At 40.3% G+C, this 71,227-nt stretch overlaps 5 protein-coding genes across 8 annotated transcripts in view; 1 reads left to right on the top strand and 4 right to left on the bottom strand.

The window, feature by feature from the left end:
- cenph (centromere protein H) overlaps positions 1–1,169 on the bottom strand; it is a 21,146-nt gene extending 19,977 nt beyond the window's left edge. For both annotated transcript variants that reach the window (XM_052020471.1, XM_052020473.1), the window contains exon 1: positions 1,087–1,169. In XM_052020471.1, the coding sequence (XP_051876431.1) occupies positions 1,087–1,145 (59 nt within the window). In that variant the 5' untranslated portion in view covers positions 1,146–1,169. The remainder of the gene's footprint in view (positions 1–1,086) is intronic.
- A 188-nt stretch (positions 1,170–1,357) lies between these two features.
- LOC127572668 (uncharacterized) lies at positions 1,358–24,749 on the top strand. Its single transcript, XM_052020164.1, has 9 exons — positions 1,358–1,492; positions 6,226–6,447; positions 8,652–8,728; positions 11,759–11,841; positions 14,879–14,996; positions 15,472–15,608; positions 18,168–18,319; positions 20,809–20,926; positions 23,681–24,749. Exons 2-9 carry the CDS (start codon positions 6,230–6,232, stop codon positions 23,921–23,923), a joined length of 1,146 nt encoding a protein of 381 aa, XP_051876124.1. The 5' UTR covers positions 1,358–1,492; positions 6,226–6,229; the 3' UTR covers positions 23,924–24,749.
- Positions 24,750–30,322: 5,573 nt separating this feature from the next.
- Positions 30,323–40,870, bottom strand: LOC127572748 (uncharacterized). Of its 2 annotated transcripts, XM_052020335.1 has the most exons (6): positions 40,775–40,870; positions 40,423–40,574; positions 38,271–38,439; positions 35,913–35,987; positions 34,383–34,518; positions 30,323–30,711 (listed from the first exon to the last, which is right to left on the bottom strand). In XM_052020335.1, the coding sequence occupies exons 1-6, from the start codon at positions 40,833–40,835 to the stop codon at positions 30,441–30,443; spliced, it is 864 nt and encodes a 287-aa protein (XP_051876295.1). In that variant the 5' UTR covers positions 40,836–40,870; the 3' UTR covers positions 30,323–30,440. The 2 variants fall into 2 exon arrangements, with proteins under 2 accessions (XP_051876295.1, XP_051876296.1); XM_052020336.1 differs by lacking the exon at positions 35,913–35,987.
- A 3,361-nt stretch (positions 40,871–44,231) lies between these two features.
- LOC127572466 (G2/mitotic-specific cyclin-B1-like) lies at positions 44,232–53,157 on the bottom strand. 2 transcript variants are annotated; one of them, XM_052019777.1, is made up of 9 exons: positions 53,118–53,157; positions 49,169–49,294; positions 48,334–48,459; positions 47,403–47,570; positions 46,083–46,241; positions 45,481–45,717; positions 45,018–45,158; positions 44,834–44,944; positions 44,232–44,435 (listed from the first exon to the last, which is right to left on the bottom strand). In XM_052019777.1, the coding sequence occupies exons 1-9, from the start codon at positions 53,136–53,138 to the stop codon at positions 44,310–44,312; spliced, it is 1,215 nt and encodes a 404-aa protein (XP_051875737.1). In that variant the 5' UTR covers positions 53,139–53,157; the 3' UTR covers positions 44,232–44,309. The 2 variants fall into 2 exon arrangements, with proteins under 2 accessions (XP_051875737.1, XP_051875738.1); XM_052019778.1 differs by lacking the exon at positions 47,403–47,570.
- Positions 53,158–60,201: 7,044 nt separating this feature from the next.
- ccnb1 (cyclin B1) lies at positions 60,202–69,533 on the bottom strand. Its single transcript, XM_052019622.1, has 9 exons — positions 69,454–69,533; positions 67,592–67,726; positions 67,324–67,416; positions 66,332–66,502; positions 65,217–65,375; positions 64,701–64,937; positions 63,890–64,030; positions 63,699–63,809; positions 60,202–60,423 (listed from the first exon to the last, which is right to left on the bottom strand). Exons 1-9 carry the CDS (start codon positions 69,472–69,474, stop codon positions 60,313–60,315), a joined length of 1,179 nt encoding a protein of 392 aa, XP_051875582.1. The 5' UTR covers positions 69,475–69,533; the 3' UTR covers positions 60,202–60,312.
- Positions 69,534–71,227: the final 1,694 nt, after the last annotated feature.

The raw sequence follows: 71,227 nt of genomic DNA, 5'->3' as shown, positions 1-71,227 counted from the left end.
TAACTGAAGCATGGCCTCCATATGTTTATATTCAATTCCTTCACAATAAACGTTAATATTGTTAGCTTTCCTAATTCCTTGCTCTATCTACATACAAAAGCTTTGTGCAAATCATGCACAAGGACACAATTACGTTTTGCATACGATCTGCAATATATCATTTAACCAACATGTTTCCTATTTATTTTTCCTGCCAAAAGGACAATTTTACATTTTCCTACATTATACACGATTTGCCACATCTTTGCAGATTCGCTTAACCTTTCTATATTATTTCATAACCTCCTTATTTACACCACACCTTGGCACAAAGTAAAAGGTCGTCGGTAAATTCGGCAACCAAACAGTTGGTGGGTCTCGTGGACAGAAGGGAGATCGGACAAAACAAAGGGGAGAAAATTACGAGATTGGGAATAGAACTGCAACTGGGAATAACACAAAAAGGTCTGGCCTGATGGACAAATGGAAGAGAGAAAAACAGCAGAAACAGCAAAACGGATGATCTCAATCTCAAAATGGCACCAAGGGATCCCTTGCATCCACCCAAGAACACACACTGTTTAACAGCTCATCAGAAAGACTGCACCTGCAGCTCTCTGATCATACCGCGGTGGACGGGCAGCCCATATCTCGTACCCAGTCTCTGACTTGGGATATGCAACATTTTGATTTAAAGGTGAAAGGGTTAACAGCAGAGCCACAACTAAACAGGCTGGTCACCAGCTGATTCTGTCCAGCTTGTCAAACGACCAACAGGCATCACAGATGAAAAACACTGTGATGAAGAAGGGTCCTGACCCGAAGCGTTGACCGCCTGCTTTCCTCCACGGATTCTTCTAGCATCATAGCGTTTTTCACCTAGATTCCAGCATCTGCAGTCCTTTATTTCTCTAACAGGCATCACCGTCTCATCTCTGCGGCGTCTACCGTTCAAATAATCCCTCCCTCCGCCAGAGCTCAAACACTACCCATTCTGAGCGCAGGCCGGCAATCCAATGGCCCCAAAGAGACCATGACTTTACTGGCACCCACTGCCGAATGAACACGGACACAACCTCTAATTACAGCTGCCGCTCACTCCCTTACTCCATACTCCGCGCCGCTCCTTCTCCAGAATCCATCCCCACCGCCGGCACCGTCTCCATCGCGCCGATTCTTCTGGGCGCCAGTTCCACACGCTTATTGGTCGAGCTGGAGCGCTAAGGGCGGGGATTCTGACAACTCTGGCCCTTGTTTCGTTCACGGAGACATCAATCAGGAATCTCGGCCCTACCAATGGATTGAGTTACAGCGATGCGGGCGGGTTATATTAAGCCGGCGGTCGATTAGTCACGTCTGCTGAGGCGGGACGGTTGAATTTGAAGCGGGGGAAGAGGCGCGGCGGCGGGAACGGTCGGTATCGGTCTGTGTGGGGCCGAGGGAGCCGTCCTTTCCTCGGTACCAAACACGATACGAGTCTGTAGCAATCCGTCTGAGGACAACACTAAGTAAGGTGTGGAGCAAGTAGACCATATGATCCGGAGTAGCCACGCCATTACAACCCAGAGGGAAGCTTTGTAAACTGCAACTCGGGAATAAATCCTTACCGCACAGTTACCAGCACCGTGAGCGTGTAATTGCATATCTTTTTAAAATGACAAATAAGTGCCCCGGCCCACCTTTGACAGGGTGTCGCACCGTCGGCTAGTCTGGAAGGTTAGATCACATAGGATCCAGGATGAGCTAGCCAACCGGATCCAAAATTGGCTTGGTGGTAGGAGTCAGAGGGTGGAAGGTTGTTATTCAGATTGGAGGCCTGTGACCGGTGGTATGCTGCAGGGATTGGTGCTGGGTCCACTCTTGTTTGTCATCTATATTAATGATTTGGATGACCATGTTGTTAACGTGGTTAGTATGTCTGTGGCTGACACTGAAATTAGTGGTATAATAGATAGTGAGGAGGGTTGTCTCAGATTACAACAGTATTTAGATGAAGTGGGCTGAGGAATGACAGATGGAATTTAACTTGGACAAGCGTGAGGTTTTGCATTTGGTCAGTTAAACCAGGGCAGGACTTGCACAGTAAATGACATGGCCTGGAATGTGGTGTAGAACAGAGAGATCTAGGGGTACTGGTTGAGACACAAGGGATGGCAGATGCTGGAATCTGGAGCAACAAACAATCTCAGCAGGTTGAGTAGCATCTGTGGGAGATGCTGTGGGGTCTGTGTTAATGTTTCAGATCGGAACCCAGTATCAGGACTGATGTTGGGTTCAAAGCTGAGTTTATTGTCATATGTATGTGTCTGTACAGATGCAGTAGAAAAACTTACTTGCTGCAGCATCATGGGCTCAGCATCAGATAAGCAGCATTCTTAAGAAAATCATATTCATATGCACAATTTTTACAAGGAAGAACACAATTGGAACAAAAAAAACAAAGTCCATATTAGTTCAAAGTGGTCATAGTGTTGCTAAACCTTAGTGATTGGGGTTGTGCAGGTTGGTTCAAAAACCAAATGGCTGAAGGGAAGTAGCTATTCCTGAACCTGGTGGTGTGGGACTTAAGACTTCTGTACCTCCTACCTAACAGTAGCTGCAAGAAGATGTTATGGCCTGGATAATGGGGATCTTTGATGATAGATATTGCTTTCTTGAGGCAGTGCCTCATGTAGATACTTTCGATGGTGGGGAGGGATGTGCCCATGATATATTGGGCTGAGTCCGCTACTCTGCAACTTCTTGCATTCCTGCACATTCGAATTGTCATACCAGACAATGATGCAACCATTTAGGATACTTTCAACAGTAGAAGTTTGTTAGAGTGTTTGGTGACAAGCCAGACCTCCTAAGAAAGTAAAGATGCTGGTGTGTCTTCCTTACAATTGCATCTATGTGCTGGGCCCAGGACAGGTCATCTGATATGTTAACACCCAGGAATTTAAAGCTGCTGACTCTCCACTGCCAATTTTCCCCCAGTGTACACTGGGGCATGTTCATCCCCCTTCCCCTTCCTGAGGTCAACAATCTGCTCTTTAGCTTACTGACGTTGAGTGAGATGTTGCGGTGGCACCACTCATCCAGGTGGCCTATTATTGTTCCTGTACACTGACTCATCACCACCTGTGATTTGTCCAACAACAGTAGCGTTGCCGGCAAATTTGTATGTGGCATTGGAGCTGTGCTTAGCCACACAGTCGTGTATATAGACAGTACAGCAGGGGGATAAGCACGCAGTCTTGAGGTGCAACAGTGTTGATGGTCAGTGAGGAGAAGGTGTAGTTATCAATCCTTGCTGATTGAGGTCTGATCATGAGGAAGTTGAGTATCAAGTTGCAGAGGGAGGTACAGAGGCTCAGGTCTTGAAGTTTGATGGTGAGTTTGGATGGGATGATTGTGTTAAATACCAACCTGTAGTCGATAAACAGCAGCCTGATATAGGAATTCCTGTTGTCCTGATGGTCCAGAGCAGAGTGAAGAGCCAGAGAAATCGTGTCTGCTGTTGACCTGATAGACAGATTGAAGTGAATCCAGGTCCTCTCTGAGACAGGAGTTGATTCGTGCGATAACCAACCTCTCGAAGCACTTCATTACAGTTTATGTAAGTGCTACTGGATGGTAGTCATTGAGGCAGGTCACCATGCTTTTCTTGGGCACTGGTACAATAGATGCCTTATTGAAATAGGTGGAAACCTCAGACGACAGAAGCAAGAAGTTGAACATGTCTGTAAATACTCCAACCAGTTGGTCCACACAGATCTTTAGTACTTGGCCAGGTACGCTGTTTGGACCAGGTGGCTTTTGTGGATTCACCCTCTTAAAGGATGCCTGGATGTTGGGCTCAGAGACTGAGATTACAGGGTCATCCAGTGATGTGGGGGCTCATGTGTGTCATAGTTCTTCCTATCAAAGCATGCATGAAAGCCATTGAACTCATCCGGGAGTGATGGGTCATTGCCACTTCTGCTAACCAATCTTGTCTTGTAGGAAGTAGTATTATGCAAGCCCTGTCACAGCTGTCGAGTGTCCATCTGTGATTCCAATTTATCGCCTCCTTGTGCTCGCAATGGCCTTCTGGAGATCATACCTGGACTTCTGGTATGTCTCTGGGTCACCAACCCTAAATGCCACCGATCTAGCCCTTACGAATCTCCTGGTTCATCCAGGGCTTCTGATTGGGGAAGACTCATTCACACGTGTCCTTATGAAGTTGTTGATGACTGTGGCATATTCATTTAGGTCTGCTGACGAATCCTTGAACGTGGTCCAGTCCACCAACTCAAAACAAGCTCAAATTCACTCTTTTGCCTCTGCTGTCCAGCTCTTTGTGGTCCTCTTCATCGGTGCTGCGCTCTTCAGTCTCTGTGTGCAGGAAGAAGAAGCACAGCCAGGTGGTCGGATTTATCAAAGTGCGGGTGAGGAAAGGAACGATAGGTGTTCTTGATGGTGGTATAGCAGTGGTTAAGTGTCATAAGTCCTCTAGTGTTGCAGGTGATGTGTTGATAGTAGTTAAGCAGAGACTTCTTCAAGGTAGCTTGATTAAAGTCTCCCACCACAATGTGACAGGTGCTTCATTCTTGTCAATTATAGCACTTAATTCCTCGAGTGCTAGTTTGATGTCCGCCTGGGTGAGATGTAGACTGCAGTCAGGATGACGGCAGAGAACTGCAGTAGGTAGAACAGTCGGCACTTCACTGCCAAATATTCCAGATCAGGGAGCAGGAATGGAGAAGACTGCCACGTCCATGCACCATGATGAGTTTATCATAAAGCAGATGCTGCTGCCTTTTCCCTTACCCAACTTTGCCATCTGGTCCATGAGGTGGATCGAAAACCCTCGGGCTGGAGCACTGTGTCAGGAGAGTTAGGGGTGAGCCATGTCTCTGTGAAACAGTACACAGCAGTCCCTTTTGTCCCTCTGATAAAGCAATCTTGTTCTGAGGTCCTCAGTCTTGTTCTCTAATGACTGCACATTAGCCAGGAGATTGCTAGGGAGGGGTTCCTTAGGACCCTACGCTTCAATCTTCCCTGGAGTCCTCCCTGGCGACCACATTTTCTGATACAGTGGAGGCCTCCCCGATGTTCTCAGCCGCGGTGCCGAGTCTGCCAGTTCTATCTAGGGTTCATGGTATTGCTAATTCATTAAAATTCATATTATTTACTGCAGTAGTTTCCACTGCAGTTTTCAGGTTTAAAAGGTCAGATCTCAGGTATGAAACTATGTTGCTGTTAGCTGCCAGCAAAGTGTTGCCTCTCTCCGGCGCCATCTTTGGTATTTTTTCAACCCGATGAGTTCAACAATTCCTTTCCTCCTACATATGCTGCTTGACCCGCTGATTTCCTCCAGCAGATTGTTTATTGCTGTAGGGTACAGGTATATTGTTCCCTGAAAGTGGCGACACAGGTAAACAGGGTGGTGATGAAGGTGTTTTGGCACACTCGCGTTTATCTGTCAGTGCATTGTGTACAAGAGTTGGGATGTCATGTTGCAACTGTACAAGTTGTTGGTGAGACCACACTTGGAGTATTGTGTGCAGTTCTGGTTGCCCAGCTATAGGTAGGAGGTCATTAAGCTGGAAAGGGTGCAGAAAAGATTTACAAGGATGTTACTGGGACTGGAAGGCTTGAGTTATAAGGAGAAGCTGGATAGGCTGGGAGTTATTTCAGTGGAGCATAGGAGGCTGCAGGGTGATCCTGCAGGGTAAACCTACAGAGGTTTATAAAATCATGAGGGGTGTAAAAAGGTGGATGATCAGTCTATTTCCCAAAGTAGGGAAGTCTAAAACTAGAGGACATAGATTTAAGGTGAGGGGAGAAAGTTTTTGGAAGAGACATGAAGGGTAATTTTTTTCACACAGTGGGTGGTGGGTATATGGAACGAGCTGCTGGCGGAAGCTGAATAGGTGGGTGCAATTACAATGTTTAAAAGACATTCAGATAGGTACATGAATAGAAAAGGTTTAGAGGGATATGGGCCAAATGCAAACAAATGGGACTAGTGCAGTTCTACTTAACCCCTAATCCTCAAAGAACAATGCAGTATGCAATCAGAAATTAAATCCACATGAATAGTGGCAAACATCATTTAGTGGAAGCCTTGTCCTATCTTGTAATATTTTGCAGAAGACTATTTATATATGTATAAATATTAATGTTTACTGTTGCTTTTTATTACTGCCACTGAACAGTGACCACGTGGTACATAATTACATAATCTGTGTCTAAATATAAATTTTGTTTTTCTAGGTTTATGGCTCCAACTCCTGGATCAAACAGATTTCGGGAAGTAGGTGGCACTCCATGCCATGGATACAAGAATCTCCGTACAGGAATAAAAATAGAATCTCAACAGCTCTTTGCAAACAGAAGGAAAAACATGGGATCTCCTGATGAAAAAGGGAAAATCTCTTTTACTCCACGACATCGATTGGTAACACCCTTAATTTCAAACACACTTGATCATCTTATGTAAGTACTAGGGTTAAAGATACTTCAAAATCACTCTTCCAATGAATATTCATTTTCTTCTATGCTTAAACCAATTAATATTTCCTTAGGCTATTTCTGAAACACCTTAGCTTTCAACTTGTCTAATATTCTTTCACATGAAGTTTTGTGAAATATCATTTTGGAAGTCCAGACTCACCAAGGTTTTGGGAATTCCATTGAGCTGTCAGATCCTATTTAAGTTGGTGGTTGGTCAGGTAGGATCTTCTTCCAGATTCATGCTAACTATTGTTAAGGGCAAGTCGTGTTTAGGTAATTAGACAATTAGATAAAATTGTTTGATTATAACAGGTTGAGTCGAGGGAGGGCAATCCAATTGATGTGTATGTGGACTTCCAGAAGGCTTTTGATAAGATGTCACATTACAAGCTTGCCAGCAAGGTTAAGCACATGACATAAAAGGGACATCGATAGAATGGATGTGATGTTGGCTAGGTAACAGGAAAAAAGAGGGTCATGTTGAATGGTCGTTTTTTTTTCCTGGACTGGAAGAAGATGCATAGAGGCATTCCCCAGAGATTGGTGTTAGAACCGTTGAGTTCTTTTGGTCTGTATTAATGCAAGTCACAATTTCTAAATTAGCAGATGACACACAACTTTTGATTATTGCAAACTGTGAACAGAATAGTGATGTTGTATAGAAGGTGTAAATATGGTGGTGGAATGGCCAGATGTATGGCAGTTGAAGTTTAATGTGGAGAAGTGTGAGGTGATGCATTTTGATAGAAAGAAATTGGGAGAGGCAGTATAGAATAAAAGGTTCTATCCTAAAAGAGCTCCAGGAGCAGAAGAACCTGAGGGTATGTGTGCAAGTGAGTATAAAAGCAGGGAAGTTATAATGAACCTTTTATAAAACACTTGGTCCAGTCTCAGCTGAACTGTTGCATTCAATTATGGTCACCACATTTTAGGATGGAAGAATGTGAGGGTGATGGGAAGGGAGCAGAAAAGATCTTTGAGAATAGTTCCTGGGACATTTACATGGAACAGAGACTGGGACTGTTTACTTTAGGGAGGAGAAGGCTGAAAGGAGATCTGATCATTATATATAAAATGATGAAGAGTCTGGATAGAGTGGATAGTGGCAGGTCATTTCCTTTAGTGGAGGGATCAAGGACTAGAGGTCATGAGTACAGAATAAAGGGGAAGAGAATTAAAAGTGACAGGAGGGAAAAAAAGTTACTGAATGGTGGTATAAAACCTGGAAAGCACTCTGCAGGTGCAGTGAAAGCAGATTCCAAGGGAACTGGATAAATATATGGTGGAAAAAATTGCAATGCCACAGAAAAAGGGCCAGGAAGTGGAACTAGAAAGTTGCTCTGGTAGAGAGCCAGTGTAGACACAATGGGCTGAAGAGCCACCTGTGTTGTAACCATTCCATGATTCTATTGTTAATTAGGTTACCAATGTACAGATAACTCCTGCATTTACTGATTGTCAGTTTAATTATTTTATTAAAGAATTGTAATGGGTTGCCTAGATTATAGTTGAGAGTGGATTGAGTGGCATGATTGTTCCACTGGATTTATTGTTCTGATGAAAATAAAAGTCATTAATTTAATGCTTTATTGTGGGTAAAATACAATATTTTGCTTCCATTAGCAACTCTGAGGAGACAAACATATTTTGTTTCTTGAATTCCACTTCTTGAGTGAGTTGCTGACATTGTGATTCCTGCCAAGAAGTGATTTAATTTAATGGAAAAACTAATCTTTGGAACTTGCACTCTGCACATGTTAAATATTCAAAGTAATTCCTAAAGGTGGTTAGTGTGATTGAAAAAACTTGTCCAGTGTTACATTACTATAAGAGAGAAATTTTAAAAAACCCTTCAAATTGGGTCTGGTTATGACATCACTGATCACCGAACTCACAGTGGGGGAAAAAAAGCTAGTTAGGGTCTGTTGTTTCTTGAAGTCACCACAAAAGAATCAGGAGGGGTAATTTTAACTTCTGGTGGTGGCAGAAATGGATCAGGTTCTCATTATATCTCCTTTTAAGAGGAAAGTGTATAAAGTGTTCATGTACTCATTATAAATAGTTTTTGAAACTTTTCCGAAAACAATGAAGGTTGAACTCCAAATGGACATATTTCAGAGCAGAAAGTGTAAATAATTTTCTGAGCATTGGATTTTTTTTTAACTGAAAATATTTTTCTTGTACAGCTCCAGTATTGAAAACAGCCACAAAAAGTCAGAAAGACCAGTCAGCCCAAATCTTGCAATGCTTAGAATGACTCCAGGTGAGTTGGTAGTTTGACAAAATGCTCCTTTTAAACAAAATGCTGTGAAAGTGGGATGCTTGAACCCTCTGGTCTCAACCTCAAACCCTGCATATAGGCAATCTGACCTTCCAAAGATCCAGCATTTAGTGTCTGTTTACTTACTGGTTTGGCCTGCTTGAAATTTATAGCTTTGGAGGTTTGGAAAATGATATTTTTAGTATTGTTGTAGTAAATGAATCATTGTTCCTCTATGTTGAACACCAGTTGAAAGAAGCACTTAAAGTAGCAAAGACACAATGTGTACTCTGGGTGCAGGACTTCAATGTCCATCACCAAGAGTGACTTCAGAGCATGTGGCTGCTAGACTTTGCCTGCAACAGGTAATGAGTACGAGGAATAAACCTACTTGACCTCGACAGTGCTTGTCCCCTCCCACCCAACACCAACTCTCACAGATGGCCTCTCCACACTGAGCAGTGAAGCAATTCATTGCCGGTTTTGTACCAGTCAGTTGCATCTCAGCACTGTCAATAAGATATCTCTATGTATAACATTATAATGACTTCTTTTAGCACTGGTTCTATTAGTGCTGTAATTGCCGGGAACACATTCCAAATGTTAAGTGAGGTATCAGTGTAACAGCAGGAGTAGTCTTCAAAACATTCTGATCAATGACAAAGGTAGGGCTCGTCACACATCATAGACTGAAGGACCAAACAACATCCCAGTTGTATTTTTGAAGACCTGTGCTATAGAGCTAGATGCATCTCTCATCAAACTGTTCCAGGACTATTACAGTACTAGCATTGACCTGACAATATAGAAAATTGACCAGATATGTCCTGTTCACATTCAAGACAAATCCAGTCCTGCTAATTACCACCCAATCAGCTTTCACTCAAACATCAGTAAAGTGATTGAAGCTGTCGTTGACAGTGCTATCAAGCAGCATTTACTTGCCAATAAATTGCTCACTGATGCCCCAGTGTGGATTTGTCAGGAATACTCAGCTCCAGACCTCATGACAGCCTTGCTTCATACTTGGAATCTGATTTGAATTTCAGCGGTGTGGTGAAAGTGACTGCCCTTGAATTAGGAAAGAATTTAATTGTGTGGCATCAAGGAGCCCTGCTAAAATTGAAATCAAGGGGAAAGAAATCCAATATTTGGAGTTGTAACTTGCACAAAGCAAAATAGCTTCAATACATTGCTGTAGGAATTTTTCAGGGCAGTGTCCTAGGCCCAACCATCTTCATCCACTTCACAGATGACCTTCCTTCCAAAATACGGTCAGAAGTCAGGATGCTTACTGATGATTGCTCAATGTTCAACTCCATTGGCAACTCTTCAGCAAATGAAGCAATCCATGCCTGAATGCAGCAAAGTCTGGACAACATGCAGGCATGAGCTGATAAGTGGCAAATTACTTCCTGCCGCTTCCCTGGATGAGCACAGCTTCAATTTGACACCAGTCAGGATAAAGCAGTTTGCTTGATTGACACCCTATTAACCACCATAAATATTAATTTGCTCCATCAGTGATGTACGTAGGCTGTGATGTGTACTGTCTTCAAAATAGACTGCAGTTACACACACAGACTATGACAGCACCTCTCAAATCCACGATCCCTACCATCAAAGACAGCAGAGAATAACACCACCTGTAGGTTCACCACCAAGTCACGCACCATTCTGATTTGGAAGTGTATTGAAGGTTCTTCATTGTTGCTTGGTCTAAGTCATAGAACTTCCTACCCAAAAGCACTGTGGAAGTATTTTCATCAGAAGAACTGCAGCATTGAGAGACCGGTGCAATTATGAGAGTAGAATCAACGCAATTATTAATGGATTGAAGAGTCTCTTGTATTTCAAGGCTGTTTTTCTTTAAGCCAGTAAGCAATACAAGATTTCTTCTTCCTTCCATTTGGTGCCATACTGCTTCATGGTGAATCCAATATCAGGCTTAAGCCTCATTATATGAATAAAGAGCAGTAGGATTTAGCCATTTGGCACCTTGTGCCAAATCTGCCTTTCAATATGATTAAGCCTAATCTTTTGACACCACTTTCCTGCATTAGCCACATATCCCCTGATTCCTTAATATCTAAAATTCCATTGATCACCATCTCAAATATACTCTGAGCTTCCACAGCCCTTTTTGGAAAGAGAATTCCAAAGATTCCTTAACCTCGGGTGAAGAAATTTCTTCACATCTGTGTCCTAAATAGTTGACCCCTTTATTTTGAGACCATGACCCATGGTTCTAGATATCCCATCCTATAAGAATTTTGTGTATTTCAACAAGATCATGTCTAGTTCTTCTAAAGTTAATAGATCCAGCCTGCTTAATCTCTCCTTGTACATCAAATGCATCCAGGAATCAGTCTGATGAACCTTCACTGCACTTCTTCCATCACAATTATATCCTTTCTTAGGTAGAGACCAAACATTCCAGGTTCCAAATCATTACAACCTTGTATAATCAGAGCAAGATGCTCTATACTTGTACTGCAGCCTAATAAATGATCAAAGATGAATTTCCATTGCTACAACACAACAGAGAAATTTAAATTACTAACTGCAAGAGAAAACCAGAGAAATGCTTATCATGACTGATAGTTCAAAAATATAATGGCATACAACACCAAACACGTTCTATAAATTTCTCAAAAGTGATCTCTACTCATCTTTCTTATTTGTCTGCACCTTAAATTGAAAAGCATCTGTTACTGTAAATTGGTAATTGGGACATCTGCCACTGTGGTGTGAACCAATCACAGGCAGAACATGTAACTGCTCGTCTCCTGCAGGAAAGATAGCTGAAGTTCCAATTACTAATTTGCAGTTTTTGATGCTTATTAATTTAACAAGTGGTAAACATTTGAAGTTTAATTGTTTATCTAACCTGGTTTTTATTTTGCATTAGTTTTACTGCAATGCATTGTATTTTTTAAACTGTCAAATTGTTATCAAAAACACGAGTAAGTGTTTCCACAACTGTAACGTGAAGTAAAATTGAAGGCCTCTTAATTTTATTTTATGAATCAGGTCTTCAGCAGAAACAAAAGCTTTTACAGGAAAAACATCTAAAGGCAAAATCCTCAGTAGACAAGATTCCTATAGGTGGTGGCGTAAGTATTTATTTTGTCATAAATACTGAATGCTATTTGCAAATACTATGTGAGTGTAATGGGAACGTCGAAATGGAGATCTCTGAATGTCATACAGTCATATTAGTTAGGAGCAAGAGTAGGCCCTTCAAGACTGCACTGTCATTTAATATCATGACCGATCTGACTTTAACCTTGGCTCTGCATTTCCATCTACCTGCAGGTTTGTAGTGTTCTACTACTGAATAAAATATGTATTTTTACTATCAGTAAAAGAGATCAAAACTTTTAAAAATAAAATTCAAATGTTTGAATAGAAGAAGGGATTGTTTATTTGCCTTTGGGTACTTAAAATGTGTTAGTATTAGTTCATTAGCTAATTCATGGCCTTGAATTCACCCTAGGATATCCATTATTCACTGACGCCACATATCATTAAATAGTGTAGTGCAGGGGAATTGGATTTTGGAATCATGAGCTTGTAAAATTACCCATAATAACTAACGTTGTCCTTTTTAAAATACTTTTATAAATCTGTACATAAAAATGGGAAACCTTTTAACTACCATGTGACTACTAGCCTGTTGTTCTGCTAGTTGATATCTTTCCCATTATTCACATGATTTGACCATTAGGCTGTTTGTAGAGTAGAAGCTTTCAGATTTGGAGTTGTTGCAAATGACTTTTTTAAAATGTCACTGTGTACAACTTGTAATGATAGCATTTTCTTAATGAATATTTGTTTCCAAAACTATCTGAGATTGTTCAAAGTGTATGTTTATTTTGAATCTCTTCATCAAGCTTGCTTATTAAAATGTTAGTGTGCATTCAATTAACAGACATGGCTTAAGGCAGTGTGGAAAGAGAAACAGATTTAACTTTTCAGGTCCAAGACCCTTCATCAATCATGGTGGAGGGGGACTGGTTGGCCTCAAAGAAGTGAAGGGCCCTCAGATCAACTGGTGTTATGTGAAGGGTTTGGATGTCCATGGTGAATGAGCCAGTTGGGACCAAGGAAGTGTTCCTTCCTGTGAGCATTGACTGCCTCTCTGTTCCTGATATCTTCACCCCCGTTCTTAGTGGAGTGGGCCTTGGGTGTTTGAACCCTAGGTGTTTTTATGCAGTGTTGAAGGACCTATGAATGTCATGACTGTCAGCAAATTGCCGAATCTCCTGCATCTCTCCATCCTCTTTAGGCTATGGGGTTTTCGCTGGACCCCTGCCTTTAGATGCCTGTAAAGCCATTTTTTTTCCCCTGGCATAAAGTGGAGGTTCCAATCCAAGAACACGTATAGTGTGCAGTTAATTGGATCCTTGATCTCTTGGTCATTCTCATCAAACCTGTCCTGGTTCTTGGGAGAAGCAGGGGGTCTCTTGACAGGTGCCAATTATGGTGGACTTCAGGGCAGTCCATAAGCTGTGGATGCTTTGCAACTCCTGGGAATTGACAGATTGTCTGTGAGGCATTGTCTGGGAAGAGCTGCCTTTATGGCATCCTTGAGAGCTTCAGCATTCACCATGTAGCAATGTTTGTATTGACACCGATGTTTTAGGTCCATGTTGATGGGGGTAACGAAAAAGATTATGTGGTGGTAGTTCAGTAGTCATCGAAACCTGTTGAGGCGCAGATGATGCGGACACCTGTGCAGCCCCTTGCTCAGATGATGATGTGATCTAACAAATGCCAGTGCTTAGACTAGGGTTGTTGCCATGATTTTTTTTTGTCCCTTTAAATAAATGGGTTGTTCACTATGATTGGGCTGCAGATACAAGCATTTGTCAAGGGAAGGACTCTGTTGGAGTTGGCCTTCCCTACTCCTTCCTTGCTGATTGTGCCTTGCCAGAGGGTTGCATCCCTTCATACCCTATCGTTGAAGTCACCCAGGTGGACCAATTTTGGGATGCAGACCAGAATTTTTCTGATGTTTGAAGTCCTCCTTGGCCTAATCTGATGCTTCCAGGGTTGGGTATACGCACTGGTGACCACAGCGTGTTGGTTCCATGTTACAGTAAGCCAAAGACTCATATGTGTTTGGTAATTACTCAGGGAGTCCTCCGAGCCAGACTATTTCATTCTTGATGGTAAAGCTACTCTTTGAAGATGGTATTCCTCTTCCAGTTTGCACCTCCAGAAGACGTTGTACCCACTGTCTTGTTCTTTAAATTGGTCGTCTCCTGCGTGACATGACTCACTCAGTGTGACCATTTGAATGTCATAGCATCTTTAGTCCTTGAGCTATGATAACAGAGTGACATTTGGGTCTGTCACTGTTTGGATTGTCCATGAGGGCCCCTGACATTCCACGTCCCAAATGTCATTTCATGTTTTGGAGTGGAACATGGGATAATCAGCCTAAGGCCTTGGACTGTGCCGAGGGAGGGACTATTGTTTGATTCAGCCACAGTAAAGGCTCTGTGGGGAAAAGCCCTTCAGTCATTTCACATTGAGGCGCTAGAACATGTGGGATAAGGAGGGGTGAAACCTTGGAATGCTTGCTCATATAAAAGAAAAATTGATGTCATGCTGACACAACATTAATCATTCCAATTAAGTTTAGTTGTACTGTTGATTGCAAACATAAGAATTTACTGTATTATATATTTGAAAATTTTATGAGTGAAATATAATTTTGGAAAATAAAGTCTGAATTCAGCCTATATTAGTGTTAAATCTGTTTCTGCCCTCTATAAAAATATAGACAAAAGCTTTGTGCATGCAAGCCTTTTATAAGTGACATGTGTGCTCTTACAAAAAAATGCTCAAAGATGGCACAAACAAGTACTGAATTTAATTAGTGAAGCAAATATAACATTCTGTTGTTGATGCTAGGATATATTATTAGAGAGTAGAATGAATTTTAGTCGTTGATTACCCCTGCTGTACTTAATCTAGAATGAAGAAATGGGGAAAAAGTAGATTCACCCCCAAGCAGAGATTTTCATGTTGAATAGCAGAAAAATAATCGAAAAACAATGAGAAATTAAACTAAATGATAAACTTCAAGAAAAATCTTATTCCTATCCATGGCATTTAATAAGTCATTCTTTGTATTTCCAGATTAGTTTATGGCCAGAAATGGACAATATGAGACTTACTAGAGGAGAAGTAATTGGTCTTGCAATAACATCTTTTCTGTTAAGTGCTGCTGTTTTCGTCATGTTTGAATACCTGCATGGTATGTTTTCAGCTTGTTATTGAAATAATATATATAAATTATCCCTAACTTCCTCTTCACCTTGACTCAGATTTTGCCTGTATAAACTGTAGGAGGTTTTGATAAAGACTTGCCCTCCAAAATATTGTCCCATCTCTTTGAAGGATGATGGAACTGCACATTAGATTCAATGTTTTGCATTCACTTCAAAATCATTCATTTTTTTCACTTTGTCAGATTAAGTTGTTTTATAAATACCTATTTAATTTTCCAAACCCTCATTGATGTGATTTCTGAAAAGAATTGAAGGATTCATAATCATTTATATCATGTTGTCTATTTGCATTTACTTTGATCATATTTGAATCTCTGATCCTGGGAGGATCCAATTTCCTCATGGTTCTTCCTACTTTGAGCAATCTTGTGCATTAGCTTTAATGGAACAAATGATATCATTGTGACAACAGTGCTAATGAGTGAATGTATGTGTTTTCAGGCCCGTCACTTTTGCATTTAAATCTCTATAGTGGGAGAGTGAGAGCATTCCACAGGGACCATCCTCTTTCAAGCAGCTCTGAACTAGCCCTCAACCAATCACTCATAAGGTGGCACAAAGATTTCTGGAAGTTATTGGTGAGTAATGAAAAATTGGATCTTATTAACAGAATCAGTTTGAGGGTTTTTTTCAAAGTGCTTCCCTTACCAACAACTCTAGCTGCATTTACAAATAAGCAATTCACCATATATTGTTATGGATTATGTGTGGCTCTGGATTATTCAGTAGATAGTATATCCCACTTGTCTCTGAGTCAGAAAGTTTATTTTTATAAAGCTTGATGCCAAGTATATGCTGAAACATTAAACAAAGGGCCTGTGTGCTCTCTCAAATCAATATAAAAGTTCTAATAGAATCTTTGTTCTTTTATTATAGAAAATAGGAGTAGGGGTAGGCCTTTCAACCCTTCAAGCCTGTTTCACCATTCAATATGATAATAGTAGATAATCCAAATTCAGTAACTTTTTCTACCCATGTCCCTTGATCCCTCAGGTCCTAAGAATAATATTTAACTCCAATATGTTTAATGATTTGGCTTCAACTGGTTTCTATGGTGGAGAATTCCAACTATTCAGCACTCTTTGGGAGAAGAAATTTCTCATCTCAGTTCTAGATGGCTTACCTCTTATCATTGGACTACAGGATGTGCCTATCACTGGCAAGACCAGCATTTATTGACTATTCCTAACTGCCCCTGTAAAGTCAGTACCTTAAATGTAGATGTGTAACTTGTTGCACTAGGTGGCTGGCAGAATTATATATTACAAAATGTTGGGGATCAAACATGGGCAGTGTACTATTTAAAATTCTGAATATGATTCAAGTAGCTTTGTTCTCCTGCCCTCTGTTGTCTGTAAATAATTATTACAACCAATTGTCAAAGGGTCCAATTATCTGTGTTCTCCTTTGTGAAGACAGAACCAAAGTACTTGTTTAATTGATCTGTCATTTCTTTGTTCCCCATTATAACCTCCTGCGTCCCTTACTGTAAGAGATCTACATTTGACATGATTAGTCTTCTTCTCTTTTCATAGAAGCTTTTACAATCCAATTTTATGTTCCCTGCAAGCTTACTCTCGTACTCTATCTTCATCATAATTAATCACTTTGTTCTCCCTTGCTGAGTTCAAAGTTGTTCCTTGTCCTTGGATTTGCTGCATTTTTGGGCCAATTTATATATATTTCCTCCTTGGATCTAATAATATCCCTATTTTCCCCTGTTAACCACAGTTGAGCCACATTTCCTGCTTTTTTTTCCCCCAGGCAGGAATGAACAATGGTTGTAGTTTATCCTTGCTCTTCTTAAATGTTTGTCATTGGCACCTGACTGTTAACCCCTCCCATAAGTAATGTTCCCTACTCTATTTTAAACAACTCTCGCCTCATACCATCACAGTTTCCTTTATTTGGCTTCAGGATGTGCGTTTCAGAATCAATGTCATCACTCCATGTCTTAATGAAAAATTCTACTTTATTATGGTCGCTCCTCCCTAAGGGGCCACACATGATATGATTGCTAATTAATCTTTTCATTGCACAATACACAATCTTGGATAGCCTAATCTCTCGTTGATTCGTCAATTGTATTGGTCTGGAAAACTATCCTGCATGCACTTCAGGAATTGCTCCTGCAAGCATTGTTACTACTTTGGTTAGCCCGATCTATACGTAGATTAAAGTCTATTTGTAAACTACAGTTGTATCCTTATTGCATGCACCTCTAATTTCCTGTTTAATGCCAAGCCCCCAACATCACCACTACTGTCTGTAAGTTTATATACAACTCCCACTGCTGTTTTTGCCTCTCCCAGAACCAGTAACAAGGTCCCAGGAAGTTGAATCCCGCCACTTACACCATTCCTTCAGCCATGCATTAATCTGATTCATCCTTCTACTTCTACTCTGACTGGCACATGAAATATCTTGAGATAGGCAAAAGAACGCTCACCTTCCCCCTCCAGAATGCCATAATATGGTTAACCATATCCAGCTGCAGCTGGATCAGGATAGTAGACATGTCCCTGAATTCTAATATAATGCAGGAGAAACATGCCATGGGTCTGAGTTCTCCAGCCATAACGTGCCTTTTAGTTACTTTAAATTATAGCCTACTAAGGTCCTATTTTACTCTTAACACTTCTCCACGCAATCAAAGGACCTTCTTTACATTTCTAGACCTCTGTTTCAGATGTGAATAAACTCTCAGTGCCTCTGTTCCTGCACATTTAAACCTTGGGACCTCTGAACCCATTCCCTGAGATAAGTGGCCAGAAGGGAGGTCAGGAATTCCGAAGTCAGGAGAAAGGGTCCAGCATCTCCACGTGGTTCCTGTACAAGGATACGTAAGCTTCTTTAGATTAGGAATATCTTCCTATCTCTCATCTTTTTTTAAAATTCTGCTTCTTTGTTTCTTACTACCCAAATGGATAACTTCACATTTCTATTCTATCTGCCACTTTCTTGTCCATTAATTTATTTTTTTCAAAATCCCTTTGTCTTCCTTGTGGTTTATTTTTCTTATGCAGGCATGTCTACATTAAAATTTAGACCTCAACCAAATCATTTTTAGAGATTGTAAATAGCTGAGGCCCAGGCATTTGATAGCCTGTCTTGCTTTGTCATTTGTTAAACTACAGGAAAAGATTCAATGGCAATTTGAAGCGCCCTTTCATGTGACCTTCATTCTGTATGTATTGCTATACATTGCTGGGATAATGATACTGCTTTACTACCTCGTAGATAACATGATTCAGAAAAGCAGACTCACTCCAAAGAGAACAAAAAACTGGTAAGCTTCCCATTGCTTACAACCTTCTGTCTTCAAGACTGAGAGTTTAAGCCATAGAACCAAACAAACTCACAGGTCAGATGGAGGTGATTCGGCTGATTATGCTTGTAATATGTGTGCTTCAGCAATCTATTGCACTCTCTGTGGCCACTTTTCATTCTTAAACTTTTAATCTGACAACCAGGCATGAAGCAGTGAGTAGGGATTAGAAAAGGTCATTTTCAGGTTGGCAATCTGTCAGAGGTTGCAATATGTATAAGTGACCTGGAGGAAGGAAACACATGTAGACAATTTGCAGATGACACAAAAATAGGTGTGAAAGCCAGTTGTGAAGAGGATACAGTTTACAGAAAGATATTGATCAGTTGGATGAGGGGGCAAAATGTTGACATATGGAGTATAATGTGGGAATGTGTGAAGTTGTTCACTTTGGAAGGAAAAACAAAAAGACAAGGTATTACTTAAATGGAGCAAAACTAGAAAATTGCAGCACAAAGAGATTTGGGGCTTCTTGAGCATGAAGCACAACGCTTGCACACAAGTGTAGCAGAAAACTGGGAAGGCTAATAGAATATTGGATCTTACTTCAAGGGGATTAGAATATAAAAGTCTTGCTGCAACTGCAAGGTATTACATTACATACCTGGTACCAAATCTAAGTTATACAACCAAATAAGAAACATTTAAAAAAAACAACAAAAACCCAGGATAAGAAAAGTTGAGACTGAAAAGTGCCATGTTGTGCACTGAAACTGATTTATCAATTGACTAAAGCTAGTGTCTCCCACAGCCCCTGCACTCGGCATTCCCAGATTTTAATCTACAAGTAGATCGGGCTGACCAAATTAGTAATGATGGTTGCAGGAGGAATTCCTGGAGTGTATGCAGGATAGCTTTCCGGACCAATACATTGAGGAATTGACTGGACAGCGGGCTATCCTAGATTGAGTATTGTGCATTAAGAAGGGATTAATAAGCAACATTAATGACCATATCTAGAATACCATCAAGAATATTGGTCCCCCTATTTAAGGAGTGTTATTATTTAATTGGAGGTGGTTCAGAAAAGCTTCACTAGGCTTGTTCCTACTTCTGGTTTTATGTGACTCTAGGCTATATTAATGAGGTTAGCCTAGGGGCAATTAGGAATAGACAATAAAAGCTGGCATTGCCTGCAATGTCCACGTCCTAAGAATGAATTAGAAAATGTATAGTTTAATCGTATTCATTGCTGAAAGTATTAGAGTTTAATCACAAATCTTCCAGTATTTTTGTCTATGATCCATTGAAGCCAATTAGTTAATATTTTCCTGTAACATCAGTTCTTGTAACTCTCCATGGTGTGGAAAAGGTTTATTCAACATATGATGCAATTTAATTGAAGAATGCTTTAAAGATCCATGTTAATTATTTTAGTCCAATTTTAATTCAAGTTCTCCAAGGAATTCCTTATATCAGTACAAGATGTTTAATGATTTCACTTTGGGATTTTTGGATTGCTCAATTACCTTGATTAAATAAAACATGATAGATCTGTGTGAATTTTTTTTTCATGCAACATCATCTTAAAACTTTCACCATCATGAGACAATTGCACAATTTTCTTGTGGATCCTTTATACTGTCACTAGATCTCACCAAACACAACACAGGAAATATCTGACAAAGAAAAGCTTGCATTTATCTAGTGTCTTCACAATATCATAATATTCCGTGGCACTTTATAGCCTTTGATTCTACTTCAAAATACGTGTTGTGATAAAGCATGGATATACGGTTCAAAAGAACACCTGGTGCTAGGAGCTTCTTGATTGGCCAGGTATAATATCCACTAGTAGTAAATCTGGGAATGCCATGTGCAGGGGATGTGATAGATTTTAGTCTTAAACAATGGATAAATCAGTTTCAGTGTACAACGTGGCAATTTTCAGTGTCAACTCTATTTTTTATTATTATCCTGGGTGTGCATATCCTGATTTTTGTTTTCTTAATGTTCTGATATGATTGCATAGCACAAATTTGGTACCAAGTAGGCAGCATAGCAACAGCAAACTACTGTAGCCCATACCGGCTAAAGAATGCACAAATTGAACACTCTGTTGATTCAAGCAAGATCAAGGATCATGCACAATGCTTGCTATGTGACGGTCTGGTTTGAGGGTTGAATTCATCAACAATGTCTTAAGAATGCTTTTGTCTGAAAATTAAACTGTGACTGTTATTACTATTCCATGATCTTCTGTTTTCTTTATTCTGTTAACGGCATGTCAGGCAGTATCTATGGAGAGAAGAAACATTTAGCACTTCAGATGTGAGGTCATTGACCTGAAATGCAACCTATTTTTCTCCACAGATGCTGCCTGCCCTGTTGATAATTTACAGTATCTTCTGCTGTTTCAAATTTTCTAATATGCGGTGTTTTGCTATTGTGTTACTATTTTTAAAAGCTGTGTTGATGAAATCATTATTGTTTATTTTATTCTGAAATAGGTTGGTTCTGCTGGTGGTTGCTGCATCATGGACCTTGCTAATGATGAAGCTGCTGATTGCTGCTCACAATCTTGAACATGCAATTGAAGAAACAGTGTACAGATTAAAAGAAGAACTGGTAGGGAACATAATTTGTCACTTCATAGACTTTAACATAAGAGGCTAGGATTTATAACTTGAATAATAAATGTAAGAGTATAATAAAAATCAGAGCAAGAAAATTACTGTAAAGCTACTTTGTTCTGTTTAATTATTAGATCACAGATTCAATCTGACTTGTTGATCCCTAAGTAAACAAAATTTCCCTAGAACTGAGCTGAATTCTACATCTCAGTGGACAATGATGTAATTCCTTTGTACAAATGCTAATTGATCTTCAATTACTCACCTTTCTAGGAATCTGTACATTAGATGAATAAAAGATACATTTTCTGGAATGCATACAACATAATGAGTAATCAGTGTACCCAGCAATTATTCTGATGCTTTTAGATTCAGTATACTGTTGGAAAGCCATATCACTTTAGAAAATGCAGTAAGTTAAGTTTAATAAATGAGCTGCCAGGGCAAGAAAGCGAATGTTGATGCTGTAAGACTGACAGCTGATGATGAGAATGACTAATACTGATTTTTCTTCAAGTAAATAACATAACATTCAGAGAAAGATATAGGTACATAAAGGCCCACGCAGTGTGTAAAAATAGTACAGGTTCAAATCTATGCAAAATAACTATGTTAAGAATAGCACCATTATCTTAAAATTATTTAGAAATTCAGCTTTGCGTGATAACACCCACCATCTTGGTCTAAAGGCACAGGGGAACATCCTGGAAAGGGTAACAATATTAAATCAATTAAACTGTGCATTCTCACTCCTCTGCTTTAGTTCTAATTTTGTTCTATTGCATTGTAATTTCAATAGAGTGAGACGAATCTATTAAACATCAATATTGTAGCAGAGGTTTATAATCATTGTAAATTCTGTAACATGTCTAAAATATTCTTGTTGTAACCACTATTTTCATTCATTTTAAGTTTGTGCTGTGATACCAGTTTGAGTAGCACAGCGAGGTTTACACAACTATTCCTAATTTTCATTTTCCTGGATCATGCCATGTCACCACAATTCATGACATGGCTTCTGTGCATCGACCGAGTTTGAGACTTCTTGTCTGATTCGACACTAACCTATCTTTCTTTCACCTTGCCTCCAAACTTGCCAAAATATTTTTCCGTTTCACTGAGGGTCTAGGTGAATTTATTGTGCAAATGGACTCTGCATTGTCTTCCTCTCCTCTGTGCTTCAGCTATTCTTTGGCCTATGTTCCCAGGCAAACATACCCACATTTTTTTTTTAATAAGTAGAATGAGACAGTGCCAGTTGTGCTGAGAAGCTGGTGGTAGCCTCTTGTTTGAGATTTTTGTGTTGTTGGTGCTTCCACAACAATGACATGTTGGAAATTTCAGAACAGTGAATACTGCAGATCATACATACAGCAGCCAAGGTGCACCAGTGGTGTAGAGAGAAACAGTATCAACTTCAGAGGCCAGGTCACTAGTTAAATGAACTCCTGTCTCCCAGATTATGTCTTCTCCAAGCATTTTTAGGTTTAAATAAATTTGTTTCTAATTTTCTCCACAATGCTTGAGTGTAGCCTAAAGACTAGATAATGCTGACTGCCAAGAGCAGTCCATCATTCACATTCAAACATAATCCAAGCAAGTCTGAAGTAAATTTATCTAAGTATAAAGATGCTTAAGGAAGATCTTCTGGGATAGAAGACAGCTTTCTCTCACTGCACTATTTTGTTGAGCATTTGTTAAAATGATTGTATGTCTGGCCATATCTTCTGACCAGAATGGTCTAGCAACCAAACACACTATTGGCATGTGAAGTGGATTGCATGTGCATTGATAATATAATTGCAAATGGTTTTGAAATGTTTACTCATGTTCTTCTTTAGAGTTTTACTGTACTGCTTGTTTTAGCTGAAGTACTGGAATTAGCCTTCTGTTCTAATACCAGACTTTTAGGTTTTTAGTTGGGTCTTTAGCATTCAATTGTTAAATTAAATGGACTTATGACTTTTACAAATCCACATTGCAGGAATTTAACTCCTTTCCTTGACTTTTTCCATTCCTGGCAACTGCCTGACCAAGTCAAAGCATTTGTAAATTGTTGATTTGTTTGCCTCAGAAATAAGTTTTCCAATCAATTAATCACTAGAGCTGCCAATTTCCATCTCTAACATTGCTTGCATTTGCCCCTGCCTCAGTTTGCCTGCTGTTGAAGCCTCCATCCATTGCCTTGTTACCTTCACAATACAAAGTTCTTCTGGTTAGCCTTTCATGTTCCACCCTAAGTAACCTTGAAATCAAAACAAAATCTATCATTACCTTAATTTGGTCCCAATCTGACTGGTCCTGCCTCTCTGAGTTTACTAACGTACACTGGGACCTAGTTGAGCAATGTCTTGATATAAAAACTTTTATTCTTGTTTTAATATTTATCTATTGCCTCACCACAATTTACAACTTTGTACTCTTCTATCCCTTTTAGTTGCTTTGGCCCCAAACTTTGAAGCTCCCTCCAACTCTCTGTCCTCCCTTACAACAACCCTTAAGACCAGGCTTCAGGTCAACCACCCTGTTACCACCTCCTGTAGCTCACTGACAAAACTATTTTTATTAGTATTGCTCTTGTTAAGCACCTTAGGATGATTTTTTCATGTTACATATGGGGAAATTAAATGTTATAACAAAGGCAAAGGATTAAGTAACTCCATGGATGTAAGCATTTCTCTACAAAAATGGAAGAAATATTAATTTTGTTCACTGGTCAAAACTAATCATTCTGTTGTCTAATTTTCAGGCGGAGCTAGCGGTTACAGGGCATGATCTTCGCTGCTTCCATGACATTGTTAGCTATTGGCAATTCCGATGCCTTCCTCCAACAAAGCGGGGGATTTTGAAAATTTTTGGGCTAATAAAAGTCCATGATGTCTCATTTTACTTTCAGTATTATAGTCTGCCAGTGATTACAGCGTTGTGCACACCAGTTATTAAATTATTACTTGCACTGAAGGCTGTCTACACCAGGCCATGTGGAAGCTAAATGGACAGTTGCAATTTTAATTTTCTTTACATATCAGATTGTTAGGACTACATTTTAAGAATTTTATATAACTATTCTAATGTTCAATTTTATAATTTAAGTTAGTAGTTATTATTTTGAAAATTAGAATAATGTTGATAATCTTTAACTGAATCTAGAATACATACTTATAATCTTGTTGTCTGCTCTGTATAACTGATTTGTTTATGAGATGATCTTTCTCAAGGATTAGTGTTTTGGTGCATTTTGTCAGTGCACTTGTTGAAATGTAAGAACTGTTCTTTTAAATTATCGTGATTTTTAAAAAATGATTTTAATAGTTAAGTAGATATAATCGTGGCTTGCACCTTAAATAAGATAAAGAATGGATCATTCAGTTGGATTGTGGCTTAGCCATACCTCAATTTCCCCCAACCTGCAAACATGCCTCTGACCCATGTCAAATAGTACATCCTCGAATTTACCATGTGAAGCACCAATGGGGCTGATAATGTGGCTATTACTCTATGTACTAAAACTCATTAAGGCTTGAAACTTATTTAAATTACAGCTGCTCCTACAGTCAAAGTCTAGAGCCACCCTTGGATTTCAGGTCACATGATGAGAAATGTGTAATCTGCTCAAATCTCCAGGTCTACACAGAGAAATCGGAGGCATCCTGGTTACGTATCCATTATGGATCTGCTGTCCATAAACACACATCTCCCAGTCCAACCTGCCCATTGCTACAACCAAACTGATTTTCACAGTACTCAAAAAGTAAAGGAAACTACAGATGCTGGAAATCCTCGACTTAAAAACTGAATCCTGGAAATGCACAGCTGGCACCATCTGTGGAGAAAGGGAATTAATGTTTCAAGTTGATGACCTTTCATTGATGAAACGTTGAGTCTGTTTCTGTCCACAGATGCTGCCTGACCTGCTAAACATGTGCATCATTTTGTTTTTATTGATGATATTCACAACTATTCTAATTTAGGATGTGAACTAAGTAAATGACTTGATTCAAAGCTGAGAACATTTTGAACAGGGAGTGTTACAAAAACAGTGTCTTGTAAAAAAAAAACATTACAAATAACTTTATTACTTGGATTAGAGAGTGCTGCTATTCAGTGAAAGGGCATTTTCCATTGCAGGAAAGACTTGGTTCGTTTGCATCAGTTGAATGCCTTCTGATAAATACTCCAAAACAAGTTGAATTAATAAATGAGCTGAGAACTGAAAAAAAGGCCTGTTTATTGTAAACTTTCTAATTGTATCATGGGCTATTACTGAGAACCCTAATTATTTTGTATCTGTTAATTGTGAGTATAAAATTCAGATGGTAAATATAAAAGTGATGCTACATAAACTTACAGAAATAACAACAAAATCGTGGAAGCACTCAGCAGGTTGGGCAGCATCTGCAGAGAGAGAAGCTGTTGTTTCATTGGTGCTAGAAAAGTAAGAAAGCAAATGTGTTTTTAGTTACAGAGGCAGGGAGGGATGGAGAGAACCAAGTGTTTGACTATGGTAGGAGTGTTTGTGGATGGCAGGAAAGGATGCATGGAATGGCATTTCCTGCAGTTCTGTGCATCCTTTGTCAAGGCACACCGTTACTCTTGGGACATAACATTGGGTTTACAGAATTCTGGGCAGAATTTGAATCTGAAGAAAGGTAAATGTCAGCTTGGCTTTTCTCTCTCCACAGATGCTGTCTGATTTGTTGTGCATTTCCAGCATCCTCATTTATTTCAGATTTCCAGCTGCTACTGTGTTCCGTACATAACAGTTCCCACATTATATTTTCTTTCTCCTCTGTTTGCCTCTGTTGTGCTCTACTTGCACCTCCTCAGCTACAATTACACTAGATTAGCTACAATTAACAAGCCTTCATGTGCTCCCAGGTGGCACCACCAATGTCTGTCATCCATCTTCTCTTAGTCACCACCTGATTACAGACATTCCCTTCACTCTCTTAGCCCTTCCCATCCTCTGCAAACTAAAACCCACTTGTTTTCTTGCATTTCCTTGTACAGATGAAAGGTCATCAACCTGAAACATTGACCCTGTTTCTCTCCACAGGTGCTGCCTGATCTGAATATTTCCAGTATTTGCTGTTTTGTATTTCAGTTTTTGAACATCTACAGTTTTGTTTTTGATAAACTTAACAGACCTCGAGTCTTGTATCCATTCTTAGGTTGCCATCACTGTATTCCCAAAATAAGATTGAGTGGAGTTCATTGTGGATGGAACCATAAAAGCCTGAACGCAATGGAAATTGCAGGGAGCAGTACAGGCACAATGGGCCAAATTACCTTCTGTAAAGTTGGGCACTACATTAAATGATATTCGCTAAGTGAAAGAAAGAAGAATTATAATGCAGGATCTGCCAGTTACTGGTTCTTGAGCCTTTTAAAACTCTTAAAGCTCCAAGTCATTCAGGAAAAAAATATTTTTTTAAAAAAATTCAAAAGGCTAGCTGTTGCAGTTCAATCTCAGAGGCTAAACATTTCTCTTCCCCAAATGAAGAATGTTATTCTTCCTACTTGACCACCCTCAGAAATCAGTGCCGTACCCTACCCTTTGTCTGGGGGTCCTTTGTTCCCCTACCTAAATAAACCAAGAGTAAAATTGGGAGGCAGTGGCAGGGAGAGTAATTCACAGAACCTTGCAGCCCATCATGCCTGTAACATCTCTTTAGAAGAGTTTCTTGAGATTGCAGTCAGCCCTTCTAAGAGATGATGAGGCTCAGGCTGGCGGCTGGCACCCTGGTTGGTCATTTGTAGAGACTGTAGGTATAATATCAAATTTTGACTTGGTCACTACCAAACTGAATCTGAAGACTTCTACAACCCAACCCAGTCAGGTCCTGTTGGGTTCAAGTCTGGTAGGTAGATTTGGTGCCCAGGGCTGGTGCGTAGCCCCCAAGGACCTGAACCCACACCATGAATGTAGTGTATACAAGTGTAAACCTTTAAGAAATGGGTGTACCATGTGGTATGGTTTTGCTGCATTGTAGTGCCAGACACAGTTGTTTAATTGAGAGTTACTGCCTTCAATAAATTGTATTCTGTTGTTAACTTTACTTCCTGTTATTTTCTGGTGCAAGTAGCAACACAAAAGAATCTAAAGATACTACATCAATATTAAGTCTACAACATTGCTACTTACAGAGTAGATGGATAAGAAATGAAAAAAACTAGAGAATGGGCTTCTCTTGGTAGAGCAGTAATAATGGAAAATGTGGAGATACTGGACACATTTCCTTACAATGTTAAAGGAGGCCATTTGACCCATAAAATCCATGTTGGCTCACAGTAATCCTATTTCTCCCCGCTAACTTTTCCCAGTAGCCTACATATGGTACCTGCATTTACTGCATTCTAGGAGTAATTTGGCATATATAAGTCTTATCAATCAGCAAGCCTGGAGTGAGAGAGAAAACCTGAACATTCGGCATAGACCCACTTGGTCACGGAGAATGTGCTAACTCCACACAGACAGCATCAGAGGTCAGGATTGAGCCCTGATTGTTGGTACTGGGAGGCAGCTGCTTCACTAACCAAGCTACTGTGCTATCCCATGTTGGTGAGCTTGAAAGATTGGAGGGGACCCCAATATTTGTCACATACATGAAACAAGTAGAAATGTACCTGAGGGCAAACAATATTATCAGGGTCCTAGAGAGGATGCAACAGGGAAACACTGCAGTGTGTGTGAAGAGAAAGGCGATATTGTTACTGGTAATAGAGAAGACACATTTGAGATACTGGTGGGTTGAGATACCATAACCTCCACTGCATCTTCCTACAGTGACACTGAGAGAATCTTTAAGGAACATTTTAATCTAGTACCATCAGAGACAATGAGAGCTACACATTTGACACATGCAGCCAGTGTCCAGGGGAAATGTTTTGTGAAAACATGGTTAGACTAAAGACCCTAGCAAAACAGTAATTTCCAAACCTTTTCAGATCAGGCATTGCAATGTTGCATACTATGCAGACTGGTAAAAGAAAATTTGGGCAAAACTATTAATTTAGTAGTGGACTCAAATGTTCATAACATCACATTGAATAATTGCCAATAGAAAAACATGAAGCATTTTCACTTGGAACATGATTCAAAAGTGCAAGCTAGAAAATTGTATTGGTGACATGGTCTTTTTTTTGTGGGTACTAAAATGGGTTTGAGAGGAATCTAGAAGGTCATATGAGTTCAAGAGGTGGGAGGGCTTGCTATTGATGCTGTGGCTTCCACCTGATCTCAGCTTGCCTGCTCAAGACAATTGGGTATTACAATTGTCACAAAGTAGGGGATATTGTTAGTTTAGATTGGCTCCATGATCAGTGCAGATGTGGTGGGCCAAGGAGCCTGTTCCTGTGCTGTATTATTCTATTGTATGGGAGCAAAAATCTCTGAAGAAGGTATCTACTGGTAAAGACAGCTGTCTTTTTGACTGGCATGAACTCAATGGCCTGAATGTTGTAAATATGAAGATAATTTGGTGTTGCTTAATTAATGAACAATAATTCTCAAGAATTATTGTTCAGTTCAGTTTTAACTGCAAGGCAAATAGGTCGATTGGAAATCTCAGTATGTAAACTATCTCCAAAATGTTTGAATAAAGGGACTCTTTGAAAAGGATCTATAAGTTCTGCTGCATTTAAGCTTGTTAAAATTTAGCCAATTTTACATTCAGTAAAACAAAAGTTCTGCATTTACTGTTAAAGCATTGCACTTGCTGCAATCTGGTCCTTCTCATTTCTAGCATCCCCTGCTATTGTAAGTTGTGACATTCTGCAATGAACTAACCACATCAAATTTTCAGTTGTTTAGTTGTTCTGTTAATTGTAGGATTGTTAGTACTAACTTGAAGCTACTGTCAGATCAGTGTTACTAACTTCAGTTTAGTCCCATTATATTCCAGAAATTTGAGGTACATCAATACAGACCTTGAGTGTCAACACTGAAAATTTAAAAATGTTCTGCGCTTATTTTAATTGAAAGTTATGGGACAAAAACTGTATGATTAATTAATTATTGTTCCTTTACCTTGTTAATAAGTATGATCCAATCCTCCATTTCTATTTGTAGTACTGATAATGGTTCAGAATATATGATTATTGAAGGTAGGTGGCCAGCATGAGACTGGACGGTTAAGAAACCAACACTTGGTGACAGTCATTTCAACAGCTCACCTAGAAGACATATAAGTTCTAAAAATAAAAGTTAATGTGTATGAATCATAGAATCGTTACATTACAGAAGGGAGCCTTACTGAGCATCTGCAACTAGAATGGGGGTGGTATCAAATCTATGTAAGTTAGGTAAATTGAATTAGTACTTATTTTTCCCATAGTTAAAAGGTAAGCAAAGGGAACTGTAAAGTGAAGGAATAAACCCCTTTCCATTAACTGGGACCACAATGCCTGCATTACTTTCAAAGCCAAACAGAGGTGGTAATGGTTATTGTTAACCAAAAATTGCAGTTGCTGAAAATCTGAAATAAAAATGAAAATTGTTGGAAATACTCAGCAGGTCAAGCAGCACCCGCGGAGAGAAAGTTTCAGTTCATGAAACCCCTCACCCCTGCAAATTAAAACACACTTCACCTTTCATCAGAACTGGAAAAGTGAGAAAGCATCAACTGGAAGCACATGCTGCCTGATCTGTTGAGTATTTTCAGCATTTTCAGTTTTTATAATAGTAATGATCATAAAAATGACTGATGCATCTTCACTATGTATTGACAACCCTTGGGGAACAAATGTGCATTTTTGCTAATTTATAAACCAGCTTGATCTTAGTGTGTAATTGTAATAATCAGTACATTCATTCAATGCACAGTATACTCTCAGCCATCTGGCATCCATAGGGCATTAGAGGCTGCCCATTCCATGAGAACTGCTCGAAGAAAACAACATCAGTATTCTCTGCACAAATATTTAAATAAATGGCCTAACTATATGTCATCTCCTTACCCTTTTAAAGAACTATGCTTTACAGTGCAATTCTAAATTTTAAGGCTAAATAGTATTAATGTAGAATACAGCAAAAATAAGTCAAATCAATGACTGTACTCATCATCACATGAAATGCCAAATCTTCAAAGACAATGTTGCTGCTAGTCAGCCTACAACTGCACTTCCCTTATATATCAACATAAATGAACTGAAAATATCTTTTCACACTTATTTTGCATTAAAAAATTCATTATTTCAGCCTATTTTCATAAAAAAACAAAGTAGTCTTGTTGGACAGGAATTCTGGATGCATAAATACTAGATAAATGAGAGTACTGTGATTAGGCCACAGCACACAACTTGGGCTGCTTTTTGAATGAGAAAAAAATATTAATGTTAAGGATTTACACAGGAGTACACAGTTAAACAGAAAAACTTGGTTCTAGTTTGATCTTAATTTATTTTTCAATTAGCTGTTCATTTTAAATAAAGTACCAGTCTGCATGTTTAATGTCACAGGCTCAGGCAGCTGCTCAATGGTTATCAGTGTTCGATGCAGTTACATTATATTAATCAGTTATTTGCCCATGTTGATTGAAGGTAAGCAGCAGACTTATTTGCCCATCAGTCAATGGTGGTACAGGGACCATGTCAACACTGTATCCAGGATACTTCCGTGTTGCATTAAGTTTAGAATTTTCCAGCTTTATTATTAGTTCCTGGAGCTCGTGGTTGAGATTTTGTAGCTCTTGAATTTCTAGGATTGTGATATTGCATTCCCTCACACTCATATCTCTTTCGCGAGTCACAGAAGCTAATTCTTCTTCAAGTACTTGTAATCTGAAGTTAAAGTTAAATATGGTCACAAAAAACAGCCTTGTCATAATTATGTAAGTGCAGTATTAAACATTGCCATTTGTGAAAGGGAAAGGTAATTGAAGGGGAAGAATGTTAGACCAATATCAATTTTATTAATTATTCTTCCTTCCCCAATTTGTTTACATTTTCTTTGTTTGTGAGTTCAGTTCATCTCCCAAGACTAATGGTAGAAGAAACAGGACTTTCAAAAAGGAATTAGATAGTAGATGGCCTGATTAGTAGCTTTGTGGATGACCCTTTGTGATGGATGACGGATAGTAAAGAAAGTTGACATTTACAGCAGTAGAGGGAAAGTTACTGGAGGGAATTCTGAGAGACAGCATTTGATTAAAAATAGTTAGCATGGCTTTGTCCATGGGAAATTGTGTCACGACTTTGATAACAGTTTTTTCTTTGAAGTGGTCGGTGACCGTGAGAATTGACAAGGGCAGGGTGGTAGACATTGTCTACGTGGAGTTTAGCAAGGCTTTTGACAAGGTCCCACATGGTAGGCTGGTCTGGAAGGTGAGATCATAGGGTGAGCTAGCTTATTGGATACAAAATTGGTTTGGTGGAAGGAGTCAGCGGTTGGTAGTGGAGAACTGTTTTTCAGATTGGTGGCTTGTGACCAGTGGTGTGCTGCAGGAACTGATGCTGGGTCCACTGTTGTTGTTGTACATACTAACAATAATTATTAACGAGAATGTAGGTGGCCTGATTAGTGAGTTTGTAGATGACACCAAAGTTGGTGGTGTAGTGGACAGTGAAGAAGGTTGTCTAAGGTTACCATAGGATTTAGATCAACTGGGAAAGTGGGCGAAGGAATGGCAGATGGAATTTAACTCAGGCAAGTGCAAAGTGATGCATTTTGGGAAGTTAAACGAGGACAGGACATACACAGTGAATGACAAGAGCCCTGAGGAGTGTTGTTGAACAGAGAGGCCTAAGGATACAAGTACATAGTTCCCTGAAAGTGGCAACACAGATGGACAGGATGGTAAAGGCGGCTTATGGCACACATGCCTTCATTGATTGGGGCATTGAGTACAAGATTTGAGATGTCATGTTACAACTGTGACAAGTGGTGATGAGTCAGTGTACAGGAGTGAGATAGAACATCTGGTTGAGAGGTGCTGCATTAACAACCTCATGCCCAAAGTCAACATCATGGGACGTAATGTTACAACTACACAAAGACTTTTATGAGACTGCACTTGGAATATTGTGTGCAGTTCTGGTCACCATACCATAGGAATGATGTGATTAAGTTAGAGAGAGTGCAGGAAAGATTCACAAGGATGTTGCTGGGACTAGAAGGCTTGAATTATAGAACATAGAACAATACAGCACAGGCACAGGCTTTTGGGCCAACAATGTGTGCACTGAACTCAATGCTGAATTAATCTAAATCTCTTCTGTCTGTACATGATCCATATTCCTCGAATCCCTGCATACTTGTATGTCTATCCAACAGCCTCTTAAATGCCACTATCATATCTGCTTCCACCTCTACCCTTAGCAGCCCATTCCAGGCTTCTACTGCTCTCTATGTTAATAAACCTGCCCTGCACATCTCCTTTAAACTTTTCCCCCCTCACCGTAACTGCATATCCTCTAATACTTGACATTTCTACCCTGGGAAACAGACTCTGACTGTCTACCCTATCTGTGCCTCTCATAACTTTATAAACTTCTGTCAGGTCTGCCTCAGCTTCTGACACTCCAGAGAAAACTCAAGTTTATGATAGTAATGTTTAAGAGGCATTTAGACAGGCATGTGAACAGGCAGGGAATGGAGGGATATAGACCATGCGTGAATTAGTTTAATTCGGCACCATGGTCAGCACTGACACATTATTTCCCAGGGCTACACGTTGGATCAGCTAGGCAACTACCTGAATCAAGCAGAACATCGTGAAACTGAACAAAGTGGGACCTTTGAAATATGTAGGATTGCAATCCAATTTTAAGAGTTTCTTGGGCTGACCCTTCATGATAGATACATTGCTCAATTAAACAAAGCAGATGTGGGACATCCAGGTTTCACAGGGAACAATTTTAAGCAGACATTGGTGGTGTTATGGAGAGTGAGGAAGGTTGTCTAAGGCTCCAGCAGGATATAGATCAGATGGAAAGTTGGACAGAGCATTGGCAGATGGAACTTAATCCCAACAAGTGCAAGTTGATGCATTTTGAGAAGTCAAGTTATGGTAGGACGTATACAGTAAATGGTTGGGTACTAAGGAAATGCTGAAGAACAGAGAGGCCTACAGATCCAAGTCCACAGTTCCCTGAAAGTGGCAACACAGTTCGATAGGGTGGTGAAAAAGGCATAAGGCATGCTTGCCTTCACAGGTTGGGGCAAAGAATATAAGAGTTGGGACATTATGTTGCAACTCTACAAAACACTGGTTAGGCCGCACGTGGAGTATCGTGTGCAGTTTTGGTCACCACACTGTAGAAAGGATGTGATGCGCTGAAGAGAGTGCAGAGGAGATTCACCAGAATGTTGGCAGAATTGGAGGCCATTAGCTATGGGGAGAGATTGGATAGGCTTGGCTTGTTTTTCCTTGAGCAAAGGAGACTGAGGAGTGACCTGATAGAAGTAAGGAAGATTATGAGAGGCATAGACAGAGTAGATAGTCAAAACGTTTTTCCCATGGCAGGTTTAAGGTGAGAGAAAGGAGTTTTAAAGGGGATCTGAGGGGTACATTTTTGCACAGTGGTTGCTAACTTGAAAGTAGTGCCAGAGGAGGTGGTGGAGGAATCAGATACAATTACTATGTTTAAGGAGCATTTAGATCGACACTTAGAAAGGCAAGGCATAGAAGGATACAGCCCTAATAGAGGCAAATGGGATTAGTGTAGATGGGCAAAAAGGTTGGCATGGATGTGATGGGCCAAATGGCCTGTTTCTCTGCTCTATCACTATGACTCTAATGTTAATAAATCTCTGACGTTGCTCTGCAGCTGGGAGGCAGTCTGGATTATGGCCTTCCAATTTCAATTTGCTGCTACCTTTAACACTGGGACGAAAATTCATTGTTGGGAATTGCAAAGAATAGCACTAAATGTGGAAATATAGCATGAGTGTATTTATATGAACACGAAAAACAGAAGTATGAGTAGGCTATGTGGCCATTGGAGCCTGGTCTGCCATTCAGTATGATAATGACTTATTCAAGTGGGTACTGGTCAGTTTGAGTCTCTCTTCATTAGACAGTCCCATCCTAGGAACCTAAGCTGCACTGGTTTCAAGGCATGTAAATCTTTTTTTTGAATACAGAAATAAAAATTACACACTGTTCTTCCAAAGAGATCTCAGAAAGCCTGTACAATCTCAGCGAGACTACTGTAGTTTTATATTCTTATCCTACTTGCAATGAAGACTAACATACCATTTGCCTCCTGATTGCTTGTGGTATCAGCAAGTTTACTTCCTGAGTCTCATGACCAGCATGCCAGGATCCCTCTACCACAGCCCTTTACTAGCTTCTCACCATTTAAAAAAAAATTCTTCTGTTCTCACTAACACATTGAATAGCCTCACATATTCCGATATTTACTCCACCTGCTTGTACCTTCTAGCTCACATACTTAAACTTAAGTCGTCTACCTTCACATTTTGAAAATAACTTGTATTTCTGACTTACCTTTGTAAATATTCTTCCCTCATAAGTCCCACCTTTTGACCTAACTCCAGGTTGTCTTCTTTTAGATTTTTATTGGCTTCTTTGGAAAGGAGAAATATTTCTTTCAAGGTCTGTTTATCATTTCTACAAATGCATCCTACAAGGTAAAATGAAATTAATACACAGTCAGCATACTCAAGTGCAAGCAGTTGTGGATAAAACAGTGTAAATAAAAACAATTCCTATTATCTACCAAAATGTTTCCCTCACCATTCTCCCTGTGACTGCATGAATTTCCCCCTAGTGCTCTGGTCTCCTCCCACATCCCAAAAATAGGCCGATACATTCGCTAGCTTCTGTACGTTATCTCTAGTGTAGATGGTAGCAGGAGAATGGAGGGTGGGGGGGAGCGCAATTGTGGGGCAAAGAATAGGTTACAGGGAATTACGAGGAATGAAACTGATGACATTGCCCTTTAGGGAGCCAGCAATAACTTGATGGGCTAAATAGCCTCTCTTTGTGTCATAGAAAGTACATTTCATAAATAAACTTACTTTTATAAAAGTCTAAGTTTCTGATGCTGATTTATTTCTTTGTTAATTATATCATGTAAGAAAAGCATAAGAAGCTTACAATTTTATAAAAGAAAATATAAAGTTCATAAGTTTCGAAATGTGTGCACAAATCCTACAGCCAGTGCCTGGGTTATGTGAGGGTTCCAATCCCGAGAACTCTCCATGAGTCGATTTCTCCGTAAGTCAGAAACATCCGTTTTCTATAGTAACCCATATTATTAGTCTACTTACACTTGCTATAATTCTTTCATTACATTGAATAATCACCCTAACACTACCCATAATTAAACTAATGGAAATATAAACTGTATCCTGTCATTAATGAATAAGATGAAACATATTTTTATTTTTATTATTACTAGCTTGAAAAATGCTTTAAAAATCCATAGGAGAATTTGCGAAAGTCGGATTTCCCTAGGCCAGGTCATTCGCAACCTGGGATGTCCCTGTATACCAACTTATTTAAAATCACACGTTAAATGCAAAAGCATATAATTTTTATCTTTTCTGATTATTGTTTAGCCCTCTACACATGCAATCTCGCTATTTACATTGCCAACCAATGTAATTTCTATTTCTCATGTATTACTTGCTTTTGCTGGTATAAAGTAGAAAAGATCAGGTTTAACATTCTAGATAGTACAATCCTTTCAAGTTTATCTGCAATTTCCTCTTCATAAGCATTTGTTTCTTCTAACAGCTTTTCAGTCTAAAACATAGCACCTTCCTCCACTCTAAGATGAGGCTATTTGACCCAAACCACTTGTTGGGCCGTAAAACCTGGTCTCTCTCTTGGGCAGAATTAACCTCTTAGCAGTTTGCAGCCACGTTCTAGCTTTACTCACCCTAACCCGACACTTAAGGAAAACCAGATCCAACCTCGCCTTCAGGCAAATCCCATCCTTCCTAGATTTACAGCCTCAAGGTTCACTGTTGAGTCAAGCAGTATAATTTCCTGAAGTATTGGATAACCAACCTGGCTCAGGGATTGAATGACTGAGCTTTACTGAGTTCCAGTCTTGCATTGTTGAGTGTGTTGGCCTGGAGCCACCTTGATTCCATACCAAAATAAAAATATTAATAGAATGTTGGGTAGATGATGTAGCTTACAAAGTAAAATCTTTAAAAGAAAGCAAAACCAGGAAAGAAATTCAGGTAGACAAAGATGAGCTGTTTAAATCAAAGTCTGAAATTTGTGGAAGCCTACTGGCTGTGTGCAAGTTTGCCATTTTGTATTCACAGAAACATCTGATGAGGTGCTTAGCTAATGATGTGTAACTTTCAATTAACTTCCTTTTCAAAATGAAAATATTGGGATTGCAGTCAGTATATGTAACGAGAAAATAAAACTAGGTGTTAATATTTTAGTGTGTACCTGTTTACCTTTTAGCTGATGAAGGAACCACATGAAACATCACAAACAGAGTTTTCTCCTCACATATTCTCACTGGTTGCCGGATAGTTCCAATATTTGGCTTTATTTCATTTCTCCGGCTTATGCCATTCTTTTTTTTTGCCTTATGTTTCAGGATTTTCAAAAGATTTTTCTCTCACTGAGCCCAGACGAAGAAATAAAATCAGGAATGCTGGTAACACTCAGCAGGTCAGGCAGTAAGTGTGGAAGGAGAAATGGTCGACATTTCAGGTCAAAGACTCCTCATTAGAACTGGAAAAGAGAGACAAGAAGTTGGTTTTGAGGTTGTACACAGGATGGGGGAGGAATAGATATGACAGAGGGGGAATTATCAAAAATATTCTCTGTGATAGATTGGGGCCAGGCTTGCTCTGAGGATGGCTAGTTAATGGGGTGGTTACAGGATGAGAAAGAAGTGCGATGTGTTGCAAATAGCAGGTCAGAGTGTATTAATGGAGAGAAGAAAAACTTAGCCAATATCACAGATGGATGATTTACAACAAAAATGGCCTTGTTATAACAACATAGGAGGCCATTGACAAATATGTCAGAGTGTGAGTAGGATGAAAAATTAAAGTGGCAGGCAATAGGAAGCTCAGGGTCGCTCCTGCAGACTGAAAGGATAAGGCCCAACACAAGCTTGAGGAACAGCACCTCATCTTCCATCCTTCTGAACTCAATTCTCTGGATGAATTCTCCAACTTTCAATAATTCACTTGCTGCGGCAATATCAGAACTGGCCATTTTTTTTTCTGTAAGTCATCTGCTTTTTACACTGTCAGTTAGCATACCCTGACCTGCTACTTGCAACACATCACACAACTTTGTCACCCTCTAACTGCCCCATTAACAATTCATCACCACAGCAACATTGGCCCCAGATATTTCTTTGTCTTATCCATCCCTCCCCCACCCTCTCTGCAACTTAAAATTAACTTGTTTTCCCAGTTCCGATGAGGATCTTCAACCAGTTTCTCTATCCAGACATACTGCCTGACCTGCTGAGTATTTCCACCATTTTCAGTTTTTATTTCAGGTTTCCAGCATCTACAGATATTTGGTTTTCATTTGTTGGTCATCACTGGGTGAGAAGGAAGTTGCCTTATCCCTTTCCCCGCAACTTAATTACCATATTGTAAGTTATTATTACATTATTAACTTGCTATTGCTCATCTTTTTGAATGATTATTTAGAAGTGGGCATCCAAAATAATAGTGCAAGACAAAAGAGACTGCAGATGCTGAAATCCAGAACTCAGAATCTGGAACAAGTTCTTCCAGCATTTTGTTTTTTTGTAATAGTGAGTGCAAGTGGTTTTATTCATAAATAGATTAAGACTTGTTGAGGATGAACACCCCATCACTAATAGTAATGGATGGGTTGCAACTCATTGTAAAAGTATTTGATTTAGGAAGCAGACATTCACCTCTGGTTCAAAAGTACGCTTACTGCTTGAATTTGATTTATAAAGACATGAAGAGTGTGTCATTTTGGGTAAAAGAAAAAAATCTTAACATGAAATATGTGGGTAAATTGAATCCTGACATTTTGATTTTAATTATCCACTAGCATTGGAAAATTTATCCAAGACAACAAAAACTCTTCTACACCATTAAATCAGGTTAAAGTGATGCAATGGGTAGAAAGAAGAAACTTAATTTTTTTATACTTGAAGTTCTATTTAAACACTGGTTAGCTTATCTTGAAAAACAGTAACCAGGATTTATAAAAATAAAACGATTCATACCCAAAATAATTATAAATCAAAATTCACTGATGGAATGCATATTCCGTTTGGGAAAACAATTGTGAGTCTTTAAAAGATTACTGGGATAGAATATTTTCAAATTGGACTATTGTCACACCAAAATACATACACCAAAATTTGAAGAATCCATTTCAATTCACTTTGTCCTTTACCTGTAGAAGATATCCATTCCTTTTCTTCAGTGGCCGTTTGAAGAGTCTGCGCTAGGTACCAATATCCCATCTCACCCAGAACACTGCAAAATGACTTGAACACGTGGCTATCAGCATTTCTAACAATCTCAAGCAGTTTGGCCACCTTCAGGTCTGGCAAGCTCTCTAACTGTATGGATTACCAATTACCAGTTTTAGTTTGTTTGACCTCTTAAGTTTTAATTTAAAGCCATGTTCATAATATTTCCAGCTGTACATTACACAGACTTGCACAATAACATTTGATATTAGAAAATCTGAAATGAATGACACAATCCTGTCTGGTCCACCAAGTCTTTTCTTGCAGCCAATCGCTTGCATTTGGCTGTTTCACAATTGCAAATCAATGATCTCAGAGGAGTAAAAAAAAGTTCCAAAGTTAGGAAGACCTGAAAAATTAGCACCTCATTCCCAGTCAAATGAAGCTTTAGAGAATAAGTATAATTTTAGAATCAAGCAGCATGAAAAACCTGATTTCTGATGAAGGGTCTCAATCCGAAACGTGACTGTTTATTTCCCTCCATAAATGTTGCTTGACCTGCTGAGTTCCTCCAGCATTTTGTGTGTGTTGCTCCAGATTCCAGCATCTCCAGAATCTCTTGTGTTTGCATGAAAAACCTGTTCACTGATGCCCATTTTCTGTTTCATCAGGATCACCCCCGCTCCACACCTCATCATAGCCTTGGTTCTAGAGAACTAAATCCTAGAGGTGAGATGAGAGTGACAGCCCTGGACATCAGGGCAGTGTTTGACTGAGTGTTGCATCAAGGAGCCCATTAATGCTTAAGTCAATGGATAACAAGCCGAAAACGCTCTAGTGGTTCAATTCATACCCCACACAAATGAAGATGGCTTTGGGAAGTCAACCATGTCAGCCACAGAACCACTGCAAGAATTTCTCAGGGCACCATCCTAGACCCAACCATCTTAAACTGCTTAATAAATTACCTTCCTTCCATTATAAGGGCAGAAGTGTGGCTATTCACTGAGGATTGCACAATGTTCAATTCCATTGGCAATTCCTCAATAAATGAAGCAGCCATGTCTGCCTGCAGCAAGACTAGTGAACATTAAGGCAGGGCCAAGCAATGATCATCTCTAAAAAGACTCTAAACACATACCCTTTGCATTTAATGGCATTACCATTCCCCCAACATCACATCTTGAAATTCAGCTGGACCAGCCACTGACAATACTTGCTCCAAGAGCAGGTCAGAAACTGAATATCCTGTGGTGAGTGACTCACCTCCTGACACCACAAAGCCTTTCTGCAATCTATGAGGCACAAGTCATGAGAACGATAGAATGTTCTCCACTTGCTTGGATGATCGTGGCTCCAACAATATCCCAGTCACTTGATGCCACTGGGGACAGAGCAACCTGCTTGACCCCATCCACCTCTCTAAATGTTCGTACCCTCCACTGCCATTACACCATGACTGCAGTGTGTAACATCTACAGCATATCGGAGTTACTCACCTGTGCTTCTCCAACAGCAACACACAATCCCCTGATCTCTACCATCAGGAAGAACAAGGGGGCAGCAGGGCATCTGTTAGTACCACCACCTGCAGGTTCCCCTCCAAGCCTCACACCATTCTGATTTTAAAATACATTACTGATCCTTCATCATCATGGGTCATGAATCCTGGAGCCCCCATCCAGCAGTACTGTGGGAGCACCTTCACAGGAAGGACTGCAGTGGTTCAAGAAGGCAGCTGGTCGCCACTTTCTCAAGGGCAATAAATGCTGGTCTTTCCAGTGACGCCCACACCCCTCCAAAAGTAAATAAAATCCTAAGGGAGAAATTAGAAGCAACACTACCGTGAAAATGATTTGCAAAGTAGAAAATAATCAGAGTTAAAAGTGCGTCATTGTGGAGAATAACAGAGGTGCAAAGCGAGGGGTTGCAATGTAACTAACAGATTCCCATTTGCTGGGATTTGGGATATTCCCTGTACCAGAGTCACCAGTGGGGCTGATCCCCCACACGGGAAAGTCAGTGGATAAAGTCACCGAGGGGCGTCCGCTTGTGCAATGACCGAGATAGGTTCGCGTCTCAAGGACCCAAAGTTCAATGGAGCAAGAAAAACCAATCCCAATATAATCCTACCTCAATCTGCCCCACTTGCTCGGTGGTTAAGATACCCTTCTCCTTCAAAGCCCGATAAAAAGGAGAAGATAACTTCAGTTCTTTGACAAGGAGAGCGAAGTGGGACCGAATTACATTGCGATGGCGATGAGCGCTTTCCCCCGCCGCTTCACCTTATGTTAAGGGATATGAGAAAGATTATAAAGTGACGCTATAGGGACAGATTTTTGTCATTGTCAGCAGATCAATACACAAAGAAAATTCAGCGAGTAAAGTGGGAATTGCAGCAGGAAAAACCAACAGTCCCATCCACCAATGAGCGGCAGTCGTAGCCTGTCTCCAGGCCAGTGTTAGGATGTGTGTGGTAACTCACGGTAAATTAGTTGCCCTCCAAATGTCACCTTCTTTTTCCGGTTGCCGAACGGTCGAGACATCGCTTGCGGATTGCTGTCGATACGTGCGTTCAGTGAAGCCGGAATCTATCCTGACACCATGACCTCTGCTGTGTTCAATCCCAAGTCTCAAAGTCCATCCGAGGAAACGTAATTCACAAACGTTTCAGTCAAGTGAACCGGATTTCTAATATATATATAAACCGGAGATCCAGGATGAGCTCAAATTTCGGCGTTTGTTTCACGTGGTTGCTAAGCTGCATTGGGATTTAACTGGAAGTTGCCTAGCACAGGCATAAACCATAGAGTTATACAGTACGGAAAAAGGCGCTTCGGCTCACCTCATCCATGCTGACCAAGGTGCTTTCCTGAGCGAGTCCCATATCCATGAACCTAGCTAAATGCCTTTTAAATGTTGCAATTGTTTCCGCCGCTACCACTTCCTCCGGCAGCTGGTTCCATATACCCACCACCCTTTGTGTGAAAAAGTTGATTCTCAGGTCCCCTTTAAATCTTTCCCCTCTCACCTTAAATCCATGCCCTCTAGTTTTAAATTCACCCCACCCTGGGAAAAAAGGCTGTGGTTACATCCTATCTTTGCCCATTATTTTATAAACATCTACAAGATCACCCCTCAGCCTCCTTCACTCCAGGGAAAACAGTCCTATCCAGTCTCTCCTTATAACTCAAGCCCTCCAGTCCCAGCAACATCCATGTGAATCTTTTCTGCACCCTCTATGACTTAATCAGTACATTGATCAGAAGTACACACAATATTCCAGGTGTGATCTCACCAATGTTCTTGTAGAGCTATGATATGATACTCCCAACTCTTGGACTCAGTGCCCTGTTTGATGAATGCAAGTGTGGCATATATCTTCTTCACCATCTTGTCTACCTGTGTTACTATTTTCAGGAAACAATGTACCTGTACCCTTAAGTCTCTGTTCAACTGCACTCCCCAGGGCCCTGTCATTCAAAGTGTATGCCCTGCCCTGGTTTAACTTCCCAAAATGCAACACTTGAGTTAAATTCCAATTGCCATTCCTTTGCCCACCTTCCCAGTTGATCTAGATCCCATTGTAACCCTAAACAACTTTTTTTTAAACTGTCCATCACACTAGGCAAGTAGGGATAACTTTATTAGGCATGTGTACATCTATCTAGTGTTGTATGGATGGGGATGGGAAGACCTGGGAAGAAGGTTTCAGCTCAACTTTTGTACAGCTTTGCCTCCACAGATGCTGTTTGAGTGGCTGAGTTTTTGTTTCAGATATCAGCCTCTGCAGTATTTTGTCATTTCCAAGTAGAACTGGTTGGATATCTGAGCCACTGAAGGATTAGATCCTTAACACAGGAGGGGTTTCCCCACACTTCCAAACTGACATCACGTCTACCCCAATCTATGCATAACTGTGTTCCACCTTAAAGCTTTAAGAGAAGTTTTCAAGACTTCATTACCTGCATTCTGAGGGTCTATCAACACAATTCAAACATCTGGTGACAGTGGTGGTCTTCCAGAGCAAAGAGCTGTCCACAACTAAGTGGCACAGCCCACCTGCCTAGTGAGGCACAAGGGACATGTTAGCAAAGGCCCCAAGGTGCTCCTGCCATTTCAAATTGGGGCTGAAACTTTAAAAACCCTGAACTCACCACATAAGGGGTATGCAAAAGAAAAATTGATGCTAATATGGTACGACTTGTGAGTGCAAGCTATACTATGATGTTTATAAACTTAATTCAGAAGGAATCAAACTGAAATTGTAATGAGGAAAGGGGGTTACAAATCATACATTCACAATATTTAAGTGTTGTTTTAGAAAAACAAGGAGAAATTGAACTGATTTAATCAACTCCCAGAGTTGATTCTATTGGGATATTCAAGGAGTTCTATGCCCTTAAGAATGGGACTGTGCCACTATACTAAGTGGTTGCATATTCTAACATTCTTTTCCCCCAGCATAAACCATAGACCAGAAAGAAAAGCTACACGATTCAAGGACAGGAGTCTTAGTCTCATTATTGCAAATAAATTAAAAGCAATATGTTCTTAAAAGGAAAGGACATTACTCTGGCAATGCAAAGGTATTCTGAATGGTTATCTACATTAAATTGGATGGGTTGTCATCTAACTCAACTGTTATGGCCATGAAATTCAGCCTAGATTTATGCAATTCCTATCTAAAGCAATGGGTGTATATTGACATTTTACACCTGGAACTCTTAGCTGCCAATTGATCTGCTGGTAAAATTGCTGTTGAAAACTGCCACCCTAACAATTGTTCACTTCCTGGTTTGTCAAACTTTGCAATTAAAGGAAAGGGTCATGAAGAGATTGTTATATTCAACATTGAGTTTCCATTTCTCAGCATTGCATGTTTTGTTCTTGAAAAGAGACCTTTATACAAAAGGCTCATGCCAAAATACCCAACACAAAGTTCAAATCAAATATTCTTGCCTTTGATGGATTAAGGAAAAGGCACGAAGCTGATCAGGAATGACAGCATTTCCAAGGAGGAATAGAATCTCCACTGCTGCAGTGTGGCTCCCTGTTGTATACTATTAAGATGGCTGCAGCAACTTGCAGTGGTCACTGGTGCCAAGGACAGCTGGCAAATGAGAATCACCCACAAACTCCCTTCCAAGATACCTCCACAACTAGGAAGTAAGTTTCCTCAGCTGTACATTTGAAAACATCTAAAAGCTATGGCAAAGACTGCAAGATAGAAATCCTGCAGTTTCAGAACAAATCAATCCAAAAGTTGGATCTCATGAGCATTTAGAGCAAAATAATGCCAAATCTTGCAATTCACAGGAAAGTGAGAATGTAGTTTCAAAAATAAAGCTGATAACCCAATTTACACATTCTAATGGCTAGGGACAACCATCAGTCTTTTAGGGTGCTGTTGATTTCAAGTCTTGAGTGAAAGATTAGATGTGCCAGTTTATGAATTGCAGAAGTGCATGGGACAAGATCAGGTGTGACCTGGTCCACCTTCTCCTACATGGAGAGGAGGAAGAGGTCACATTGACAGTAGTTCTCAAGGGAGAACTGTTCATGAACAGTGACCAAGCTGCAGGTGGCAGAAATAGAGGCCCTATCATTTGATCTTCCTGTGGGCCCAACAATTCATGCCACAGGGCTTTCTCCATCATTAGAAGCTATTGAACACAAGATGAACAATGACACACCTATTTAAGGTCAGCAACCTATTCGATTGAATGAGGCCAAATAGTGAAACAGACATGGCTAGCACACAGCTGTGGGCAGATGAGAGTATCCACCCCTCTGTTCAGCACATTTATAGATTTGCCAACATCCAGGGTGTTCCATAAATGGAGATCAGCAGTGCAATTAGCCCAATGCAATACTACTCCTAGTGGAGCTACATAAAGCTGCAATACAAGCATAGACTGCCATTTAAAATGATGCTTTATTGATTAAAAAGACAAAAATAAAATAAATTACATGTTAAAATCATGCCAGCAATATGTTTGAGTAGTACAGACAACATACTATTTACTATTTTGAAGCTGTTTGGAGATTAGTGATCTTGACAAATTGAAAATCAGGACTGATGTCAGTTGCAAGATGGTGCTGATCCTCATTTCACACTTTCTAGCATACTTGTTCTTAACAGTCTGCATGAAAGAAAAAAATTCTCAACTTATAATAGTATCTGGCTTGCTAGAATTATGGCTAACAGTGTAGAAAACATTGCTGGCTTGGTCTAAGCATTTGTTTAGTTTGCTTTTATTGCCTCTGCACACCATTGTTTGTTTATTCACTACTGCATGCTTGCATCCAGCTATCAAGTCAAAAGCTGGATTCTTGACCAGCTGGAATGCAGGACAGCACATTGAACATTTGCCAGCTTGCTCCACCATTTAGTTCAGTCAGAAGCCCCCCCCAAGCACATCTTAAGGCATCTTTCTGCATTGCATTCAAGAAAGTAGTTTCCCCAAATTCCACTTGAGAAAGACCTACTTTGAAGTTGAAATATCATTGCCAAAATTGTCCAAGGTTGAAGAAAACTTACCATATGCTTTGAGAGACAGTTATTGACTTGGACAACATTTTTTGCTATGTGTTGCATTACTGGAAGTAGATCCTCTTCTCCATATGACAGGTAATACTGCAGGAGGGGAGTCTAAAAACAACATTGATTGTATTTTGTACACATTGGTTCAAACCAGAATCATCAGTACCCAAAATTTACTCACCCATTCACCACAATTAAGGAGTTTCTGTGCAAGGTGGAAGGCAGCCGCAGCAATCAGGGATGGGGGATAATGCACCATGTCATAATCCCCGATTGTCAGTTCCATCAGATATTTGGCAAGAGCATGTTGTTCTATGCTAACCTAAACCAAAAGAGGTAATTTATTATTAAGGCCATGCTGGATAATGCAACTTGAATGCTTAAAAAAAGTGCTAGTTATTAACAAAATTACTGGAAATTTGATCATATTGCATAACTTCTATGACATCTCCATTTAAACCATAATAATTCATGGAAATGTGGAAACTAGAACACAAGATACAAATTTGACAACCATAACTGCAGCTAGAACTACATCATGTTAACTTTTAGAATAAAGCTCAAATACTTTCTACATTGATCATTTGAGACCATCTTCTAGGTCATAAAAATCAACATTTGTCAAATTATAGGAAAATACTTGCATCTGCAACTTTTGATGCCCTTCTGAGGAAATGCAGTGGAAGTGGTTTGCCAAGTGAAAAGTTAAGCTTCTTCAATATCCGCCTCTCCATTTGACGTATTTGAGCACTAGTGTAAGCATCATCAGTGATGATAACAAAGTCACCAATTTCTGGAGGAAAAACCTCTTCATATTTGGAAGCAATAAACATCGCTGTGACACCAACTAGTTGTAGATTCTTCTTGGTTACTAGGCTATCCTAAGGGAGAAAAGTAGTCTTTATTACAAACACAAGTAGAGTTCAGAATTTCTTCTGCCTTGAATTGCATTGGTAACATTTGTTTTATCCAAGAACTACAGAGCTACTCACAATTAAGCTTGTATTTAAAGACTAAAGTTTGATTGGAAAGTTAGGAAAGCATATTGCATCTTAGCTGGTACTCAACTGTTATGGCCATGACAGCCTTACAGATCTCAGACAAGTTCTTATAATTTTGAAAAAGCTTACTCCATTTGTATTTTAAACTGTACATTTCTTTTAAGTGCTTGTCCAATAATCTATTTTGATCCATGGGTATTTTGTAGGGAAGAATAAGTCATCCATTTCCCCTCAAGGATTCTTACCTGGAGAAATCGATCCAAGATGGACACAGTCAAGTACAGAGTTTCTGGAAGTAGCTTAAATTTTACTTGAACCTGCACAAGCCAGTCAATTAGGATAGCACGCATGGCTCCTGTTATCACTTGTCCAACTAAGTAGTTTGGTCTCACTGCCTGCTCAATCTGTATAGAGAAGGACCAGTCATGTACATCAGTAGCAAAGCCATGGAAGTTAATGTTTCATATGTCAATTTGAAATAACCTTTCATTAGAAGTAGAATTTGAACACTTTTGAACAATGTTAAAGCACACTTGATCAATGTAATAGAAGTGGTAGAGGCCCAAGGGTGGTGTTAAATTGTATAATGCTATGCCAGACTCCATTAACAGGAACTGGTACATATCCACCTTTGGGTGCTTCACAGCCATGAAAGCTATGGATACAAACAGGCCATCCTCCAATCCATTTGAGTACATCCTTCCATAAAACCTAATCTTAGACTTAACCATTTCAACCCTGCTCAAGCACACACCTAGTAATCCGAGTGTTCACCAAAGCAGACATCCACTAAATTTTTATTACTGTTATGATCCTGCTGCAATGTGCTCCCAGGAGATGCACTTTAGATACCTGTTCAATGTTTTCCCACAAAGATCAGCTCACTTTCTCTACTAACTCAAAGATACAGGTCAATTCTTGGTAGAGTTAGCTCAGCATCACACATTCATAGTTTCCTCTTACTAGCAAATAGTTTCTCTCATACACAAAACAGTCTAGCACATGGTTTTAATCAAACTTCACTTGCTACTGGTCAGTTCAAGTGAAAGTCCTGGGCTGCTCCGAGAACCTGGTTGCCTCATGTCCACAAATCTTGTACTGTGGGATCCAGCTTTAAATTATCCATGTTGCACAAGGTGAGAATTGCATGTGATTTAGTAGATGGAGCAGAAGTATTTGAGACTTCGGGTCCATTGGTCTACAGGAGATGAGACTGCAGGTGCTGGAATCTGGAGCAACAGACAAGATGCTGGAGGAACTCAGTGGGTCAGGCAGCATTTGTGGAGGTAAATGGACAGTCAATGTTTCAGCTCAAGATCCTTCATTTCCCTCCTGATGCTACCTGATCCACCAAGTTCTTCCAGCAGCTTGTTTGTTGCCACTGGTTTACAGGCTGGCTTTTTTAGCCAGTTAATAGCCCAGAGTTATGCCCAAGATTCAAGATTTTAGGGTTAGAAAAGCCATTTACCCACGTTTCAAATATTCCATAATTAATAGTCTATTATTGATCTGATAATGTACTACTTTAGATCTGCTTTAAAGTTCAAAGAGAAAGGAAGACCAACCTCCAGTTGTCTTAAATACTTGTAGATATCTTTAACGTAGTTACTGCAGAGTACTGGATTGTTGCCATCATTTATATCAACATCTTCAACAGGAAGGATTGCTACAGAGAAGGCATCATGTGGTTCTTCAGATGTGCACATTGAAACATCCATTGGGGATGGTGGTACCTATACAGTATTTGCAAGACGTTACAGGAAAAGTGGCACCTTGGCCACAAAGCCAGCATCTTGGGCTTCAAATTTCTAATTTAGCATTCAAGTCAGTTTTAAGTTTAAGAATCTTAGGTTCTTCCTAAAACAAATTTAATACAACCTACCTTTAGAGAAAAGGTCAGATCAATGCTAGGGATGACAAAGCCATAAAAATTCTTGGAGGACAGCACCAATACCCCATTCCCCCACATCTTTCCAAATACTGAAGCAGTAAACCAAAACTGTTTTGAAGCAGTGTTCTTAATAAATAACCAGCAACCAAACACTTATCAAATACTCCATTCTCATTGCACAAGAAAGTTCCTTTAAACAGGAAACAATGGCATGTTAGAAAATCATGGGTCTAATTTAAAGTTATCTTCAAGGATCAAAATTCACACAAAGCTGCCTAAATTGCTCAGGCAATTTTAATCAACTACAAATTTTACAAAATAGCTTCCATTTTTAAACTCATTTCAAAAATTTTGTACTCTACAGGAAAAACTTCACTTCTAAACTCTCATAAGATCATAACCTCAAGTCTCAGGGGTACAGGATTTCCCAGTAAGAGTTAATTGATCTTGGTCAAATTGTAGAATAAATTTACATTTAATTTCCAATGATTGCTTATAAACAGGAATTCATTTCATTTCAATTCCCCAGTGCTTCAGATTACCAAAGGCCAACATTTAAACCAAACATACATGGTTTTTACTAGATCTGCTAATCAAATCCAAACCTCAATTTTTACTATATCTTCTGGGAAGAAGTCTTGTGGTAGAACCTCTGGCTGTCTGCACATCTTCACTGGTTCCTTTTTTGGAGAGAGAGATTTTTCCATCTTTGGCAGAATTACTGTTTCATCCTACACCAGAATGGAAGTACAGCCAAACTGAACAGGTTCACTAACCAAATGTTAAAAGTAGCAGATACAATATTTTAAAATACATCAAGAAGTGTAAATTTTCTACTTTTGATCACCTCAAATTAGTATTGAGAAAGTGGATACTTTTCTTAGGCAATGATTCTGTACAAGGCCACAAATACTAAATGGCAGTTTCAAAGGAAATAATATAATTGAAGCAGATAGGCCACTTGGCTGAGCCTGCTGCACTGTTTAATAAGTGCATGCTGATCCAACTGCAACTTTAATATCATATTCTATTCTTTCCCTTCTAAACTTTTAACCCCTTGCTCAAGAATCTACCACTGCCTTTGAGGAAGAGTGTCAAAGACAAATCTTCAAAATATACTTCACACCTTGTGGGCAAACCCCTTATTTTCAATAAGGAATTCTAGAGCAGAGTAAAGACCCTCTCCATATCCAGCTTAAGACCCTTTAAGATTTTTTATTTCAATAAAATCCCCTTAAATCCAGCTGAAAAATATTAGAAGACTAGGCTCCACATCTGGACTTACTTTCATTGAAAATGGGAATTCCCAACTGTTCCAACCAGCAAGCTCCATCATTTATATACAAGTCCTACTAATTTACAATGGATTTGAGACAAGTTACTAATTACAGAGGAAAATAGTTTTAAGTTATGCAAATAGTCTCCATAAAGCAGGTTCACCTTTTTCAGGGCCAACTTAACACCACATGGTTTATTTTTTATATCCACCAAAGCGACTCTACATTCCAAGGCAGTCACTGTTTGAGGATTCTTTGGTTGGACATCTGCTGTAGCATCAAGTGCAGCCTGGAGAGAAAAGTGTCACAAGTTCAAGGCAGATTTTCAACAATGATACTAATTGAATGTTTCAGCATGTGGATGGGAAGTCAAATTCATTTGCATCCAACAGAAGGCACTGCAGTTCTAATGAAAGGCCAGTGACCCAGTATTGATTTTTTTTTGGGTGGGAAGAATTATGCTTCCAAATCAGTGGAGGATTTCCAGCATTTAAGATGGTTTTAATCTGAAAAAAAAATCATACAAGTAACCAATTCTTACAATACACAAGTTATTATCACACAATTATTGTAAACCATCTCATTGACCAAGATTTTGGTCCCAAGTTCATTTTGATTGATTGCACAGCTGCATAATGCCCAGGGATTTGGTAAGACAAAGCTTCATTTTGTATGCAACAGTAAAATGAAGCATTCCTTTTATTAGGCAAGAGTGCACAAAAGGAGAAAAGCAGTGCTTGTTTGTCTTAATGTGTTGGTGTTTCTATGATCCTATACATTATAGAATCAGCAGGCAAGGGGTGCAGATGAAAAATGTATCAGGCAGAATTCCAACCTGAATCACAGTTCCATTTATGAATAAATTGAACCCAACATCCCTGGATCAGTGGCTTTGATATTTGCCAAGGAAAATTCACCAGTTCATTAACATCTGATTCAGTAGGCCACATTAAAAATTAACAAGCAGTAAAAGGTGGCAAAGGAACATTGCTGATAAAAAAGGTAGTAAAGAGAAAGTTGCAGGTACACATTGAGCACTGGCAGGCAAGATAAAGGAAAATCCCAAAGCATTTTGCAAGTACAAGGACTAGAGGGTTACCAAGAGAAGAGTATTTGGTCCATTAGGGACTAGAGTGGTAGTCTGTGCTTGGAGCCAGAGAACATAGGAAAGATCTAATGTATTCACTATAGAGAAGGACATTGATTGGAGAATAATGAGGGAGATAGAGTTCTAGAACAAAGCAATATCAAATGGGAGATATTCAAGATCTTAGCAGGCTTAAGGTAGATAAATCTGATGAGATGTATCCCAGGCAGCAATGGAGAGGCAAGGAAGGAGATTGCTGTGGTTCTGACAAGAAATTTAAGTCTCCTCTGGTCACAGAAGAGGTGACAACTGACTAGAGGGCATCAAATGTGGCAACCCTTATTCACAAAGGGCAGCAGGGATAAACCAGGAAATTACAGGCAGGAGAGTCTAACATCAATAAGGAAATTGGAAAAGTACTCAGGAACAGGATTAATCTGTACTTGGAGAGCAAGGGATTGATTATGGATAGTCAGCAATAGCTTGACTATCCATAATCCAAGAGATGACTAAATGATGGTAATTGATGTAATCAACTGGGTTTCAGCAAGGTTGGAAAAATCCTACACAGGAGACTGGTCCAAAAACCCCATACAAGCCAAGGAAATTTGGATCCAAAATTGGCTTGGTGGTAGAGGAAGAGTGTGATAGTTAGGGGTTGTTTTGCAATTGGAAGCCTGTGACTATGGGAATGCTGTGGTGTTTGTTGCTGGGACTATATACATTAATGATCTGGTTGTAAATGTAGGAAGTAGAATTGACAATTTGCAGATGACAGATTGGTGGCATTGTTGATAGAAAGGAGGTCATACTTAGCTATAGAATGATATTGATGTTGAGATGAGCTGGTGGCATTGTTGACAGAAAGGAGGTCATATTTAGCTATAGAATGATATTGATGTTGAGATGAGCAGATGGGATTTAAATCCTATAAAATACAAGGCAATGCATTTTGGGAGGACTAATGAGGCCAAGATATACACAATGATAGGTCCAAGGAGTATTGAGGAACAGAGGGACCTGAAGCAAATTAAAATAAACTGCTGGAAGAATTCAGCAGGTCAACCAGCATCCATGGAAGCAAAAGGATGGTTGACATTTCGGGTTGAGACCCTTCAAGCAGTTTTTTTTTGCTCCATATGTAGGTATCCAAGTATCTGTAGGCAGAAGTGCAGACAGATAAGGTGGTGGAGAAGGCATGCAGGATACTTGAATTTACTGTGTACAGTTCTGGTCACCACACTACAAGGCAGATATGATTGCACTGAAGGAGATTCACCAGGATATTGCCTGGGACAGAGTGTGAGAGGGCTGAGGGCATAGGAGGTGCTTTGTTTGCTGACCTGACTGAGATGCACAAAACTGTGAAGGGCATAGATAGGGAAGACAGCAAGAACTTTTCCTCATAGCAGGTGTCTTAGAGGAAAGGGGGTAGGGGGATTCGGGAGGAAGAATTTTCATCCAGATAACAGCTGAAATCTGGAAGACATTGCCCAAGGGAGTGGTGGAAGCAGATAACTTAATATTGAGGAGGACTTGAAACATTGTAATAGAAGGCTATAGGCCAAGTGCTGGAAATGGGATTGGTATAGATAGATACTGATAGCTGGCATTGTAGGTCAAATTATCTATTTCCATGATGTATAACTGAAGATGCTAATATAAACCTTTAAACAGATTAGGACTTTTAGAACATTACTAATAAATATTGGCTTGGATAAGACATCCTAGAAGCAAATTCTCCAAGTCTCAGTAAGGAAAGTGAAGTTAAGCAAATTAACAAACAGAATCTTATGTATTTAAGCCAATTTGCAGATATTATTTTATACCTGCTTTTACCAAGCTGGCAGTCAGTTAAGGTCTAAATGTAAAACAGACCAATACTAACATGGGTTAAGAACATTCTGTACTTCAAATGAACAGCAAAAGTTACAAGATCCCATCTAGATATCTTGTATAGCCAGTTAAGCTAAAGGAGATTGGCCATCCATTTATTATTCCTCATACAATAAAATGCTAAATTTACCATCCAAGATTATGGAAAGCCAAAAATCTAGTGATGTGCATCATTTAGGCCTGTTGATTTGTCCACTCAACCCAATTACTAAAGTGAAAATACAAGGCCAATTCAGGTTAATTCCATCCAATACAGAGAAGAGTTAAGACAGTCATTAAAATAAAACTACTAAACATCTCTAATGCAGAAGAGGCCACAATCAGTTTTTTTGCCCTGAAAGGGAATACAGAGGATATTTAGTTAAGGGATAATGTGGAGTCACAGTTGGGGGCTTGTGGAAAAAATTCAGGTGATAGAAGTCTTAGAGTCAACACTCCAAACAATATTCACACAAGACCAATCATCGATTAGCTAGTAAATTGAAGAATTACAATATTTTTTCCAATATTCGTTGCTAAACTTTGACGCTAAGGATTAGTCAAAAAAAAAGGAAAACAGTTACAAAAGAAGCAGGTTCTTAGTCTCACGAGCCCCCGCCACGTCCCACTCCAATGAAAACAAATACAAGTCCCAACAGCAGATTGGGAGAACAAGATGTATATTAACAAAAAGAAAATTCTACACACAATGTCTTGCCTAACTTGACGCCAAAACCAGTCCAAAAGTCGAGAAAGGACAGTTGCTTGCTATTGGGGGGGTGGGTGGTGGTGGTGGTAAAGTTTAAGAATCCAACCCTGCTTGAAGATTTGTTTTTATTAACTAGGTAGCAGCAAAGGATTCTGCAACCAATTAACAATGGTAAGAGCAAGGCGGATTCCATAATAGATTAGGGATGTACATTTGAAAATATCGCTAGGCTTATTAGCTGGTGTACAGATCTGACTGTAACGGGATCTCTCCACCTGGAAACGGGCCACACCGTAGGCGTCCATCAGTTCGCGACACCACACCCCCCAACTCATTGAGAAGGCTCCACCCGCAATTAACGCCAAGCCAATATTAAAAAGGACTTTCATTTTGCATCCAAACAATGCGTCCTAAATTTTAGAGCAATGAAGTCCACCTCACCCTTCGGATTCGCACAGCCATTCTCTCACCGTCCTCTCGTTTCCAGACCCAGTTAACAACCCTTTCCCGCTCGAATCTTCTTCGGCCCTTTTAAAGCTGGCCCGGAATTCGGATCGGACAGTCCAGTTTTCTGATTGGATGAAAACAGCCTCCCTGAGCCCGAGGATCAGTCACAGACCAGCCTGTCGACTGCCAACGACAGGATCTAGAAGAGTTACATTGTACCAAAAGGAAGTCGGCCTTCATTTGAAGTACATTGAAAGCGATCGTCTTTACTCTTCATTTTTGTGATTGGTTGCCATCCCGTTTTGGCACGATATGGGCTGACAGAATATGTGTCCTTGAGGTCTGTGTCCTTTCTTGAGTGGGTCGAATCTATTTTATTTCCTTTAGTGTACTTGGGATTTGGATTTGCTTTGGCATTTACAATTGGAGTGGCCACGATGAATAAATCAAAGTGTGTAAATAGACCGAGAGCAGGGATTTAAGTAATTCATGGCTAAAGATCAACTTTTCCACCTGACCCCAAATCCATTTCTTCATTTATTAAGTGCAATCTTTGAAGTCACTGAATATTCACCGTCCTCCTGGACAGAGAATTTCAAAGACTGAGAAACTTAATATGATGAAGTTACTCTTTGTATTAGTTCTAAATAGTTTATCCCTTATCTGAGCCTCCAATTCTAATCTCTCCAGCTGTCTCAACTCTCTCTGAAATGAGTCCCAGCGTCTACCTTCAAGCGTTTTGAGAACGTTACACATTTCAGTAACATTTTCATACTAGTAAACACAGAGACTATAAACCCATTCTACTCAAACTTATTCCAGGAATTAATCTAGAAAATAGAAATCGAAAATGATGGAAACACTCAGCAGGTCAGGGAGCATCTAAGGAGAGAGAAAGAGAGTTAATGTTTCAGGTTAATGAGTTCAGTCAGAACTGGGAAGAGTTAGACATGGAACAAGTTTCAAGGAGCAGAGAAAGGGGGAAGGGCAGAGAGAACATGGAAGGTCTGTGTAGGAAAAGTCAAGATAGGAAGAAATAAAATTCTGTGGGACAAGAATCGGCTAAAATGATGTGGGGTTGGGGGAGGTCTACCAGGACAGTTCTGCTTGTGTATTTAGGGAGGAGGTAAAAGCAGGATGTGTAGGATTGGGTGGTAGGTTGTGGAAGAAAGATCTCTGGAAGAAAGGTGGTCAGCGACGATCTAGGAGATCATGGCCTGCTGTTCGGTGGTGGGGTTATGGCCCAGAGGGAGGTATAAGAAGGTGCTTTGTCAAACAGCAACAACACCCTCCTTGTCAGCAGGTTTAATGACAGTGTAGGGCCAAAAAATCAAACTGCTGGAGGAACTCAGCAGATTAGGCAGCATCTATGAAGGCAAAGGGATAATCGACATTTCGAGTTGACACCCTATATGAGTTCCTCCATCAGCTTGTTTTTTGCTCCAGATTCCAGCATCTTGTGTCTCTAGATGACAGTTTTGGGGTTGGTTGCAAGTGAGTAGAAGTGTAGTTGATTAGAGTGAGTAAGTGGACTAGAAAAAATGTAGACAGTTAATATCACATCAGCTATATCAGCATGAATAAAGATCCGTGACTGCTGAGGTAGATGAATGTCAGGTCTGGCAGCCTTGCACAGAGTAGTAAAGTGATGATAATGGAATGGAAGCTGCATCAGTTGATATAAAAACAAATTGGTATCAATAAAAGTGATGCTAAAGCTTTCAGATTGCAAATTCCTTAATGAAAGAATAATAAGAGAATAGCTTTACAACTCCTATCAAGCACTCAGACTAATTAAAAATCCTACTGCTGACCAATCAGGGATGACTGAATTCCAGACACCCAGGATCCAGCACAAAATTTTAATATGTTGTAAGGTGGGATTGAAGTAACTAAGTAATCGCCACTGAGGTTTAAAATGATACAACAGATACACATAGAGCTTCAAAGATAAATTGACCAAAGCTAAACCGAACCAGGCAACTGACCAGAAAGCAAGGTTAAAGAGGAACACTGGGACAGATTGAGGATACCGGTTGGAGATCTGGAAGTGATTACAATAATGCAGAAAAATGTGCTTAAATTCAAGTGATACTCAGATCTGATTGCAACGTGAATATTCGGTTTTGGTGGATTTTAAAATTCAAGCTTATTACTTTCCCATGTATTGACAAATATTTCACTGAAAAGGTTCCCCAAATGTGTGCCTAATGTACATACATGACTACACAAGTTGAAACTCTTTAGTGGCATGGATTCAGTTTCCTTGGTCCAGATAGTTTAATGATCTGTACTGTTTTAATTGCAGGATAAATACTGGATGATACCTTATTGCACCCTAGCAATGAACACCAAGGGTGAGAGGTTAGTTAGAACAATGCCATTGAAGACATTTCACTTTATAGAACTGAACATGTTTGTGTTACCATAGATACACAAGAGTCTGCAGATGCAAAAAAAAACAAACTGTCGGAAGAGCTCAGCAGGACAAGCAGCACCTGAAGAGGCAAAGGGATGGTCGATGTTTCATGTTGAGACCCTCCATCGGGCCTGAGTGTAGAGGGAAGATAGACAATATATAGAAGTGAGAGGGAGGGGGTGAGGCAGAGGCTGGTAGGTGATAGGAGGAACCAGGTGATTGGGAGTGGGGCGGAGGTGATGAGCAGATGGGGGGAGTTTGAAACAGTCTGGTAGGAGATGATTGGAAACAGATAAGGAAAATAAATTGGGCTGATGGAGCCAGGTGGCCTGCAGCCCAGTGGCAGGAACATTGAATTTTCCAATTTCAGGTAACCCACACCCCTTGTGTTTCTTTCCCACTTCCACTAGTCCACCCAGTGTTTCTCTCCCTTTGTTCATCTTTACGCTCCCTCCCTTATTACCTCAACTCATCACCCTTCCCCACCTGGCTCCATTGCCCATCACCCACATACCCATCCACCTGTTTATTTTTCTCCCTCAATTCACTATTCCTATCCCCTTCCCCGACTGGTTCCACCCATCACTTACCTACTTCTTGTCTCTACCCTTCCCGGTCCCTGGCTCCATCTACCAAATTTCTTTTTCTCGTATCTGTTTCCATCTATTGGTATTGGCATGGCATTGGTTTATTATTATCACTTGTACCGAGGTACAGTGAAAAGCTTGTCTTGCATACCGATTGTACACGTGAATTCATTACACAGTGCAGTTACACTGAGTTAGTACAGAGTCCATTGATGTAGTACAGGTAAAAACAATAACAGTACAGAGTAAAGTGTCACAGCTACAGAGAGAGTGCAGTACAATAAGGTGCAAGGTCACAACAAGGTAGATCGTGAGGTCATAGTCCATCTCATTTGTATAAGGGAACCGTTCAATACTCTTATCACAGTGGGGTAGAAGCTGTCCTTAAGCCTGGTGCTATGTACCCTCAGGCTCATGTATCTTCTACCCGATGGAAGAGGAGAGAAGAGAGAATGATCCGGGTGGGTGGGGTCTTTGATTATGCTGGCTGCTACACCAAGACAATGAGAGGTAAAGACAGAGTCCAAGGAGGGGAGGCTGGTGTCCGTGATGCGCTGGGCTGTGTTCACAACTCTCTGCAGTTTCTCGCAGTCCTGGGCAGAGCAGTTGCCGTACCAAGCCGTGATACATCCAGATAGGATGCTTTCTATGCTGCATCGGTAAAAGTTGGTGAGAGTCAAAGGCTATCACTTACCAACCTGTCTCAATACTCCCCCTTTTACCCTCATGTGCTTACACTTATTAGCCTCTGTCTCACCCCTCCCTCTCACTTCTATACACTGCCTATCTTCCCTTTATACACTCTCAGTCCTGATGCAGGGCATCAATCAAAAACATCAACCATCCCTTTGCCTCCACAGCTGCAGCTTGGCCCACTGAGTTTTTCCAGCAGTTTTTTTTGTGTTCATTAACATTACTGTAGTGCAAGATAACGTGTTTTATTAAACAGGCTTTGCACATTGCTGCTGCTATGCAGTCTGAAGAGCAGATACTTCCAGGGATAACAAAAGCTTGGACTTTTGTTTTTTTTGGACTTGGAGAAAATTGATAAGTTAAGATATTGTAATAAGTCACGTACATCGAAACAGTGAAATGCATCCTTTTGCATCGAGTGTTTTGGGGGCAGCCCGCAAGTGTCGCCACATTTCCGGTGCCAGCATAGCATGCCCACAACTTCCTAACCCGTATGTCTTTGGAATATGGGAGGAAACCGGAGCACCCGCAGGAAACCCACGCAGACATGGGGAGAACGTACAAGCTCCTTACAGACAGTGGCTGGAATTGAACCCGGGTCACTGGCGCTGTAAAGCGTTATGCTAACCACTACACAAAAACAGGGAAGTCAACTAGTTTCACTCTCCCCTCCCTTTGCATTACTGGAAAGTGAATACCTGCTCATTCTCTGAGCAACTTCCCTTAGTTTTCCACAAGTTATTGATACCACACCATAATTAGGAATCTGCAGTTTCCAGGTCAGTGAAACAAAAAGGCCAAGCATGAGATTAACATTAGTAAGTTTTGACTTGCATTTGTAGCACCTGCACCATACAGTACGAGTCATACAGTAAGGAAACAGGTCCTTTGGCCCAACTCGTCCATGCCAACCAAGATGTCTATCTGAGCTAGTTCAGCTCTAGCTCCACCCCTTCCCTCTACTTCTTAATACTGGCTAGCTTCGCTCTATCTTTCGGTCCAGATGAAGGGCCTCAACCCAAAACATCAACCATCCATTTCCCTCCATAGATGCTGCCTGACCCACTGAGTTCCTCCAGCGTTTTGTGTGTCTCTCCAGGTTCCAGCATCTGTAGTCTCTTGTATCCCCATTTGCCTGCATTTGGCCCATCTTCTAAACCTTTTCCATTCATGTATGTGTCTGAATGTCTTTTAAACATTGTAATTGTACCCACCTTTGCAGCTTTCTCTGGCAGCTTGCTGCATATACCCACCACCCTCTGTGAAGAAGTTTCCCCTCTCACCTTAAATCAATGTCCTCTAATTTTAGACTTCCCTACCCTGAGGAAAAAGCTGTGACCATCTGTTATATCTACACCCCTCAGCTTCCTGCAATCCAGGGAGGAAAGTCCCAGCCTATCTACAAACTCAAGCCCACCAGTCACGGTGACATCCTCATGAATCTTTTCTACCCCCTTTCCAGCTTAATGACATCCTTCCAATTGCTGGGCAACTCCAAGTGTGGTCTCACCACCAACTTGTACAGTTGCAACACAATATCCCAACTCTTGTACTCAATGCCCTGACCCATGAAAGCAAGTTACCAAATGCCTTCTTCACCACCCCGCCTACCTGTGTTAGGAGAAAACTTCAGTCAGTAATGCATCATATGTAGCAACCAGTTTGTGCACAACACAATAATATTGAACAGATAAAAATATTTTAATGATTAAAATAATTGTCCAGGATAATTGCTCTTCAAAATAATGCAAAGGGATTTTGCATCAACACCTTCAGTGTATTTTTCACCTGTACTGCAGCCAGAGTACAGAAACCGGCCCTACAGTCCAACAGGTCTCTGCTGACCAAGATTCTCATCTAAGCTAGTCCCATTTACTTGTGTTTGGCCCATATACCTCTCAATGTTTCCTATCCATATACATGTTCAAGTACCTTTTAAATTTTAATGTACCTGCCTCAACCACTTCCTCTAGCAGCTTGTTCCATATACTGACACCCTCTGGGTGGAAAAGTTGCCCCCATAGGTTCCTATTAAATCTTTCCTCTCACCCCAAACCTATGTCTAGTTCAAATCCCCAATCCTGGGAAACAGACTAGCACATTCATGCTATCCAAGCCCCTCATGATTTTATATATCTCTTTAATATCACCCCTTATTCTCCTACACACCAATAAAGTCTCAACCTCTCCCTTGAATCCCAGCAACATACCCTTAAATCTCCTCTGCACTCTTTCCAGTTTAATGGCATTTTTCCTATGGCAGAGTGACCAAAACTGAACACAATATTCCAAATGCAGCCTCAATGTCATGTGCAACTGCAACATAACATCCCAGCTTCTATACTCAATACCCTGACTGATGAAGGCCACCATGCCAAAAGCCTTTACCATCTACCTGTAATGTCACTTTCAGGGAACTATGTACTCCAAGATCCCTCTATTCTACAACACACCCCAGGGCCCTACTGTTCACAATGAAAGTGCTACCCCCCCCCCCCCCCCCCAATCTTACCAAAATGCAATGCCTCACTTATCCAAATTAAACTATTTACCATTCTTCAGCCCACTTACCCAGCTGATCAAGATCCCTCCAATTCCTGATAACCACCTTCACTGTCTACACCACCCATTTTCATTATGTGCAGACTTACTGACCATGCCTTTTACATTATCAACCAAATTATTGATATAGATGACAAATAGCAATGGGCCTAGTTGTGGCCCCTGGGGAATGGTTGTCTTACAGACTGGAGGCCAGTGACTACTATCACCCTCAGCTTTGTACCATTGAGTCAATCGTGTATCCAATTAGCTAGCTCTCCCTAGATCCCATGAAGCCCATGTTGTGGAACCTTAAAGTCCACACATGCAGCCCTTTAAGATTACCCACCCTGGGGTCTTCAAGCATCTCACCTGTCACTAATGATAAGGCTCAGCCAAGGCTCCTGCAATTTCTTCTCTAGCTTCCCAGTGTTTCCTCCAACATACTAAGTCAGGCCCTAGACAAATATCTACTTCCACATATTTTCTATGTCCAACACCACCTCTTCAGTTAAGTGGGATAGTTCATATTATAATCTCAAATTCCAAAAATCTGTCTTTCACCAGTTTATAAAAAAAGGATTAAGAGTCATTGAGGACCTCTCCTATGGCTCTACACAAAGATGGAGCACTTTGATTTGGAGAGGTCCCATCCTCTCCCTAGTTACCTTTTTTTTGCCTAATATATACTTAATCTTTGATTAAACATTCAGACCCAAACCAAAAACCTGCCAGCACAAACTGGATTACTGGCATAAGAGGTAGAGTTCACCATAATGATTGCAATTCAACTTAAATATATTTGAACTGTTAACCAAAGCAACTTGCACTAAAAACTTTAAAAATTCCTTTATTAGTAAAAGTAAAATGGTAACTACATTTATTTACAGTAGCACATGGTGCTGAGAAACATACAAGAGGTATGACTATACAAAAGCAGGTATGCAAGTTACTTCTGAGGTATCAGATGCTTTGACAAGTTGATAATCACATCAGATTTTAGCTGTGGAATGGTGCTGATCTTCATTTGCTTGCTGTTGGCATATTTGTTCTTAATTGTCTGCAGAGAAAAGGAATTCAAGTTATAATGCCAGCATAATAGGGTGCAATCCAGAACAATGAATAAACTATTTAACTTGAAGCAAAGACTAGGATTTGCTTACATAGCTTGGTTTCTGCCAGTTAAACATGTCAAAATAAGAGCATACCATGGCTCAAAATGTAGTTGGTATGATGTGACATTTCATCCTGGATCATTGCAGATTAAGAACTTGCAGTTTAAGAGTATACACTCCCCCCTGCCCACCCCCAAAGAAAAGCTATTATTCAAGAGATGGCCAATCTTGTACCTTGCTCCCATTCAGAAGTGTCCAAGTATGCTCAGGTGGTTAGGCTTTCTCCTACTAGCCTCAGCTGTTGAGCCAGATTTGAATTGAGTGTTGAGATTTCCCTAGATCTAGATGCCCAGCTAAAACACCCAGTAAATCCCTTAATCAAATGAATCACCTCATACAGGTTTTCATTGCTCTGAAAAGTAATGAAGGGCAACAGGTGCAAGCTATTAACTGCTGAAACAGAAAGCTGCCACCACCCCCCCCCCCCCCCAACCACACTGCCCCAGGCATAAAATGCAGCATCTACTCAGGACTCCAAGTGCAAGGTCAAAATAGCAAAGGCTAGTTGGAATGCCAAATTAATGTACACCAGCACAAGCAATTAAAACTGTTGTTCATTTGATGTCTCTGCAGATGAAGCTTAATACAACAAGCCCTTGCAAGGAGTCCAAGGTGATGATTTTTCTGGGTAGTCATCTGAAAGTTGTAAAAGATAACTAGATTTATGGCAAAGGTGGCAGCCAATTGTCCATATTAGAGTGAATCCCTTCAAATTTAGTCTAGGCAACATGGAAGTCTCTGCATTCACATCTTACTGTAGTGACCAGAAATTCATCTTGTACTAGAAATTCTAGCAACATGACAGGTTGTACCAATTGTCCCCACATTTCACTCAACTTCCCTCTTACCCCCCCCCCCCCTCCAAAAACTAATGAATGGCATTAGCTTGCCAGAAAGGCCCATTGTACCATACAAACAGAACATCTGAGCCCCAGACAGAAATTTGGACTTCTGGATCATACTTTAAGGCATTCCTGTCCCAACAGAACAATACCAAATGTGCTCTTGTTGATCCTTTAACAGGGCAGGGATTACATTTTCCAAATTAAAAACCACAAGCAATCTGGGAACCTTGGACTGAGTCATTGGTGGGAGTATACTCTTACCAAGGAAATACAATTCCAAATCAGATAAGTATGGTGACATTTCTCCATCAGAAGATTTAGATCAAGGGATGGAGGGGGAAATCCATGAGACTGGGCACTCCTGTCAATATTTACAGCAAAGATAACCATTTGATCCATTATCTGTGCCAGTTTAAAAGCAACTTGGCCCAAACCCATCTTCCAGCACTAGTTCTGTAGCCCTGCAGGCCACAGCAAGTGGCCAGTACTGAAATGAGACAGTATCCTCCATCACCCTCTCATGCAGAGTACTAGTGCTACTAATCTTCAGTGTCTGGCTTCCCACCACTTTAAAGGAATAGATCCTACATGTCATGATCACCTCATCTGATCCAAAACGCCCAGTCTGTCCAATTATTCCTTATGGCCAAGGATCATGCCAAGGTCCCTTATGCCTTATCATTTAAGGCCTGCACATCTAGTGAAGTCACACTTTTGTAAAGTTGAATGTTTTAATTGGATCACAGCTCAAGTATCTTCTTATCCTGTTGTAGCACAGCCTCCACAAATCAAAGGCAGGCTTTTTTTTTTTAAAAGAGGATTTATTAGCCAGCTCTCTCATCTTCAAGTACTTGTGAACATACAAAGATCCCCCATGCACCAGGATTCCCCTAGTTATTGGATGGGGGGAAAAAACTTTTTCCACTTCAACTAAATTCCATTTACCACTTCTGCCCTACAGCCAAGACCAGCTCTTCAGTCTACCTTGCAGCTAAATTTGTATCTGCAAGCTTCACTACCTGCATTCACATCTAATTTAAAGAGGGATGTACTACTAAATGCTGTGGGACCCCACTAGCAATAACTTTGCTGAAACAATTATTACCCTTTGGAAAGATATTTGAATATTTTGTCACTCCCCTGGATTCAATAGACATCAGAATTGCACAGCACAATACAGGCCCTTTGGCCCACAATGTTGTGCTGACCTTTAAACCTCAGACTATCTAACCCCTTCCTCCCACATATCCTTCTATTTTAAATTCCTCCATATGCTCATCTAGTAAACTCTTGAATCTGACCAATGTACCTGCCTCCACCACCCCAGGCAGTACATTCTATGCCCCAACCACTCTGGGTAAAAACCTCCCTCTGATATCTCCCTTGAACTTCCCACCCATTACCTTAAAGCCATGCCCTCTTGTATTGAGCAATGGTGCTCTGGGAAAGAGGCACTGGCTGTCCACTATCTATTCCACTTAATATTTTGTACACTTCTATCATCTATCATGTCACCTCTCATCCTCCTTTCCAAGGAGAGAAGCCCTAGCTCCCTTAGTCTCTCATAATGCATACTCTAATCCAGGCAGCATCCTGGTAAATCTCCTCTGCACCCTTTCCAACTCTTCCACATCCTTCCTATAATAAGGTGACCAGAACTGGACAATGTACTCCAAGTGTGGTCTAACCAGAGTTTTGTTGAACTGCATCATTACCTCATGGCTCTTAAACAATCCCATGACTTAAGTTTATGGGATTGTTAGCATTCATAACTACCCTATCCACCTATGTGGCAACTTTCAGTTCTGTGAATATGAACCCCCAGATCCCTCTGCTCCTCCACACTACCCAGAATCCTGCCATTAACTTTGTACTCTGCCTTGGAGTTTGTCCTTCCAAAGTGTACCACCTCACTTCTGGATTGAACTCCATCTGCCACTTCTCAGCCCAGCTCTGCATCTTATGTCCCTCTGCAATCTTCAACAGTCCTCCACACTATCCACAACACCAACCTTGCTAACCCACCCTTCTACTCCCTCATCCAAGTCATTAATAAGTGATAAAAAGCAGAGGTCCCAGAACCAATCCTTGTGGGATACTGCTTGTCACAGCCCTCCAAACTGAATGCACTCCCTGCACCACAATCCTGTTTTCTTACAGGCAAGCCAATTGAATCCACAAAGCCAAGCCTCCCTGGATCCCATGCCCTCTGACCTTCTGAAGCCTACCATGTGGAACCTTGTTCAGCTTTACTTTGACCAGTTTGTCAGTGGGACTTAAACTTCACTAAAATTCATGTGGACATTTGATCTTACCATGTGTTTAGTGAGGCCTCGATTGACCTTCACAACATTCTTGGCAATATGCTCCATCACTGATACGAGATCCTCCTCTTTATAGGCCATGTAGTGCTGCAGAATAGGTGTCTGAAAGAATGGTTGAAATAAATCAGTGGATCAGTACAATGAAAATTGACTAAAGTTTTGAAGTCATTATCAATACTCACCCAGTCACCTGCATTTAGGACTTTTTGAGCAAGGTGAAAAGCACCAGCTGCAATCTGGGATGGGGGAAAATGCACCATTTCATAGTCCACTATGGTCAGTTCCATCAAGTATTTGGCCAAGGTGTGATGCTCAGAGCTTACCTAGAATTAAGGTAAAGAACAAGAAAACAAAATGGCTGGTAATGAATTCCAGTTTTTGTCAGTATGCAAGTGAGATTTCACTAAAGTTTCAATGAACAAACTAAAGTGATTTAAGTCAAAACAGACTATACAGATATTGCTTAATTTTTTTTTGAAAAGCAATTATTTGATTAGCTATCCAATTTGAATCAACAGTACAACTTCAGCTTGAATGAAGTTGCTTGGCCTATGTGTTCTGCCAAATTCACTGACAAGCATCATTAGTGAAGTCTGTATATTAAAATTTGGTCAAAAGCTTAAGGTAGTCACTGAAGATGTATAGGAAAGTAGCCAGAGAATTGGGATTTTCCCCCCAAGTGATTCAGTCTCTCTTCTAGAGATAGAATACACCAAATCTAGAATTGAATTTGAACCAACTGGCTTAGGAAAATGCTACCAATGAAGTGATTTGGAAGTACTTTGTTCTGCCAAGACATTCAAGAGGCCTTGTTAACAAGATTAGCTCAAGCAAGAATACCAAGGCACATTTCTTCCATCTTTAACCAGTCATTTGCTACACTGTACAATCACCTAACTATTCAAATCCCAATGAGCTATACAAAGATCTATAGTATGGAATAATTTTTCTATTCCTTCCCCCCCCCCTCCCAGAAAGTCAAGTTAAGCTTACTTCTGCAATTTTTGAAGCTCTCCGCAGAAAGTGCAGTGGAAGAGGCCGGCCAAGGGAAAAATTGAGCTTTTGCAAAATCCTCCTTTCCATTTCACATATTGCAGCTGTAGTGTAAGTGTTGTCGGTAACATAGGCAAAGTCCCCAGTTTCTGGAGGATACATCTCTTCATATTTAGAAGCCACTAGCATTGCTGTCACACCAACAAGTTGTAGATTGTTCCTGGTCACTGGATTATCCTAGAAGAGACTAGTTGCCTTAGGACATCTGTGCCACACAACAATTACCTTAAAGCAATAGCAACCCAATTGTTAACCACTTCCACAGATATTGAACTTTGAAACAAACAGGAATGTGGAAATTTGAAACAAATGAGTTTTGCTTTAAAATCTAGAGCAAACTCTACACTTGAGAGCAATACACTGGGTTAGAAAGCAAGTAGAGATAAGCCATACTTTTCTGTAGATTAAACCAAGATTTAAGTGCAGGAAACTAAATAGTACATCAGATATTCTTACCTGAAGGAATCGATCTATGATTGATACAGTCATATACAATGTTTCTTGAAGCAGCTGAAATTTTCTCTGAACCTGTACAAGCCAGTCTATTAAGATGGCACGCATATTCCCCGTTATCTCTTTCCCCTCCAAATATTTGGGCCTCACAGATTGCTCCATCTGTGCAAGGGGGGGGGGGGGGGGAAGGGAGGGTGGAGGAAGAAGGATAAAGAAATTTAGTAACCTAGTTTTAGAGCAAAACTTCAATTGAATTTCAGCTTTTCCCCTTTGCACTTCCATAACCATCTCATTAAACTATCAGTGAACTAAAGTGCTGAAACAAGCCAGATAGCACTAGAAGTTTAAACAGAAGGTTAGACCCAAAACCTTAATTTCCCTCCACAATTGCTGCCAATCCAGATATTTTCAGCATCTGCACTATCAAATCCTATTTGGACTATCACATGACTAACATAATTAAGCATCGATCATCCTGGTATTCTTAAAGTGTCCAAGGTCAAACCTTTAAGGTCAGGACCTCCTTCCCGACTGCCAAACCTGCACCCCCCCCCCCCCCCCAAAAAAAAAAAATCAGGAATCCAGTCAATTTCCACCTCTTCAAGGAAGAAGTGGTTGGAGCTAGGATCTTTACTCATTCTACAGATGAAGTCCCCATTTCCATATTCCCCAAACCAACAGCAAAAGATAATCAAGCCAAGATTATCCCAATTTAATTGTCATTAAAAATATGCTGTAGAAGTAGGAAAATTTAGGCTTTCCAAAGCTCTGAAGAGTGGAAACAGTAGTCCTCCAATTTATTACTGGAATCACAGTTTACAACAGTTGTAAAAAAAAGTTGTTTCATTGGTTTAAACTTGTCCCAAAACTGCACCACTTCTGAAGTAGAAGGAATGCAAGTCTACCAACTATTCTTTGAGCTCTAATGCAGTGATTAGGAATGCACAGGTGGTCAGAATTGGATGAATGAAGAGATGAGAATTGTACAGGAAGTGGTGGGGGAAGAGAAAGGAGGAGGAAGTTCTGAAGCATAGAGTTTAAAGTTTGATCTCAGAAGGTTGACAGTTAGCTAGAGCATTCTTGTATGAAATTTGTACTCAATGAAAATGAAATCTGACCTCCAACTGTCTTAAGTATTTGTAGATATCTTTAACATATTCACTGCATAGCATGGGGTTGTCACAATCATCTGCATCAACATCTTTCACAGGAAGCAGCATGTCAGAGAAGGCCTGGCACAAGTCTTCAGATATACAATCTGTTGCTTCAGGAGGTGGTGACACTGGAACCTGTAAAGAGTTGCCATGGCAATAAAAGCTAGTAGAACTGATCATGTCCAAGTCCATGAGTTACTTACCACAAACATGACAATAATCTCTAGAAATAAAAACAAGTTGTAATAGCCACAACTTGCAATTTAAGTGCTCAAGCTAGTTTAAAAATACTGATTTAATAAACTATTGTCTTTTCTTATCCACTCAAGCTGCACAATATTAAAAATCAGGGATGGGTAGATTTCAAAGGAAAAAAGCTGGCTTACAACTGAGACTTGGTAACAAAGTTCTGGAGGAACTCAGTGGGTCAGGTAGCACTTGTGGAAGGAAGTGGACAATCAACTTTTCAGTACAAGACCCTTTATCTGGACTGTTCAGATGAAGGGCCTTGACACAAATTGTCAACTGTCCATTTCCCCCAGATGCTGCCTGACCTGCTGAGTTTCTCTAGTGTTCTGTGTTACTCCAGCATCTGCAGTCACTTCATCTACCAAGAATTGGAGACAGGTATTTCACATCAAGATGCACTAGATTAGAGATTTGAAATCATCCCAGTGAATGTGGACTTAAGTGTACAAATGCACAAGCAGTTAGCAGTCTTTGTCCAGATGGGGGAAAGTTAGAAGTCATGTTTGAACATAGTCAATTGCTGGGAAGCTACCTGCAAGCAAGCATGCACTTGAGTTCAAAAAGATCTGTTCTAGTCAGATTACATCTTGAAGAGCAGGCTCAAGGCCAACTTCACAGAAAGTTAACTCAAGTAGCAAGGTTAAGAGCATTTGTATTAATGTAAAGCACTTAACACTTGTCATTGTACTCAGCATTAGCCGGTTTACCTCTGGTACATCTTCATAGATTTCTGTTTGTTGAACAATGGGTTTAACAGCCTTCTTTACTGGTTCCACCTTTGGAGCCACTGTACTTTTCCCCTGCAAAATTCAAAGTCTGAATTACATTTTTTGACACAAGTTTCTATCTGACCAGTAGCTGACATACAAAAGAACTCTCCATTGAAGATGTCTAGAAAGTTTACGTAAGAATAACTTACCAAGGTCCAATTTGTACTAAGCTACAAATGATTCAAAGATTCCTCACACAACATACCTTTTTTATAGGGAGTTTAGCTCCTTGTGTCCTGTTTCCTATGTCCACCAAAGCAGTTCTAGGTCTCAAGCCAATTTTTGTTCCAACTTTTGCTGGGAGAACATTTGGTTCCACATTGTTTCTGCCAGCACGAGCCTATAAATGAAGATGTAGATTTACAAATAGGACATTTCAATACTATCTGTAACCAATTCTTATTGATTTGTTGCATTGCCAATCCTGCAGAAACTTAATGTCACTGAATTCTATGCACAGATGTTACATAAAAAGTTTTATCTATGGTAATCACCTTATTAATACATCCAGTGATGAGTGAAACATTCTCTCCAAGTTAGGCAGTGGAAGAGCATCTTGCTCAGCTGATGGCTTGTTCAACAAGGGCAATGCTGAAAGATTAATTTCAGCATTTTGAAAAAAAGGGGTCAGAAAATAAAATTGAATGGAGACCCTGGTCAGTTTACAGAAGAGTTAGTGGTGGATGGAAGGAAAACATTCCAATGCATCACAGAACTTCAAGTGTTGGGAGATAAGTAGGCTTTGATGGGTCCCAAAAAATTCAATATTTCAAGAGTTTGAAATGTAGTCTGTGCACACCTTCAGTACCAGCTGAAAATTAAATTTGTCCCATAATCATTTCTTGTACAGGGCATTACAATATTTTAGACTGGATGGGGAGGACTTTGGATCAACTGTAATTTCACATCCAACTAAATCTAATACAAAACAGATGTTAATAACTCATGGCTATTTATTGACATTCACTTTACTGCAAGGTGAAAGTGCTCAGTTTGTAGTAGAACTCTGAAACATTAGAGAGTTGTTTTTGTTGTTTGCATTTGTGCAACAAGTCTTTAGTTATCTCCAATGTTTCCAGTTCTACATTTTACTGTATTAAATGCAATCAGGACAGCCACCCAACAGTAAAATGCTGCTAGTTCTTAGGTCAGACATCTGTGGAGAGGGAAGCTGTTAATGCATGACTACAGGTGAGGACTAGGAAGTGTTCAAAAATCAACCATTAAGTTGCAGGGAGGGTGGAGAGAATAAAAGAATGTTTAAGATCAACAGAAGTGATTGTCAGCTGACCTATCTGAATAAGAAAAAACTGGAGATACAGTACTGCAGTGACTAGAAATTAGGACAGCTTCATTCTGCAGCCATCTAATGTGCATTTAGGTTTCTCCAAAGTATTGGAAGCACTAAATCAGTAATAAGCAAATCAATTGTCTACTTGTGATGCAATATTAACCATTTCTACCTCCAGATGCTGCCTGACCACTATACATTGTTTTCTGCTCAAGTTTAGCGTTGTCATCCCACTACTGCTCAGGCAATTTTTTTTATTATGAGGATGGAGCATGTGGTGCAAAGGGAGGGAAGGGGGTCAGATTACTTTTGTGGGTTCAGTTACAGAATAGCACTTCCTCACCACTTTTCCACCCACCTACCCAACCCCACAGAAACCTTGCCGCCACTTCTCATACACTTTCTAGTACACAGAACGGCGTTTCCAGCACCCAAATATTAAAGAGGATTGGCTTGAAGAATCAGCCACAGATGTGGAAAATTAAGAGCTGCACGGTTAGCCTCTCTGCTCAGCCTCACTCGCAGAAGAGTTGCGAGCCGTGCTACAAGTTAACGGTATGTCTAAAGCTTTTGAGAAGTTGCATTACACGCGAGATTCTCAGACAAGCATTTTACTACTACAGGATGTTAAATTAAAAAAACAAAGAAATCGAGCTCGATACCCGCCTCGCATCAAGTAATCAGATAAATAATTTGCATCACAGCTGAGCCCCACAATAAATGAAACAAGTTCCTTCTAACAAATCCATGCCACATTCGTTAAAAACAGACCAGACCTTGACCAAGCGCAGAGCCATGCTCACCACCCGCAGCACACCGAGCTCACTCTGACCACCAGCTAGAAGTGGATTTAAAATCCCCGCCGCTCCGCGCTCATTCGCTGCCGTTCCACGTTCTGCCTCTTCTGATTGGATGGGTCCGCGCCTCTAGAATGCGTTACCATGGCGATGGATTGCTTGACGTCATTTTCTTGTATCGGTTTGGACGGCGCATTATTGGAAATGAGAAGCGACACAGGGCGGCGCCGCCGAGCGGCTGTCGGGTACTCGCGGCGGGGTTGCTGCAGTGTTTTGTTCTTATCATCCGCCCTGTTAGGTAGGGACTTTAAATAAACCTTTTGGTTTTTTTCCCCCTGATTGGTTGGTTTGGAAACCTTGTGGGTCACCCGTCAAAAGAGGAGATGAGGTTAGGCCGAGATATGATGGCGTTGTGCGCCATTCAATCAGCGCATCCCACCCACAAAACGACCCTCCTTCAGCCTGGTGTTCAGCTAACACAATGTTGTGAAAACCTGCTCTGTGTGTGGAACATCTTAGAACAAACTAAATTACTGGAATTTTCCAAAAACGTTTAACATTTCGCTCCTGCTTTAATGTGCATTTTGCTGCAAGTCAATCAACCGCCCTCCCATTACTTTTTTTTATTTAGTCATGGGATGTGGATGTTGTTGGCATGATCAGTATTAATTGCCTAACCTAATTGCCTCTTGACCTGGTCAGAGCAGCTTGCTAGGTAGGCTATTTCAGAGCCGACTTTCAGATACATGGTTAAGTCGAGTGAGGGGCAAGAACGTGCCAGATACAATATAATGCGAAAAGGGAGACATAAGAGACTGCAATCAGGGGAAAAAAAACAAACTGCTGGAGGAACTCAGCGGGTTGAGCAGTATCTGTGGAAGGGTCGAAACCCTGCATCATGATCAGGAATGTGAAAAGATGTGAAGTTAAGCATTTTGCTGCACAATAACAGAACAGCAGAGTGTCTTTAGAATTGGAATTGGTATTGGTTTATTATTGTCACTTGTACCGAGGTGCAGTGAAAAACTTGTATACTGTTCGTACAGATCAATTCATTACATAGTGCAGATATACTGTATTGAGTTAGTACAGCGTGCATTGAGGTGGTACAGGGTAAAAACAATAACAGAATACAGGGTAAAGTGTCACAGCTACAGGGAAGTGCATTGCAGGTGGACAATAAGGTGCAAGGTCAAACAAGGTAGATTGTAAAGTCAGGAGTCCATCTCATTGTATAAGGGAACCATTCAATAGTCTTATCACAGTGGGATAGAAGCTGTCCTTGATCCTGGTGGTATGTGCCCTCAGGCTCCTGTATCTTCTGCCTGTTGGGAGAGGGGAGGAGAGGGGATGACCTGGGTTGGTGGGGTCTTTGATTATGCTGGCTGCTTCACCAAGGCAGTGAGAGGAATCAAAGGCTGTGACTATAGTGAAGGAAAGTGGTGTTGAGGTAGATGAGCCATGATAGTACAGGAAAGCCATGAGATCCAGAAAGCTGCAGATTGTCCAGAAAATTAACTCTAATGTAGCCAGGAGCTTGCTGGAAGTGACGTGCAACATTACAACGGGAGAGATTGAGAAATATGTTGAGGCAGTAACATGGTCTTGCTTGACACCTACATTGTAATTGGGCCTGTTGTGGTTAAGCCATGACAATCAATTAACAAGTCCACAACAGATCCATTTCTGCAACATCCGCTCATCTGGAAGGTCATTGATGAAGCAACTGAAGATGGTTAGGCCTCGGGCACTC

The sequence above is a fragment of the Pristis pectinata genome, chromosome 7 (assembly GCF_009764475.1).
Source record: "Pristis pectinata isolate sPriPec2 chromosome 7, sPriPec2.1.pri, whole genome shotgun sequence".
In the NCBI taxonomy this organism is placed as follows: Eukaryota; Metazoa; Chordata; class Chondrichthyes; order Rhinopristiformes; family Pristidae; genus Pristis; species Pristis pectinata.
This window is presented reverse-complemented; position numbering and strand designations above follow the sequence as displayed.

Bases quoted from the DNA above. Each gene is read 5' to 3' on its own strand.
- ccnb1 (XM_052019622.1), bottom strand. From the start codon at position 69,474: ATGGCTCTGCGCTTGGTCAAG. The intron at 67,417-67,591 runs GTATGTTGTGTG...TGAATTTTGCAG, and splicing joins CTAAACTCCCTATAAAAAAG to GGGAAAAGTACAGTGGCTCC. The intron at 60,424-63,698 runs GTAAGATCAAAT...TTTTCTCTGCAG, and splicing joins GAGGCCTCACTAAACACATG to ACAATTAAGAACAAATATGC.
- LOC127572748 (XM_052020335.1), bottom strand. From the start codon at position 40,835: ATGTCTCGACCGTTCGGCAACCGGAAAAAGAAGGTGACATTTGGAGGG. The intron at 38,440-40,422 runs GTAGGATTATAT...TAATCCATACAG, and splicing joins AGCAAGTGGGGCAGATTGAG to TTAGAGAGCTTGCCAGACCT. The intron at 30,712-34,382 runs GTAAGTCAGAAA...CTTTAACTTCAG, and splicing joins AGGGAAGAATATTTACAAAG to ATTACAAGTACTTGAAGAAG.
- LOC127572466 (XM_052019777.1), bottom strand. From the start codon at position 53,138: ATGGCTGTGCGAATCCGAAGG. The intron at 48,460-49,168 runs GTGAACCTGCTT...ATTCTGGTGTAG, and splicing joins TTAAGTTGGCCCTGAAAAAG to GATGAAACAGTAATTCTGCC. The intron at 44,436-44,833 runs GTAAGTTTTCTT...TCTTTCATGCAG, and splicing joins ACTGTCTCTCAAAGCATATG to ACTGTTAAGAACAAGTATGC.
- LOC127572668 (XM_052020164.1), top strand. From the start codon at position 6,230: ATGGCTCCAACTCCTGGATCAAACAGATTTCGGGAAGTAGGTGGCACT. The intron at 8,729-11,758 runs GTGAGTTGGTAG...TTTATGAATCAG, and splicing joins AATGCTTAGAATGACTCCAG to GTCTTCAGCAGAAACAAAAG. The intron at 18,320-20,808 runs GTAAGCTTCCCA...ATTCTGAAATAG, and splicing joins CCAAAGAGAACAAAAAACTG to GTTGGTTCTGCTGGTGGTTG.